The sequence below is a fragment of the Danio rerio genome, chromosome 6 (assembly GCF_052040795.2).
Source record: "Danio rerio strain M-AB ecotype USA chromosome 6, GRCz13ab, whole genome shotgun sequence".
Taxonomy (NCBI): domain Eukaryota; kingdom Metazoa; phylum Chordata; class Actinopteri; order Cypriniformes; family Danionidae; genus Danio; species Danio rerio.
The window spans coordinates 26,881,523-26,953,611 of record NC_141026.1 but is presented as its reverse complement, the minus strand read 5'-3'; the positions used below and the strand labels follow the sequence as shown (position 1 = coordinate 26,953,611).

General features: G+C 38.0%; 1 protein-coding gene and 1 long non-coding RNA gene across 4 annotated transcripts; one reads left to right on the top strand and one right to left on the bottom strand.

The window, feature by feature from the left end:
- The first annotated feature begins 15,684 nt into the window (after positions 1-15,684).
- LOC147843522 (uncharacterized) lies at positions 15,685-21,508 on the top strand. Its single transcript, XR_015493670.1, has 3 exons — positions 15,685-15,837; positions 15,956-17,256; positions 18,233-21,508. It is a non-coding gene; the product is annotated as an uncharacterized LOC147843522 (long non-coding RNA).
- Positions 21,509-38,766: 17,258 nt separating this feature from the next.
- Positions 38,767-71,411, bottom strand: znf644b (zinc finger protein 644b). Of its 3 annotated transcripts, XM_087257182.1 has the most exons (7): positions 71,183-71,411; positions 69,517-69,610; positions 48,116-50,845; positions 47,415-47,963; positions 40,483-40,608; positions 40,291-40,396; positions 38,767-40,214 (listed from the first exon to the last, which is right to left on the bottom strand). In XM_087257182.1, exons 2-7 carry the CDS (start codon positions 69,554-69,556, stop codon positions 40,001-40,003), a joined length of 3,765 nt encoding a protein of 1,254 aa, XP_087113308.1. In that variant the 5' UTR covers positions 69,557-69,610; positions 71,183-71,411; the 3' UTR covers positions 38,767-40,000. The 3 variants fall into 3 exon arrangements, with proteins under 3 accessions (XP_087113308.1, XP_087113309.1, XP_087113307.1); XM_087257183.1 differs by lacking the exon at positions 69,517-69,610; XM_087257181.1 differs by lacking the exon at positions 69,517-69,610 and having other exon boundaries at positions 71,308-71,411.
- Between the last annotated feature and the right edge of the window lie 678 nt (positions 71,412-72,089).

The following is a 72,089-nucleotide window of genomic DNA, read 5'->3' as shown; positions in this document are numbered from 1 at the left end:
ATCAAGTTAATTTTTAACACCGAGTGGTATTCGCTCATTCTTGAAACAACAAAATTGTAGATTCAATTATTTGTAAGGTTAACGTCACTTCACAGCTGCTTTTTCAGTTTGCTTACACAGTAGTGTATCCATTTTAACAACTTTACACTGGAAATAGCTTATAGCGCTGAAAAACTAGTGTTAAACTAGCTTCCCCAAACCTGTACAAAGGCTACGGATTCATGTAGTTTCTAACTGTACAGGGATTATGCATCACTTTCAAGCTGACTTTCACTTGACATCCTCCAATCAGCATGACTAATTAGTACAGACGTCTCCGTTGCACAGCTCTCTGTTTGTCTTCAATTCACTTCCCACTTGACAAAGGCTTTTATTTCATCAGATATCTGTAAGCGATCACCCAAACTGACAGTATCTTATTGAGGCCTGTCTCTGTCTCTTTCTGTAGCTCATTGTTCTGAAGGAAACACAGTCTCGCCTTGCTCACTCAATCAGAATGGGTGAAATTAACAAAAATGGAATGACACAAACTGTCTTTAGCGATTTAATGTTGTTCGGCTCAGCAGTGGCTTGGAATATTCCCAGCGGCCTTAATTTGTTAAATGTACAGCAGGTATTTAATGAGGGATGAAAGCTGCCGCACATCATATTACGAATAAAAAAAAAATGAGGGACATGTGTCTTTGGAAAATGAGATCTCGCTACTGTGAATCTCTGTTTACAAATACAACAAAGGAAATCAGACATCACCAGTGAAAGACTAAAAGGCTTTCATCTGCTGAGACATTATGGTGTCACTTTTAAAGTCAATTAAGGCCCATTAAAGAGCGTCTGCATTTTCTTTTCAAACATTTTGTGATTAAAGACTATTCACGTTGTACTGTTCATCAGCCACGCAGAGAGTATGTGTTTTCCCCACACAGATGTTTCAGTTAGGGCTTAAATTTAAGCATTTGGGAAACTTCTAGCAAGGCAGTCAGTAGTTTATTGTCCTATTTTACTGACGCAGGTGTTGGCCTCTTTCAGATGGAGCGCGGCTATTTAAAAATTCTGCCATCACATTTGTTTCACTCTGTTCTGCATTAAATTCACTTATGCAGTACTTTAACCAGTTCTGTTGAGCTGTCCTGTGCTGTTTCAGATAAGTAAGCAGATTTAATTGTAGAACGTTAGGCCGGGGCCACGTGTGCCCGTGGCCCAGGACTCTGTCAGCGGGCGGCTGAACAGAAATAGCCCATGAGGGGCACATAAGGTTCCGCAAGCATCCAGAAGGTCATTCATAATAGCCTGAGTGTTTCCTCTTACTTTCTCCTTCCTTGTCTTTTCTCGGCAGCGGTTGAAGTGCACCTCTCTATCTTCCTCATGCACACAATCGTTCTTTGGCGCTCCCCCTCGCCATCCGCCCCTCCTCCTTCGTTCTCTCTCTCTCTCTCTCTGACACTCTCGCTTCGCTGCTGTCCTCAGCATCTCCGTGGGGCGGTGACTAATTGCCCCCGTAAATCATTGAGCAGGCCGCACGCTCCTCCGTTTATTTTTCCTGACAGTAATTTACTGCTTGCTCTTTTACACACTTGTCATTGCGTGTTTTTCCTCACATTAGAGTCCTGTGGAAAAAGGAGTGTAATTAACGGTGTGGAGCTCGCCGGCCGCCGCTCTTTCATCATGGTGTGATAATTGTGCTCCTTGTCTGTCACTGTAACCTCTCTCTCCGTTTCCTACCCGGCTCTCCCCACCCTATTTGTCAACCGCGGGAATCATGTGGTTTTCCCAACGCCCTCGCTCCGACGCCGCACGCCAAGGCACCAGTTTTCCTATTTGTCCGAAGCCTGGGTCATTTATATCCCCTGTGCCGCTTGTCAAAAATATTAGCCTGATGCGCTGCGGAAGATAAAAGATTCATGGTAAACACACCTGGACTGGGTCCTGTGGTAACTAAGGATGCCAGACTTTGTATCCGAATTACGGCAGCGCATTGAAATGAGGGTCACGGTGAAGCATTCACAGGTTCGCTGAGCTGAGCAACTACTTCCTGTCTTTAACCACAAGAAGCATGCTCATCAGCATATGCACATACTTCTATTTCACTGGCTGGCGTTCATGAATAATCTCTGCTGCCGAAACAAAACACAACTCTATTTGCAGGACATACCGTGGATTCTATTTTTAACAGGGGTGGGACAGTGATTCACTGCTCGTCTCATTATCCTGTGTGGTTCTCCAGTCCCGATGTATCCATCACCACTAACCCGCGCCCAAGAGGTTAACTCATCAATAACTTTTGGAAGGAGAAGAAGCCATCCGATAGACTCTCTGGCTTCGACCCTGCTCTCTGTACCTCTGCCACAAGCACCTAGCCTTCCCTCAAAGGTTTCAGTGGATTTTGATAATATCTTTATTGGGGCTGTCATGGACAGGGGCTAATGGGACGTCTGGTCAAGATTTCAGGATCCATCACGGCCAGGCTGAGGAATTAGCATGGAGCTCATGCATCAGCTGCCAGAGCTGTCATCCCCTCCCCGTCCCCACTCTCCATTCATTACAATCCCCTGCCGAGCGCTTCTGCAGGGCTGCCGTACACCCTGTCTTCGCTTGCACCATCCTCTTCCTCTACTCTACCTCAACCGCCCCATGGACGCCTCTTGGTGTCAGCCCCCAAATGGTAGCCACTAAATTGGGAGCCACCGTCAGCTCTTTCTTTTTGAAAATGAGAGGACTAACGGAGGCCAGAAGTGTCCTGGGAGGAGACGGCTTACGTTCCGTACCTCCTTCCTTTAAACTCCTCCTCTCCACTTGTGTGTGTTTTTTTTTTTTTTTTTTTTTTTTTTTGCATCACGTGAGGGGGTAGCTGGATGGAATTACCATGTTTAAAGCTATTAAGGGTAATTAAGGACCCTTTGGCCCATGCTGTAATAGAGAGGGACTTGACTTTGATTACTGTTGGCCCTCTCAGTGCTAGCAGGGTGCGCCAGTCTCATTTACGGACCATGACCTGCAGCACATGCGCACGCACCGTTGAGGGCCAGGGTCCCGGTGCTCCCGGAGAGAGTCATCCGCCGTTCTTTAGTTTTCTGTCTCTTTGTCTCATTCCTGCATCAAAAGCAGCATCCACTAAGAAGGTCAGAGCGAAAATGAAGGCAGGCGAGCGGGGCTACAGCTGGGGACGGTGGCCCCGGTCCACTCCCCTCTTCCCCTCATTAGCAAATCAAAGCTGCCCCGGATAGATTCACACTCCTCACCTGATTTTGTCCTTTTGCTCTAATCACGTAGCCACACAATCTTGACTGACAGTTTTCTGTATAATTGGCCCATGATCTGGCGCTGCTCTAATAACCAGAAAATCCCCTCTGAGAGACGGCCAGACACGGGTGACCTATCTCTACATCCCACACACACACATAAACACGCTCTCTCCTCTAGATATACAGTATCGTGCAATACTTACACAGATCTGACTTATATCCACACGTTCCACGCAAACAAGCGCCAGTGTCACCAGCGGCCACCCCCCGTCGCCATCTGCGCGGGCAGTGTTTGTGCCATGCTATTTGTGCATGGAAGAGAGCTAATCCTAATGTTCAATAATGATGTGAATATTGGATGAGCAGCTCAGACAGAGGAGCCTCACTCGCAGCCTCTAATTACTGTTCATTTGCCAGAGTATCAAAGCCTAATTACTGCTCATCTCAATATTCCCCGGGACAGAGGGGGAGTCAAGGCAGGGTTTGGAGGAGACGGCCCCAGGAGACCAGTCAGTCAGCCTTTTTCTCAATCTTTCTCCCTCTCTCGCTATCTCTCCTACTCTGAATAGGTTAACACGGGTGTTTGTGTGTTCAGTTCCTTCCTGCAAGCAAACAAACAAAGATTCTACAAACAAACACACTGATCAGTCTGAGAGACAGCGAGAGAACTGGGGCCTATAATGCCAAGCTTATTGTTTCTTTTGCTCTCTTTGCCTTGTGTTTTTAATGTGTTTTGGGTAAATATTAGACAACGGGAGGAGATGGGAGGAAGCTGCCAGCATATCTCTCATTCTCTTTTCAGATAAAAAGCATTTTTTCCCCTTCTTTTCCTCTCACCTAATCCTGACAGAAGCCACTGCAATCACTAGCTGCCACCCGTTTGACAGTTTCTGTCACCAATTAGCAGCTAAATCGACATCACCCAAAACAAGAAAACGAGGCAATTTATACGTCTGTTATTTATCGTTGGCTTGTGTACTGTATGTCTGGGTGCTTCCCTCTCATCTCTATCTCTCTTTTTGTCTCTATCTCTGTTTGCATCTCTTTCTTCTCCACAGATGCCTGTTCTGCCTCTCGCCCATCGCTCGGTCCTGATGGGCGGGGACTGGATCTTTCCTCTCCCCTTACGAGCAAGTTTGGCGGCTGATTTTTACCAGCCCGTTCTCCTCGAAAATTTACAAGACGTCAACAAGCTTTTAATGAGGTGAGCCAAGCTGTTCGCCGGGCCCTGCCACTCGTTCCTGCCTTTCTCTCTCTCTCTCTTTCTCTCCAATGGGTCGTTAAATGAGGAGATGCTTGTAACTCGTGCATTTTGTTATCATTCAATCAATGTGAAAACACAAACCAGTCATTGTGCTGCTGTTACTCAGGTGATTTACTCTACTTTGTGATGCAGCGTATGTGTGCATGTCACATCCCTTATTTCTCCTTCCTGTAGGACAAATGATGCTAGCTTGAGCTATTTACATCTACACGATCTGGATAGATACGTTAGTAGAAAACCATCTAACACAAAATAAAATAAATATAAAAAACACTAATCCAGCTAATTGTGTGTAAGTTGTCACAACAACAAAAATGTCAGTAGAATTAATAATTAGACCTTGACAAAGTTTATTCTAAAATTAAAGTGTAAAAAGTTTATTTTCAAAATTGCATGCACACAAACCCATGTATAATAAATCACCGGGAGTGTTATTATTTCACTCGGAGCATGCGGCGCATGTCTGTGGACAGGTGTGCTTGTGTATGCTTACTTCATAATCATCTCTTCTATTCTATAGCAACCCTGCAGTGTGTAAGATAATAGGTGTGGATTACAAGGATCCTGAGGAATATAGAAAATCTATATTTCACAGTGAGGTGCAGGGACAACGCATGTCAGATGTATTATAATGGAATGCTCAAGATGTCAGATATGCTGCAAATATGTACAATACAGATGAGCGTCTCAGAGGTGCATAGCTTATTGGCAAGTAGGTAAACAGTATGACAATGGAGTTGTCTCAATCAATATTTGCTTTAGGAAGTCATTTGTTACTGAACAATGATAAATATGCTGCCAATAAAGTAAGTGAAGAGAAAGTGTTGTGTAAAAAAAATTAAATAAGATGAAATAGCGATACATTACATAAGTAACTGCTAATGTAATTTTTCATCAATAAAGTTAAAAGCTAAATGTTATTATAATTAATCAATTAACTAATTAATGAAGATGCTAAAAACAACAAGTATGTTTTACTTTATAAAGTGCACAAATTATATATATATATATATATATATATATATATATATATATATATATATATATATATATATATATATATATATAAAAAAAAAAATATATATATATATATATATATATATATATATATTTTTTTTTTTTTTTTTTTTTTTTTTTTTTACAATTCTTTAACTACGGGTACTTTTTGCCTTGTGAATTTGAGTAAAAAAAGTTCAAAAGTAATGCAATAGCCTCATAAGTTTAAACAATTTGTCTAGTTTTAAGATTTGTAAGAGAACAAACTTAGATATGAAGAGAAATTGTTAATATTTAAAAATCTTTCTATTATGAAATGAACTAATCATCACCTTAGAATTAAAAGGTTCTATCTGACATTTTTGTCAAAATTGAGTTATTTTTCTTAATATAATTGACTTATTTACATTATGGGATGTTTTTTTTTATAAGTTGTTTACATTTTAATACTATTTATTTAAAAACAAATGTTACACACGAACTGTTTGCTACAGAATGCAAAAACTGTAAAGCTCAATATCTCAAAATCATTCAGAGTGCAGATAGAACCTTAAAACTCCAATGTGACAAAATGTAATTTCCACCACATCTCAATATATAGCTTTTATTTCAAAATCAAATAAATTATGGCAGTCAAAAATAGACAAAAATTTTTGTATCTAGTTTAACCAATCTTTCCACAATGTATACAATAATTATACATTTGAACAGTAACAGTGCATACTGTGAATAACTGATTATTATTCAAATATTCTTGAATTTAAAATTATTAAATTAATTTAGAAATAAAAAGTATTACACATCTGCAGGGGTTGGACAATGAAACCGACAATGAAGACCTGGTTTTAGTGCACAATAATTCATCATTGGTGTGGCGCGGTGGTGCAGTGGGTAGTGCTGTCGCTTCATAAGCAAAAAGGTTTCTGGTTCGAGCCTTGGCTGGGTCAGTTGGCATTTCTGTGTGGAGTTTGCATGTTCTCCCTGTGTTGGCATGGATTTCCTCAGGTTCCCCGGTTTCCCCACAGTCCAAACACACGCAATATAGGGGAATTGGGTCCGAAGTTTATGTGTGTGAATAAGAGTGTATGGGTGTTTCCCAGTGATGGGCCGCAGCTGAAAGGGCATCTGCTGGTAAAAACATATGCTGGATAGGTTGTACATATTTGTATATAGTTGATGAATGAGCTTTTGTGGACAAATTTTCATCAAATGTTGATAATAACCAAAGACATACACATACAAATTTTATTAGTTTACAATTGAAGTTATGTGTAATAAAATGAAATGACACAGGAAAAAAGAATTGAACATGAAGAATAGGACATAATAAAAAAACTAATAAAAGCAAATAGCAAATTTGTTACACTCAAAAAAAAACTTTTGTTGCTTGTTTAAACCATTTAATTAATATGAGCTGAACCAACACAAAGATTTTTTTTATTTTTTTATTTTTTTTTTTTTGGGGGGGGGGGGGGGGACAACTTAATTGTTTTATGTTCAACCCACTTAATGAATTAATTGTATTGTGTTGGGACAATAATAACAAGTTATATAGAACCCTGCATTTTTACAATGTATGTAAAAAGAATTAAGAAAAATGTACAAAAATGCCACTCAGAAGGCAAGTGGGATTTCTTTTAGCTATATCAATTTGAGATTTTATCCAAAGGTCCTTGTTATCATATATGAAGCTTGTGTTACATGATTTTAAAGGGCAAGTTTCTAAGAGACTTAATTTACACAATGTGTCCAACCTCTAGAAAAAAGTACAAAGAACAGATTATGATGTAATTACAGGGTAGCAGAGCACATCTCAGCTGGTGTGGGAGTGTGTGCTGTAATTACGTGTGTAGCGTGGCAGCGTGGTGCTCAGTTAACCCAGCAGAAGACTGGAGGCTCAGTGGTGAGCTCTTGGCCTAAAGTGCTCCTCATTTAAACCGATCGAAAAAATCAATGAGGTGAAGTATGATTCTGCACTCTTTCAGCTATGTCCCTTTCTCCCAAGAGCTCTCTGTTAACTCACTTTTACCAGCTGAGCTCTTTCTGCAGAGTAACCACACATATGAATCTGCCTTGACCAGAACTGAGAAAAGCTACACATGGCTGATATGGCCAAAACTTTGGATTGGCATATTAAAAAAAAATTGGATAATACACTACAATAAATATTTTGCAAATGACTGATTATTTTTGCCATTTTATCTACAGAACACATTGCCAGTTTTGTTTTTCTTTCAAAAAACATATAACTAAAGGTGGTGGTGACTTTAAAAATATGACCAGATGTTGGCAACAACCAAAGAAACCCATACATACAAAGAAAAAAAAATAGTTAAGAAATTGTTATTTGTATTGAAAAAAATTACACAGATAAAAAGTATTGAACATATGAGGAAAGGGAGGTGAAAAAAACAATGGAAAGCCCAGACAGCAACTGAAAACTTTCAGTAGTTAAAAAGCAACCCTCTGCTCTTTGCCATTGTAAATTACTATCTCTTCAGTGCCAACACTTACCAGGAGGATGGATATGAAACCCAGATGGACAATTTAGCTAGACAATGGTTTTTCTCAATTGGTTTCAGAAAAAAAAAAAAAAAAAGCTGCTGGAATGGCCCAGCCAATCACCCTTCTTTAAACCAATATAAAATAAGAACTAACAATCAGAGTTCATGGACGAGACCAACAGAACTGTACATATTTGAAGACTCCATCGAAAAAACAAGTCACACCTGAGCAATGCATGCAACTACATTCTCTGTTCAAGAAGCTTCTTGAAGCTGTGATTATCTTTTATTTAAAATATGAAATATGTTTCACTAGTTCACTACCTTCTCCTTTGGGCAATTTTTCCATTGCTTTTACACGTAACTATTTTTTTGTCTTTTGATTATTTGTATGTTTGGATTGTTTGTGATTTTGTCCCAAACATTCTGGTCTTAATTTTATATAAACAGATCCTTAGAAATAAATTTACCTAGAAAAATCATGACAATCGTTGACAACAATTATTTTACTCGCTGTATACTTTATATGCCACAAATTGTGTTTAGGGGAGGCACGGTGGCTCAGTGGTTAGCGCCAGTGCTTTACAGCAAAAATTTGCTGATTCGAGTCCCAGCAGGGACAGCTGCCATTTCTGTGTAGAGTTTGCATGTTCTCATTGGTTTCCTCCATGTGCCCTGGTTTCCTACACAGTTAAAAAAACATATATAGATGAATTGAGTAAACAAAATGTATGCATGTGTGTGTGAATGTGAGATGGTATGGTGTTTTCCAGTTATGGGTTGCAGCTGGAAGGGCATCCTCTGTGTAAAACATATGCTGGAATAGTTGTTAGTTCATTAAACTGTGGGAATCCCTGTGGAACTGAACCAAAGGCAAATGAATGAATAAATGAATGAATAAGTTATGTTTAGTTCATTAAACTACACACACAGGCAGCGTGTTTTCCCACAGACAGTTTTCTCTAATGCAAAATCTTTTTAAACATTGGACAAGTTATGTAAACACAGAAAGAGCTGCAGAATGAAAATGGTGGAAAGTGGAGAAAACAGTGAGAAGTAAAGAAAAGATTTAGACCAAATAAAATGACGGAAAGTTTTAGAGGAAATATATACATTTTTCAGACCTTTCTTATTTTGTCTTGTATAAGTGGTATTGCTCTATTAAACAAACAAAAACGTATCTGAATACTCTGGTAGAATAAATGGTAGAATACTTGATTACTAAAATATTCCTTATCTGCAGTCATAGTTCTCATTTCACTGTCATGTAAAATGATGTCATGTAATATTTTTATTAATGACTGTTTTAAATAAATAAATAATCAGTTCTAATACTATGATATCTTTAAAATAATAAAAAGCCTTCCAACATGGTAAGCAATATGCTGTGCTATAAAGCTTTGTGTTTATTTAATTAACATGCCATGCATCAAAATGTTTTAATACAAATGTAATGGATGTCATTCACTTAAAAATCTAAGACATCGACTAAGTACATTCAGTATTCAGACATCGACTGAATACAATGTCATTCAGTGTAACAATAATATACCAACAAAAGGAAAAAATATTGTGATCATGCACATTTATAACAGTGCTTATTACACTTCACAAACAACAGTAAAGCCCCAAAATAATCATTACCGGGCTCTTAATTTGCCACTTTATCCTTCATTTCACATTTTTTTCGTCCATTTGTTTTAAGCATTTGTCAGTAACATGCTTATAATCATCAAAACACAATAGAATTTAGTATGATCGCTTGTTTCATTTGAGCTATATTTAAAAAATTGCAGGTGAAAATGAGTGTGATGTGTATGAATGAGTATGAGTGACAATATAATATTATTTCACCCATGTTTCAACATTTTATTTGGTAGCATTTTAAATATTAATATTACAACATTTCCAAAACATCTATCAAAATGTAAACTTTACTGTATATTTTAGGCAGGGTGTCAAAAAATCTCTGGTTAAAAGATCTCCTAGCCCTCAGCTTAGCATCAGCAGATCTGTTTTGTGGAGGCTTTGGTGGAGTCACCCGTCAGTTGCATCAAATGGCTCTGCTTAATCATGGACGGCACTAAGGGGCTGAACTGATTCTGTTGAAGGGGGTGAAAATGCTGACAGACAAACTGCTGTGCCGCAGGGAAATGGAGCGACCACAACCGACACACTTTCTGCATGTTTCTGCTTTACAGCCATCTTTGCAAATGACTTGCAGAACACTCAAGGGCAAGACCTTCTGCAACAGCGCGGTCGTTTAATGAATTTTAACATCTTCTGCGAACAGTCACATTTACAGCACATTTAAGTCCCTGTAGTGATGCTGTGACTGAACCCGCTCAACCTGCCGCATTTAAATCCTTCTGTTCCTGTTAAAGAAAGCGCTCCTCCTTTTATGCAAACACTCACCTCGAGTGACTAGGATGTGTCTCCACTGTCTCTCTCTCTCTCTTTCTGTACTTACCCACACAGCACTGCCCATCCATACACATGACCTACAAAACAATAAATGACTTTTAGCCCTGCTGTAAAGTATAAAGTATTTAAAAATAGAGCCCTGGGGGCTGCTTTGTCCGTGGCTGGAGGCGTTATTATAGCCGGCCTGTCACGCGCCATCCCCTCAGGTCATTACTAGCGGGCAGAGCTGCAGCCCTTGGCAGCCTAACAGAGGCAGAGTGCTCCATTATCTGGAACAGGGAGCAAGGGAACGAAAGAGGGGAGGAGAGGAGAGGCCTGGACGCTGATCTGAGGAATGAGAAATGGGGAGATGGCAGTGAAAGCTGTGGGGAAAGGGGGAATGCTTTTCGGGACTGGCCCGGCTCCTAGACGCCACCCATTTGGAGGCTGATTCGCAAATGCTGGTGGTTTGGAGCGCTGGCAAAGGAAAGCTTAACCTGATCAAGGACATAATTGCATGTTTTTTTCACCCGTTTTTCTTTTTTCGTTTGATGCATATATTCCCTTTAGTTAAATCAGATCCTTCTTGCCAGAGTCCGTTCGTGTTGAATTAGCAGAGTAGAGGCTGGTCCTGCAGTTGAGTAAACACTGCAAGGTGCAATAACAGGTTTATTTTATATAGCTCAAAAGAATGAGAGTACAATAGCGTCGCAGATGGTCTGTAATTTACAGATCTTTTATTCGTCTCGAAATCTCCCACGTCCCAAAAGCCATGTATCAATACACTCTTGATTGTTCTAGTGTGGCTTCACATGAAAGGCAGAGCTCACTGTGAGAATAAATAGTATAAGAAGCGTCTGAACTCAGATTCTGACTGTTGACGTTGGATTGAAGGCATCTGGTCCTGGGATATGCTGCGTTATATTGGGAGACTAAGAATGATTCCCTATAACGGTGCATTTGTTGGTTCCAAAGAGTTTAATTTAGACAATTTATATATAGTTCAACTAAAAATTATCTCATCATTTACCAGTGGTGGACAAAGTACACAAACAGAGTATTTAAGTTATAGTACAAATACACAAGGTAAAATATCAATCCAGTAAATGTGCTCCCGTTACATTTTTATTTTGCTTTCAAATGTACTATCTAAACTACTATGATTATTTTTTGTTTGTGTGTGTATCAAGACTCTTGGCATACTTGTCAAAACCCTGAACTCGAGCATTTTTTTCTTTAGAACCAAATTAAAAAAACAGATTTTAAGGTTGACTTGTAATGCAGTTACAAGTCTACTATTATATCTGAATGCCTTTCTGAATACTGACCATATCTGATTTACTAAAGCAAGAAGTAGTTTATGCGTAGAAAGCTCTGTTTCAGTCATTTTTCTTTAAGAATGTTATATCAGTTTACTAATGCTTGTGATTGCCAGCATTTGTGTTAATTCCTGAACTACTTCAAAAGACCCGGTTTACCCAAACCTCTCTATATATCAGTAGTGTAAGATGCAAGTGCAAAGTGTCTGCCAAAATACAACAAAAACTCCCAATACTACAAATTCGCTGAGGTTTAATATACTAAACATTTTATTAAATACTACTACATTTTATATCAAATGTCATTTACTGAATAATAGCATTGAACAAATAACAATATAAAAAGTTAGTTTTTTATATAATGCTGTAAAACAACATTGCAATACATTGCTCAATGAAAGTATATTGCAGGTTGTATATTGATGACCAGATGAATCGGAATGGATAGGAGGGGATTTGGAAGCCAGGCAAATAGACAAAGTTGAGGAGTCAATGACAACCAGAGGGGGGAGGGGGGTGGACAGGGATAAGCCACACTAGGAAGGAGGGACGCAGACACGAGATAATAAGAGTAGAAAGTGATAAGTAAACTTTGAAAATGTAAATGACACTGACCAAGAGAACAGTGCAGTCCTTAAAGTAGCAATGAGGCCAGAGACTGAATGGAGCTTGGTGCTGGTTTTTATGGTGCTGAGGTGATGTCTGGTGATGACGTGCAGGTGTGGGGCTAACCAGAATTCAGGTGACAGTGATGTGGGTTATTGTGGTGACTGTGAGTGGGGAGAACCTGGCCTGGCTGTGACATTAGGTTCTGTGAAAAGAGAAGGGTTGAAAGGTTTTAGAAGTGAGACATGAAAAGTAGGGTGTCTTTTGTATGCTGATTTTCTTAGTGATGGGGAAGGGACCAACAAATTTGGGACTCTCTGGGACTCTTCTTGCGGGGCTGATGGAGACACATTCTGTGTGGATAGACAGACTTTTTGGCTGACCTCTTAGGAGAAGTGTTGGAGTGGTGACGATCTGCAGTGCTTTTAAGTCTCTATACAGCCCTCTGAAGGTGATGGTGTGCCAGACCTCCTCTATCTTTTGGAACTAGTGGACAAAGGCTCAGGCTCAGGATCCTTTGGGGCTTCTTTAGGGAAATAAAGCCAGGGGGCGACAGGCTTCTCTCAGATATTGTTGATTCTTGAGGTTGGTGTGAAATTGTGTAAAACTGTGAATGGATGTATTTACCCTGCCAACTAATGCCTCCACTCTTCAAGGGCAAGTTTGATAGCTAGGAGCTCACGATCTCCCACATTGTAGCTGCCAACTCTGCAGAACTTTCTATAAAAGTAGGTGCAAGGATGGAGTCATGATGGTACCTCTTACCACTGGGAAAGGATGGCCCTCATTCTGGTAGAAGAACTCAACAGTGAAAGGGAGCTCTGGATTGGGATAAACTAGGAGGGGGGCCTGGATAAATGTCTGGAAATCTTGGAACACAGAAGGAGCGTTTGCTAATCCACAGGGCATCACCCGATACCCATAGTGGCCAATAGTGGTGATAAACACCGTCTTCCACTTATCACCTTCCCTTATTTTGATGAGATTGATCGCACTGCAGAGGTCTAGTTTGGTGAAAACATGGGCTCTGCGAATATGTTCTAAGGCAGCTGGGATGAAAGGAAGTAGGTATCTTTTCTTGATGGTGATTTTGTTGAGAGCACAATAATCGATGCACAGACGAAGCCACGATCCTTTTTGGCCACAATGAAAAATCCAGAAGCAGCAGGGGATGTATAAGGGCGGATGCAACCTCCTTGAAATACGGTCTCTTCTCCGTAATCCTTCATGTTCTTACAATTGGGAATGGACAGGGGGTAGATATGTCCATGTGACACTGGCTCACCCTCAATTGACTGCACAGTCCCATGGCCAATAAAGTGGAAGCTCTTTTGGGGCAGAAGATATGCTTGAATGTGGCTCAAGAGAGCAAAGGGTTGTGTTTAACCATGGACATCCTAGAATGATGTCGGCAGTGGACCCTTACAGAACCAATAGATCAGTATACTTTTTGTGAAACAACTCTAAACTGCATATGTATGAAATCACCAACTCGATTGACGTGACGGCGGTTTAAGGGTTTTCAGATGATGGACTGAACATTATAGCTTTTCTCCGAGGAGCAGGTTTTGCAGTGGAGCTGATGGCAAAGGGCTCCAGAGATAAAATTGCCCACTGAACCAATTCTGCCCACTGAACACGAGTCAAGGAGGGCGACCACTGGAAAAGATATGTTAGGTGGAGTAAGCATCACAACACTTGTGAGTGGTATCATGTTTTCTTGCATAGCATGAATGGCACTCCCCGTTGGACATGCAGGACGGATGGGGCATGATTGCACATAAATTCCCAGTCTTTCCACACTATAGGCAAAGATCTCAGGTCTGCTTTAGTTAATCTTTCTTGACCGAGGATCATTAGTTCAGAGCTGGGTTCTGGAAGGGTTGAGGGAACAGGCTGACAGAGGAGTGGAGAATAGGAAGTACCTGGATGTTCCATCGATAACTGAATGAAGTTTTCCGGATCACAGATATAATCGCAGGCAGCATAATTGCATTCACAGATGTGGTTTGAGACCTTAATGACAAGTTTTCATCAGGGCACATTTATCCCACAGACTGGCGGCTGCGAGAGGGGCTCTTGAGTTAACATCATACCTTGTTTCAAATGATAAAACTGTTCACCAGCGGATGCTTCTTCAGTGGAGCGAACAAAAACTGCTTTGAAATGTTCTGTAAACAATTTCATAGACTGTGCCACCACACACATTTGGGTCCAAAAAGTCTCTGCCCAGCGCAGCATCTTGTCTGCACGGAGAGAAATCATGAAAGCAATTTTTGAAGCACCAGCAGGATATAGCAATGGTTGCATCTCAGACACTAGTGAGCATTGAAGAAGAAACCCGTTGCACTCCTTCACCAGGCCTGAGTAAGGCACTGGCCAGGCCATGTGGCTGGCATTGACATGCTGTGGAGAAGTCATGTGGAAGGTGGAAGTGCTCCGTGGTGGTAGTGGAGGTGCTTGCAAAACCTGTTTGAGAGAGTCCACAAGTGCTGCTCATCTTGTTGGTTTAGGTTTGGTGTTCTGTCACTGAAGGACATGGTAGCCAAAGATGTAAGTATGATAACAGTTCATTGTAAGGATGGCAGGAATGTAAACAAAGCTCAATGACGTTATATTGCAGGTTGTATATGGATTACCAGTTGAATCAGAATGGACCAGAGGACATATAGAAGCCAGGCACATAGATAGACAAAGTTGGGGAATCAACGACAACTAGAGGAGGGACCAGGAGAAACCACACTAGGAAGGAGAGAGGCACACACTGCAGATTATAGGAGACAAGAGAGGTAAGTAAACTTGGAAATGTAAATGACACTCACAGAGAGGAGAGTGCAATGAACATGGCTTACCTCAGCATTTCCGTTGATTGGAAGGATTCTTTTCAATTTTTAATTTTGACCTTGAACTGCATTTGCACTAAATAGTTACCACCAAGGCAACCAAAACAGAGCATACACTGTACCCTGATTGGTGACTTGCCACATGGTTTCACCAATAAATATTTTTCCACTCACACACTAAAAAGGAATGACTGATTAAGCAAAATGTAGTTGAGTTAAAAGTAAAATATTTGACTTTGAAATGTAAAGTTACAAATTCTTCCCAAATTGAAATACTTCAGTAAAGTGCAGGAGTCTCATTTATAAATGATGCATGCACAAAATGGGGATGATACGTGTATGCCAATTCTCACTCAAAGGCTGTGAAATGGACTGAAATTTGTGTAGTTTTACTCAATATTTGCTGTTACTCATCTAGTGCAGCACTGCACTGATGTGGAGTGGTTGGGCACATGTAAAACACAAAACTTATAGGCATGATAAAAATGCAACAGCAAATTTTTTTTTTTTAAATATCTGTTTCTTTTTGTTAACATTATTGGGTAGGTTACTGTTAGAGTAGGGTTTTTACTAAATGTTTAATTTTTAACTTTCTGCAAAGCATACAGGAATCAAAGTAAAACAAATACAGTTCTGTACATCATTTCCTTGCTGAATTTTTTAGCCAAACTGTCTATTGATAGAAAAGTATTTAACAATATTCCCTGGTGGGTTCATTCACGTTACCAATATTTTTTTATTACCCTTCAAATGTTTTAAAAAATGAAACTTTCCAATTAAGATATAAAACAAAGGTATATTCGGAACCTTGAAAGCATAAATTAGGAATTTGTCTAACTATTTAAACTCAAAAAATCTATTGCTGCTTATTTACCCACCTACTTTTACTTTGCTCTAAAAATATCTTGCTAGATTTTTAGGTATTTACTTTCTGGTGTGCAGCAGAAAGTGTCAGGTATGATACATAATTTACACATAGTAGGGTTTATTCTGTCAGCATAAGCTGGACTCTCAATCATCTTGTCACAGTAAATGCCTTACACACTCCACATTTCAGTTCAATCAGTCTTGAGTAGTCAGACCTTCAGACTGAAAGCAGAAGGTCTATAATCCTTTGCAGCTTTCGTTCTCTTAAAACCGCCAATGATGCTGCCTGACTGAAATTGAAAGCAGTCAGTCAACTGCTTTGTTTAGCATCATGTTTCTAGCTAGCATGATAATGTAAACTCAACATCTCTACACTTAAACATTGCTTGGCTACTTATATTACCACCACATGGACACTCAAGTATTGGGTCTGGTGTCTAAATCCTCTGTTAAGTCTGACTGCTGAAGTTTGAAGTGGGAACGCTATTTCAGGGTTTACCAGTTTAAGAACTATAAGGAAAAGCAGAAAGTCAACGATGTGATGGCAAACCCTGCACTGTAGACAAAGCTCTGCTGAATTGAATAAGGGACCAGTCAAGGAGCCCAAGACTGTATGTTCTTAGCAATCAGCACTCCAGCCTGTTCTGAAGGCATTAGCTTGAACAGAATGCTAGTATCGCAAAGTTGAACTATCCAAATCAGCCTATATAATGAGTTAGGGACTAGCAGCTAGACCCCCAGACTCTAAATGACACCAATCAGACAACTGCGCTACAAGCTAGCTTGAGGTACAAAAGTGTAGCATTTTAGCTTATGGAAAACAGGGGTGTGGTGGCTAAAAGTGAAGACACAGAGCCTTGCTCACTGTTAGGTCACAAACTGTATGACCCAGAGAATATGAGAATGATGAGCAAATGAGGAGACAATATATGCTATCTGGTCTCCATATTCTTCGATACTGCTGAAAACTACTTGGCAAAGCAGATGGAGCATGTGTGCATCTTAAATCTAAGATAGTTTTAGTCCGAGATGTCACTCCTTGACCACTAGAGTGGACATCAACTGGCCGATGGTCATAGTACCGTAAGACCTTATTCACCAGTCTGCCAGGTGGTGGTGCTATGTGGACCTAAATACATCATGACTGTTTAGTTCACCTGGGAAATCTCTACTATCTAGAGTATGAAGATAGTAAAGTGGCTTTGGACAGCACAAGTGTATTCTGTGACTTTAAAATCTCCTCATGCACTTCCAGGAAGAACTACAAAGGGGCAGTATGTAGCTGTGCATCATGATTAAACCAGGAACCAGTCATCTAGTCCACTGGAGAAAACAGAATTCTACTAAAGTCTGATGCCTGTAGCAGCCCTGGCAAGCATGGCAATCAACTTATGCCGAGTTCAGACTGCATGATTTTCAAAGTAATCGTGTCACAGATGTTTTCACACAGCATGACTATCTGGGCTAGCGTTTCGTCGCTGCTTTGTTTACACTGCAAGATTGATCTGTGACAAGGACTTTCACATTGCATGACTTTACTATAGGAAGAATCGCCGACAAGTTCGTCCAAACTACGTCTCACAGCCAAAAACACGTAGTATTTTTTTGTTATTAACTACATAATGAGAAAGAAGCCTTTAATGGGGTAGAAAATGTCCATATTTGCTCACCTGGGTTTAAAGGGAATTAGCCATTTCTCCTTAACGTTAATAATAAACTAATTTCTTTATGTATGAAACGTCAAACAGACACGGTTGCTCCTGAGTCCTGTCAAACCTGCACTAGTTTTTCCTCCATTTCGTGGGTCCAAAATAAACCGAAAAGGAGCGCTTTTAACTTCTCCCCCAGCCTCCCGCTGGCCTGCAGCAGGTATACACACACGCACACACAAGTGAAAGCTGCTCTCTCATTGGCTGTAGGCGATGGCTGATGTAATTTTCAGTCAAAACTTAATTCACACGGTATGATTTTAATCGCCGACAGCTCCAGATATTTAGCATGCCAAATATCTCGCAGGCATCTTCGACTCATCGGCGATTCTCTCAGATCGCGTCTTTGATAGTTCATACTGTGTGACTGTCACTCATGTGCACGAGCAGCGATTTGCCTGTGATTTCAGGCATTTGTCAGCGATTTCTCAAAACCTGTCGGCGAGCCAAAATCGGGGCTAAAATCACGCAGTCTGAACTAGGCATTAGGGCGCACTCACACTATGCTATCCGAACCTTGCCCAGGCCCGTTTCCCTGATCGTTTGAGGAGTGTGAGTGCTCAGGTGCAGTATTCTTGTAGTGTGAGTACAAAGCGTGCCTGAGCCCGAAACTGAAGATGAAACGTGACTTTTAAGGAATTGTTTGATATGGATTTATTAATCATTCTTACTGTTCAATGAACGCAAACTGTTGTAGATTATTAAAGACACAAACCCCTCACTGCATGACCGCTGCACCTTCAGCAAACCTCCTAATTTCTGCAGCCCGAGGACTTTATGATTGTTTATGAGCATCAAAAGTGGCTGATATGTTCGGCAAAATATTTAGCTGCATGTCATTGCATCCCAAACGGTGAAAACAATATAACTAAAGAAATCTCCACTGTGCTGAGCGAGAGCCCTTATTACTGAACCGCATCATCGATGACGTAAGCGTGCTCAGGCGCGAATGCAATGTGAGTGCAGGCCGTCGGGGGAGATGGGAGGGGGAACAAGTCTGCTTCAAGGCAACAATACATAGTGTGACTACGTCCTTAGACCAACCTTGATTGGAGAAGATCATTCTTTATCCATAGATGCAGTAATGGACTTCTGATCTTCTTCCGGAGCCCTGAATGACACATTAGGCCTGTGATGAGATAGGCCCAGGCTTACTGTACATCTGGAAACTTAACAGCATGTGAACTCTACGTTACCATCCAGTCTCCAAAAGCACTTAAAAACTCATAAACAACAGAGAAGTCTCCTTTGTTCTTAGGACCTGTTCACATGTCCTATCTCAAACCATATGAAAAATGCATAGTTGCTTTGTTTCCTTTACTATTTCCAACACACTTCTGGGATGGTACTCACATGGTGTCTGTCATTGCTAAGCAACCATCAACAGTACTCTCAGAGGATCCACCACTGACAAACCGATTGCTGCAGCTGACACAAATTTGATTTATGAAGACAAAGTGGAGAAGTGATTGGCTACTCTGCATTTGTCTGACGTAATTAGTCAGATGACAACATTCTAAGTGAAATGGAGATGTACAGTATAGTACGTTTTACAACAAAGCACTGTACAAAGGGTGTAATCATATGCAGATTTGCATTGTTGGTGCTAGATATGCTGATGTGAGTATTCCAGAAACAGCTGACTTTCTAGGATTGTCACCTAGCTAAGGTTAACAAAGAATGATCCAAAAAACATAATATAATAATATCCTTTAATTGGCAGTTCTGATGTGCAAAAAAATCAGAATTGCCAAACTGATTTGAAAGGCTAGAGAGATTGGCACTACAGTTTAACTAACAAATATGACATCATATTCAGAAACTTACTTTTTAATCAATTTACTTAAAACATTACAAATAAAGGCTGTCATTCCTAAGGACTAAGGAATTTTATTGCATAAAGGACAAGGGCACAAGCCTAAGCTGAACAACTATGATCTTCGGTCCCTCAGGCAGTACTGCATCAAGAATCATCATTCATCTATAAGTGATATCATCACATGGGCTCAGGACTACTTTAGCAAACCTTTGTCAAGTACTACAATACATAGTTACTCCCAAAAATGTCAATGAGAAGTGTACTGGGCCAAAAAGAAGCTTTATGTTAACATTGTCCAGGAGCACTGTCGACTTATCTAGGCTCAGAGGCATCTGAGATGGGCCCTCGCACAGTGGAAATGTGTACTGTGGTCAGATGAATCAGTATTTCTGGTATTTGTTTGGGAAATGCATGCTGTGGGCTCTGGACCAAAGAAGAAAAGGATCATCCAGACTGTTACCAGCAACAAGTCCAAAAGTCAGGTCTGAAAAGATAACTTGCACTTCTGTGATAAGCACTATTAATGTTGAAAAGTACATAGAGATTTTGGAGCACAATGTGCTGCCATCTTTTCCAGGGACACCCATGCATATTTCAACAAAACAATGCAAAACCACATTCTGCATTACAAAGTCCTGGCTGCGGAGGAAAAGGATACAGATACTTGACTGGCCTGTCTGCAGTGCAGCACAAAAAGTGACAATGAAGACTTAACTTAAAACTTGTTAGCAGGAAGAATTGGACAAAATTACATCTGAAATATGTTATCACTTGGTGTCTTCAATCTCTAAATGTATTTTAGGTGTTGTGAAAATAATGGCTACATTACAAAGTGGCAAATCTTCACCTTGGAATCATAAGGTTCTACCTGCGTTCTGAATGATTTTGAGATATTGGACTTCAAAGTTTTTGCATTCCATAGCAAACAATATGTGTGTAACATTTGATTGCCCGATTCAGCACACTCACACTTCTCAAACGATTTGGGAAACGGTTTGCATAGCATAGTGTGAGTAGACCCTTAGGCACTCTTCTTCTACACAAATTTACTGTCTTCACACCCTCCTGAAAACTTGGACCTAATTTAAGAAATACATGTATTGGAATGGGACAAATATATTATGCCAGGGGTGTTCCTGAACCAGACCCAAACCTGCTAATAAAAGTCTCACTGGAAACACCTAGTCAAGTTTTTTTTTTTTTTTTTTTGCAGCTGGTTGTGACTAAAATCTGTTGGACAGTGGCCCACCAAGACCAGGATTGGACACTCGTGCCTTAGGGAAACTATTTGACAAAGGCGCTTGATCTACTCCCTCCAGACATACACCCACTCTCTCTATTATGCAAATACTAAAATAATAAAATAAAAACTTTCTGAATAAAAATCTGGTTTAAAAAAAAATCCAGCAAACTTCAAGACCTCCAATACAGAGATCAGAAACGTGACATTCATTAAAAGACATCACTGCTTTGTAATATACACCATTTTGACAAAGATGTGAAAACTGTGTATCTGTTCCTATAAGGTCCTCTCCGGTGTTCACCGTGTCTTACATCAATGAAGATGTCTCATCAAGCACTCGATGGTGATAGAAAAATACAGCTGTCTTAAATCATTACCGTGCCTTGTTTGTTGAAGATGCAAAGCTTGGTAACCGAGCAGGGATTAATAAACATGTTGTCCTTTGTGAAGTGAGGTGTTTGTCCCCTCATTGTAGCTTTGTGGATGGTATTGATGACTGCTCTAAACAGCTACCATTGTGTCTCCTTTCATATGAGAATGCCTGTTAAATTGGTTTAGCACTTTGAAACATCTCATTCACGTATCTTTGACCAGTCACAGCATGAAAGCAGTTGTAGGGAACAGCAGACACTGAGCGTGATTAAAGGCAAAGTGAGAGATGTGAAGCATCTGTCTCTCTCTCTTTCGCTCTCTCTCTCTCTTTTGGCAGTGTGGTATAAGTTTGAACAGAGAGATGGAAAAAGCTTTCTATTTGACATGTGTCTCAGCTCTGGCCAGGTTGTGCGAGAGAACGGGGCTTTCACACAAGAGAGTCTGGCCATGTCGAGTATATGTTAGCCTGTCAGTCAAACATGACAGCTGTTTCCAGACTGACTGAAAGAGATGAAAAGACAAGAGAAGTAAGAGAGAGAATAGAGTAAGTAGTTTATTCGAAGTTCGTTGAATCCATCCAGTTCTACTCATTGCTGCCCACACTACATGATCAGATAAATATGTTGACAAATATGTTGTGTTTATATCAGCCATTCACCATGTAGTACTAAATACAATAGGGATTTATACACATATCAAAAATAAATGCGTTCTGAATGCTTTACACAGATGCTAACAAGGTAGACAAGACATGCATTCACAATAACGATGATAAAAAACTAAATAATATCCAATATTTTTTTTTCAAATGTTGTTACCTAAAAAATTGTTATGCACTGTAAAAATTTATTAAAAGTTAATAATAATTATTACACGTTTAATTTACACGAATAGACGGTTTTTAAACATAAAAAAGGTTAATTCTTTAGAATTGGAAACACATGAAATTTTATTGCCATGGTTTAACCATCCATTGATTAAAATTCCATGGCATTTTAAAGATATAGTTCACCTAAAAAGTTCACACACACACGCACAAACACACAAAGATATTTTCCACAAATGCTGGTTTCTGACACCCATTGAAACCTTAAATAAATAAAGTTAATTAAACCATACCTTCTAGGTTTTTGTCTGTATTGTCTAATAATGTAATTATATATATATATATATATATATATATATATATATATATATATATATATATATATATATATATATATATATATATTATCTAGCTGTTGTAAAAATGTTTTTGCAAGTAAAGGTTTAAAAAATTATATACAGTCAACCCCTGGGTAATAATTTTGGGCTTGTATATATAGAGGAGCTGGACAATGAAACTGAAATGCTGGCCTATTAGTGTTCAGTGTGAAGGTTTAATTAGCAGAATAATTGCAGTTTTGCTTAAAATATTGCAATGCACAATACAATATGGGTGACATATCAGAGTTCAAAAGAGGACAAATTTGTTGGTGACTGTCTCGCTGGCACATCTGTGACCAAGACAGCAACTCTTTGTGATGTACTAAGAGCCTCAATATTCGGGGTAATGTCAGCATACCACCAAGAAAGATAAACCAGAAACTGGATGCAATAGGAAGCTGTCTGAAATGGATGTCCGAGGTTGTATCCAAAAAATAAAACCACAGCTGCTCACCTCACTGCAGAATTAAATGTGGACCTCAACTCGCTGTTTCCACCAAAACTGTTCACAGAGAACTCCACAGGGCCGACATACATGGATAGGCTGCTATAGCCAAACGTTTAGTGACTTTGCCAATGCCATATGTTGGTTTCAATGATGTCAGCAGCGGAAATCTTGCAGTGTACAATGTGAAAGAATGTGGACAATACAGTATGTATTGTTATCTGAGTCCACATTCACTGTCTTTCTTACATCCTGGAGAGTTAGGGTGTGGAGAAGCCCCAAAGAAGCATACCACCCAGACTTTTGCATACCCAGCATAAAGCATGAAGCTGAATCTGTGATGGTTTGGGCTTTATTATCATAGCATTACCTAGGCTCAATACTTGTGCTAGATGGGTGCATCACTGCCAAGGACTACATTCTGGAGGACCAAGGATTGTCAAAATTGAACCATGATGGCGGTGCCGTGTATCAGGATGATAATGCACCAATCCATACAGCAAGACTGGTGATGGAGTGGATTGATGAAAACAAAAGTGAGGTTGAACATGTCCCATGGCCTGCACAGTCACCAGAAATAAATTACTGAGCCATTTTGGGGTGTTTTGGAGAAGCGAAACAGGAAATGTTTTCCTCCATCAACATCATGTAGCGACCTGACCACTATACTGCAAGAAGAATGGCTCAGAATGCCTTTGGCCACTTTGCAAGACTTTGTCATTCCCAAGAAGAACTGATGCTGTATTGGCAGCAAAACACCATACTAAGGATTTATTTTAGTCTAAAACAATGATAGCGAACTCTTAAACTAACATTTTCAGTAAATGGTTAGACAAAAAAATTGACAAAACCAAAGCTATGTCACTACTGCAAAGCAGAGTTAATATATCACAGAATACTTCAAGTCTTAAGTACAGTATCACTTAAATGCAGTATCATTGTTGATGCCTGCAAATCATGCACCCAAACAACCAGTGAAGATGGCAACCCGTGGTAACATTAAGCTTCGGCAGACTACTTCGCAGAGTTTAGTTACATTTTCAGATGATAAAGAATTGGGTGTGTCTTTGGCGAAGGGCTTGGTGGAGAGCAGTAAGGCCCAATCCCAATTCTATTTTTGTACCTCTGCTCCTTCCCCTCAGCCCTTAAAACCAAGTGTGAGGAGAAAAGGGCTTCCAAATGTACCCCTAAGAAATGGGACAGCACTACAGCACCTGCACACGTCATCATATGTCATTGCGATCTCTAGCTTGTATGAGATCAGACCATCGCGATTCCAGTTGTGTTATTTATCAGTATTCATCTTCAGGAAATCACTAAAGGCATATATCATGGTATCATAACGATCTAATGTGACAATAAGATCGTAATGCTGTGCATTCAACACAGTGGCTATATTCAATGTAACACCAAAAACATTTAACATTATATCAGACACTGTAAAAAAAGCTCATTCCCAGCCACTAGACTTTTCTGACAGGGTATTCGAGTGTCACTGAGTGTCAGAATGTTGTGGGACTAATATACAGGAGTTATTTGGATTATCCAAAGGAAATTCAGTACTTCATAGATAAAAGTCCCCTGCACAGTAAAACTTTGTTGTTGTTTTCAAACATTTTGCCTCTCTCTTAACAGTGCCAGCAGTTACAGACTGGACTGTTTATGTTGTTTACTGATACAATTAAGTTTTTGTTTTCACCTGTTACAAAATACATTTACTGTAAGTGGATAAGTACACTGTGGTCATAAAGGGGTGGACATGGTCAGCAACAATACTCAGGTAGGCTGTGTCGTTGACACGATGCTCAATTGGTACTAATGGGCCCAAAGTGTGCCAAGAAAATATCCCGCACACCATTACACCACCACCAGCAGCCTGAAGAGTTGACACAAGGCAGTTCGGATTCATGCTTTAATGTTGTTGACGCCAAATTCATCAGACAAGGCAACATTTTTCCAATCTTCCCAATATTAGCTGACAGTAGTGGCACCCAGTGTTGTCTTCTGTTGCTGTAGCCTATCCACCTCAAAGTTCGACATGTTGTGCATTCAGAGATGCTCTTCAGCATACCTTAGTTGTAGCAAGTGGTTATTTGAGGTACTGTTGTGTTTCTATTATTTTGAACTGGTCTGGCCATTCGCCTGTGACCTCTGACATCAACAATTGATTTGCACCAACAGAACTGCCGCTCGCTGGATTTTTTCATTTTTCAGGCCATTCTATGAAATCCCTAGAGATGGTTGTGCGTGAAAACCCAAGTAGATCATCAGTTTCTGAAATACATTATTTTCCCTCAACTGTAAATCTACATATTTGAAGACATGTTATTAGTAGCGTTTTTACAATAATACTTTGTTTTTCAAACAAAACATTATTCTCAAAACATATATTAATACGCAAATCTATAGAACAGATCAAGTCATTGTATAAATTGCATTCAACATTAAAGTAACTTTAAATTCACACAATCTACAAATTACATTACCTATGCTGCAAGCCTGAGTAAAAAAAAGATGTTATCATATCAGTCACTGTTTCTCTGTCAATTTATGCATATTCTATTAGATGTGCATCTGTTTTTGGAGAATGGAGAATCTACACCTCCTGCATGTTCATATTTTACCCATTTGCTTAGAACGCCCTGGGTGAGAGCTCACACTGAGACCAATGGATAAGATAAGCGTAATACTTATACATTTATCACCAATAATCACACTTCTCTCTGTGTGCCAATACTTTCAGACAGGAATAATGAGATGCCTTGCCGGGACAGGTTTTGAATATAAAACCTCTGCGTGTATGCGAACATCCAGGGACTCTCGCTCTGAAGGTGAGGAAAACACTATTAGACAGCTGTAAAGCACCGTCAACAATTTACCAGATTAAAACGCCTTTCCAATTGATATATAAATAGTTACAATGTTTGGTACCTACTGTTTCTTGCAGGAACTGAAAATGATAACATCCTGAGTGAAATGGAGATGTGGAGGCAGTTTTATACTTTCAGTATGTTCTCAAGGGGTGTAAACCTATGCCTACTTCAACCATTTCAACTCGGTTGAGACCTAAAAACTCTTCCTCTTGTGGGTCAGCGGTTGTTTACTTCACCTGTAAAATGCAGGCATTGAAAATACATTTATGTATGGCATTTTAGGTGGCATTAACAGAACATGTTTCTCCATTCAAATGACTTTTCCATAGGTTTCATACTGTATGTAGACACATAATTACGGCCAACTTATTCTTTTGCATTGAGTGTGCGTGGTATGTCTGACCCAGCCTTCATGCAGTCATAGCCCCTAGCCATAGCCATAATCCTGATACACACCTCTAAAAAAAGATTTACTACATGTTGTGATGATGCAGCGCAGAAGATCTGCGATTGGTCAGCTTTGTGGCAATGATGAATGTAGGCTGGGACAAGTGTTTAAGAGGATTTAGGCCCCATAGAGGAGTTTCACATAAATACATTTGATTGAATTTACTTTATGATTAAAGTTGTTCAACTTTTTTTTTTGAATGAGTGTAAGTTTGAGCTACAGTAGGAATGCACACATTTCTGGCATGAACTCAACACGCTGCCAAAGAAATTTGGCACAGTGGAGCACCGAAAGCATATTACCTAAACTGACAAAAAAATTTATACTTTGAACCAACTTATAAAAATGAATGTAATTTGCAGCTAATTTTTTTTATATTCTTAAAAGAAAATTCATTCAATTATTCATTCGCATTTTTTTTTTTTTTTTTTTTACTTAGTCCCTTTATTAATCAGGTATTGCCATGGAGGAATGAACCTCCAACTAATCCAGCATATGTTTTATGCTGCGGATGCCCTTCCACCCACAACCCAGCACTGGGAAATACCCATACAGTCTTACATTCACACCCACAAATACACTATGGCCAGTTTAGCTTATTCAATTCACCTAAAGCGAATATGTTTGGACTGTGGAGGAAACCAGCACGAACAAGGGGAGAACATGCAAACTCCCCCCATAAATGCCAACTGACCTTTATTGTCATCAAGAACAAAATTACATTTACTCAAGTAAATACATTGTTTACTACAGAGACCACATTTATTTTTATTACTTTAGTACAACAGATTTTTATTATGGAAAAATAATGTAAAAAATATATTGGATATTATTTGGCTGCAACGGTGGTGCAGTGGGTAGCATGTTCGCCTCACAGCAAAAAGGTCGCTGGTTTAAGCCTCAGCTGGGTCAGTTGACGTTTCTGTGTGCAGTTTGCATGTTCTCCTCGTGGGTTTACTCTGTGTACTCCGGTTTCCCCCACGAGTCAAAAATGTGGGATAGGTGATTTGCGTATAGTCTAAATTGTTCGTTGTGTATGTGTGTGGATGAGTGTGTATGGATGTTTCCCAGTGATGGGTTGCAGCTGGAATGGCATGCGCTGTGAAAACATGAGCTGGATAGGTTGGCTAATAATAAAGGGACTAACCCGAAAAAAAAAAAAAACTGAATGAATGAATGGATATTATATTGGAAAAAAATATATTTCTAAACTTTACATAAAAGAATAAATTGCTTTGTAAAATAAAAAATAAATAAAAAAATTAAATACTGTAATTTCCAACAGATAAATGTATTACTTTTCACAAATTATAGTTTTGACTTGCTTGAAACTAAAAATGTAATTTAATTTTAATCAAAAATATTTATTCTGTCCAAGAAAACACTAAAAGGTAAACTACTGTTTTTATAGGGATCAAGATTTAATTAAATTACTTTGGTTCAACTTTAATATTTAATTGACCCTTCGCTAAGCCACACCCAAAAACAGCCACCCACCAATCGTGGCTTAGCAACCGTAGCTACGTGCAGGAGCTCTGTCAAGCTTTCGAACGAGGGAAACAAGCCAAAGCATTGTGCATATGGATTGTCAGTTGGCATTTCTGTGTGGGGTTTGCATGTTTTCCTCATGCTCATGTGGGTTTCCTCTGGGTGTTCCGGTTTCCCCCAAAGTCCAAAGAAAACTGAAGAGCACATAGGCAGTACCCAAGAATATCTTTGTCAGAGTAACTTTATAGTCTAATATTACTGTTGTTTCAGCCTTGATGTAGCAGAAGTTTTTAAAGCAGATATGTTGCCTTTGTGAATTCATAATCCTATTCGCTGAAATAATTAAAGAATAACTCGATGGTGTTATCAAGACTTTCAGATAAAAAAAAAACTCAGTGAAACTGATAACAGCAGTTAGAAGAGAGAACAAGGTCAAATTTACTGTCCTACTAGCTGCATTAGAAACATCTCACCGAAGCGGTTATTCGTTTTTTGTAATTTGAAATATATAAGCAAGCATTTGCTTCATTCTTTGATGTCATCAGTTTAATGGCTTGGGCAATATATAATTTTAGGGCCTACTCACACTATGCCATCCGTACCGTGCCCAGGCCTGTTTCCCGGATCGTTTGAGAAGTGTGAGTGCGCTGAATCGGACTCAAGCACAGTTCACTTGGCCAGCCCTGGCCCGGTTGGAAGAAGTGTGCCTGAGCGTGGTTCACTTGGGCTTTAGCACGGTACGCTTGTGTGAGTGCAAAACGTGCCAAAGCCCGAAACTGAATGCGAGACGTGACTTTTAAGGGGCTGTTTCATATGGATTTATTAATCATTCTTACTGTTCAATGAACGCAAACTGCCGTAGTTTATTAAAGACGAGAACTCCTCACAGCACGACAGCTGCACGCCTTCAGCAGACCTCCTCATTCCTGCAGCACGAGAGCTTTATGATTGTTTATGAGCGCCAAAAGTGGCGGATCTGTTCGGCGAAATATCTGACCGCGTGTCAACGCATCCCTAAGGACTGTTTGGCGAAATATTTGACTGCATGTCACTGCATAACAAACGACTGAAACGATATAACTACAGAAATCTCCACTGCGCTGCTGAGTGAGAGAGCGCTTCTCACTGAACAGCGCAGCAGCGATGACGTAAGCGTGCCGAAGCCCATTTGTGGTGTGAGTGCGGGCCGTCAGGGGAGACGGGAGGGGGGACAAGCGTGCTTTGACCCGGTTCGAGGCAACTGAACCTAGTGTGAGTATGGCCTTAATCTCACCCATCCAGAAGTTAGTTTTCTTCTAGTGAAAGATGGGAGGAGAAAAAAAAAAAACCTGCCCCAACTCAATAATAATAGTTTCATTCGGAAATGCACCATCATACTGAAATAAAAGACTGCAGCAACTTCTGGTCCATTTAGACCAGAGATGCCCAAATAGGCCCAAAAGTTAGCCCATGGTAACCGTTGATTTGGCCCAACACCGCATCTGAGATAAGATGGAGAATGATGGGGATGGTTTAGAGATTGTCATTTCACATTTAACGTAACCTTTTATTACTTTGTTTTATTGTTAAGCAACACAAAAAAAGCTAGCTGAAATTTAACGTTTCAATTTAAATGGTGTCAATTAATCAGATTTAGTTTAAAATGTTCATACTATCACCCAATGGAAAGTGGACTTTAGTGAGCAAATCAAGACAAAGGCAGATTCTGCTTGACTATTTTATTCAGCGTTTAACTCCACTGTGTTATAAATGTGATGTTTATGTTTTAATTAAAATTGTTATAATTAAAAAAAGTTATACTGCATTTGATATGATTCAAAGTAATGTTTTCTATTTATTTTTATAACAAATAAATGAGGAAATTACTCATGGCAACAGTAATGTATTACAGTTTAGTATATTTATCTTCGGCCAGTGGCTATTAATGTTATTTGGCCCTTTATACAAAAACATTTGGGCACCCCTGATTTAGACTGTAATCATAGATTCACTTTAATAGGGCAGGGGTTCTCAAATTTGGTCCTGGAGGTCCGTTGTCCAGCAGATTTTAGCTCAAACCCCAATCAGACACACCTGGCTAGCTAGTCAAGCTCTTTTTAGACTTTCTAGAAACATCCTTGCAGGTTTGATGGGGCTAAAATCTGCAGGACACCAGACCTTGAGGACCAAGTTTGAGAACCCCTTTTAAAGGGCAATCTTTATCTCAAATTTAAGAGGTGCACATTTGGTGACATTTTTGCCACAAGCCCTCGTTAATTTTCAACCATAACTGCCATTCACTTATCAACACTAATGTAAAAAAACTGCACGCATACCTGCAAAACAATTGCAGGGGTAAACAAACTTTTGCATTACAAGGACATTTTAAATGCCTGGGTCATTTAAACTGAATGACCTATTATTTCCTGATAAACGTATTCATGAATTCACCCACTAAACAGGGCTTTATTTTCCAAAGCCCACCTTAATTAAAAGTTATGTTTGCTATTGTGAGGCAATTTGGAATCAAAATTAGATTCGAAATGATGTAATACCTAGAGATTTGAAGCAATACCAAAACTAATCCCTGATATAAATTAAATCAGCACTTTATTACATACATTTCCCATAATCAGATGTTTCGAGGAGGATAAAAACAACTTATTAAAATTGTTTATGATAAAAAGAGGGGCATATGTCACTCTCTTTATAGGTCGCCTCTGTAGTCCTGCATTATATTGCTACGAACTCCACCAACTGGAGACTAATTTGCCGCATTTACAACCAGAACAAATGGGTAGGATACTGCCATGTGCTGTGCGACATACGGACAGCCCTTTCCAGCTGAAATGTGAATCTAAGGGACTTTATGGAAAGGTGTATATCACTTGCCACTTGATCATTAAAGATATGATTACCATTGAATGGGCTCAGACAGCAGAACATTCATTAGTATGGCAACAGATGGGGACGTACATATTCCCCGCACATACTTCGGAAATGGCTCTTCGGATGGCCATATAAATATGATGCACTGCTTCACGTCTCACTTTATAGAGGCACAAAGTCAAAGCAACCAGGTACGCACTACAGGGGACGAATAACACCTAGGCCACCCTATCATGAATGATCTATTCCACACAATGGTATTTTTTACTAGCTGTCTTGCATATTTGCATTGCTCATAATTTACAGTGGGCTGTAAGCCATACAGAGCGAAAACATAGCAGGCATCCGTGACTTTTTTTTCTCCATAGGAAGTATATCTCCCAAGTGAGAATACATCATTTTCTATTATATGAACAATTTTCACTGTCAGTGAAAATATGAGGCTGTAAAAAAGTGGAATAGGGTTTGACATGCACATCAGGAGAGAGCATCACTGTTGTCATATACATTGTTAAGCCAGACAAACTGAAAGCTCAGGCTGCTATTCATTACCATATTGATTGAAATAATTCATCATAGCGTGATTTTAGGTTTAGTGGTTGAGAGAGAGAAAGAGAGAGCAAAAGAGAGAAAGAGACAGGCAGTAGAGAATTATCTAACAAAAGAGCAGCATTGTACCACGGGGACGTTTCTCTGTTCCAGTTCATTGATGGAGTTGATGAAGTTTAAATGAAGCAGACACAGGATAAAAGTGAGGGTATTGACCAGCGGGCGCTTGAAAAACCTGATACATGCGCAAAAGCAAGATTTGCTAAATGCTCTAATCTTCAATCAAATCTAACATCAATACAGACAAAGTTTGGTAATGAGAGATTCAATGAAGCATGAAGGAGAGAGAATTAATTCCCTTCGCCTAAACTGGGTTCAACTTTGAAGCTTTGCTCTTTGGGACAGACAGTTATCTAAATGCTAAATAAGAAACACATTGTACTTTTCACAGTATGCTAATCATTTGTTCATTTCATCTCCATTATTTGTTCTCCCGTAGATTTGAGTTGTTGATCTAGTGATTAGAACAACATTGGACAGCGTCTGGAAGCGGGCGGAATACTTAACAGTCGATTCAACAAGACCCATGTGCAAACATAGCGGAGGCCTCTAATTTAAAACCTCAATATTGTTCAGCCTGACTGGCTCCAATTACAAACGTGACAAACTAGTGAATTTATGTCCATAACCCCATATTATAGTTCAATGTGAAAGCAACATTTCATTTCCTTTTAAAACAAATAATACAACACTATTCTCAATAACAGTTAAGGGGAAGTGTTGTTGAAAATGTGGTGTAACATTGATATTACATATGTAATTACACTGTAGTTACATGAATATCAACTTTATATATATTTTTTACAACACTTTTCTAAACATAATAGTTTTAATAACTCATTTATAATAATTTATTTATTTGATCTTAACCATGATGACATTAAATAATATTTTACTAGATATTTTTAAAGACACTTCTATACAGCTTAAAGTGACGTTAAAAGGCTTAACTAGGTTAAATAGGTTAACTAGGCAGGTTAGGGTAATTAGGCAAGTTATTGTATAATGATGCTTTGTTCTGTAGACTATTGGAAAAAAATATATGTATATAGCTTAAAGGGGCTAATAATTTTGAACCTAAAATGTTTATTGAAAAATTAAAAACTGGTTTTATTCTAGCTGGAATAAAACAAATAAGACTTTCTCCAGAAGAAAAAAATATATCCATACTGTGAAAATTTCCTTGCTCCGTTAAACATCATTAGGAAAATATTTAAAAAAGAAAGAAAAAAACAAATTCAAAGGGGAGCTAATAATTATGACTTTAACTGTATAAGGGATTGAATGAATTATATATATATATATATATATATATATATATATATATATATATATATATATATATATATATATATATATATATATATATATATATGGGCTGTTGTGTAGAGCGGGGGTTCCCAAAAATTTTAGCCCAAGACCCCCAAAATAACAATGCCTGTGACTTTTGAACCCCAATATCCTCTGAGGTGGTTATGAAAATATAAATCTTGCACACAACGACGCACACATATTTCTATTCATCGTTTAAGTTTGGAGAACAACACTCAGAAATCATCCTTAATGTACAGTTGTTGCCTGTATTTATTTTTAATGTATGTGAGTGCTGTAAAGATGTTAGAAAGATTAACCTGGTGCTATAAAATGTGCTGCATCTTTAATATAACAAAATCACCCCAGGGGTCGCAAAAAAATCTAAAGGCTGGTGTCTTTTTATTTGCATGTTGTTTTTTTTGCATGTTGTAACTATTTACTATTTTTATTTTGTAGGTTATGGATAAAATATGGAATTTTTAATAGTGTAATAAAATGAATTAAACCAAGTCTCGTGACCCCCACTTTGGGAGGCGCTGGTGTAGAGAGGACATATTTTTGCATACAGTATGTACAAGACCAATTTAACGGTTCATTAAATCATGAAGAATACAATATATATATCAAAAGTTGAAAACAAAATTATCACCTCTAATATCACCTCTTACAAACTCATGGCATGTTGGCATGTTTTGGCATGAGTATCACGTTGTTGTTGTTGTTGTTTTACAATCCTAGAAATCTTTCTGAACTTTGGCAGGATTGAGCAATGATCACAGCTCAGGATGTAGCTAGTAAGCCTGGAGGTGACAGACGCATAACAGGTGACAAGTCCCCGGACGAGCTGTGATATCCACACGCACTGTGTCACATATATGACCCTTAACAGCACCAGGGAGAAAAAAAAACGAACAAGGGTATTGGGCAAATTGTTTAAAAACAAAGTAATTTTATTTATTTATTTGTTATTATTATTTTTTTTTTATGATGTCAGATTAAAGCAGTTTAACGGGTGTGTCAGTGATTGCATACCGCCTGGAATGTTAGCCTCTACACAGCAGGTTATTTGGCAACGCTTTCAATATTTTCAGTCGGATAAGCAGTGCCAAGACTGTGCCATGGATCAGAGATGCTCCGTGTTTACCTAAATAACATGCCAGATTAAATGGTTCAATGTCAATTAATCAAATATTCGCTTAAAACATAATGTTTTAGTGAAATACAGTCGAACATGCACATAATCTTTAAATTAAAGACTACTACCAGGCGATTATAAATATCGAATTAAACTATAAAATGTGTTTGTTAACAGTTTACCAACTATAGAAATGTGACCATATTTAGTAGTTATTTTGGAAATGTCGCCGAAAGGTAATACTACATTTAGTGAAGCAGGTTCTTGCTGCTCTATTTGTGTTGGCATAACCGCGATGGGACCTGGAATCCGCAAGTAAAGAGTGTCTGTCAAACCCCTATCTAATCTGCATGTTTGTTTCTTAAACAGGGTGTGTTAGTTTCTTTCTTCAGCCCGGGAGATGTGCGCTAAAACAAACTGCGCTCTCAAAGCTCTGCGCGCCTTTGTACTGCTGCGTGTGTCTTTCTACTGTCACTTATTCCCCCTCTGTTTCTGTCATTTGCTCTATATATTCACGTGTCGCCTGACACATTTCTCAACAGTAGTATACAGTCGGGTCGCAAATTATAAATATATATATATATATATATCAACAAAGCAAAAAGCAAAAGAAAGCATTGCTTACGGTGAAGATATTCCACGTTTAAATGCTAAAGGAATAAACTCGCGGTAGGATGACGCGCGCGAGCAAGTTTGTGTTTGTTTGTTTTTTGCACAGAAACAACAGACACGTCAGTGCAGTAAATGCTAAATTATTTCACTTTTTTTGTCTGAGTCGAGGTTTTCTTAAATTATACAGCACTATCCCAACGTGGATTGTAAATATAATAACAGATAATAAATCTATTTTGATAACTCTCTTTTCATCCCATCTTTCTTTTCATACCATCCTCATTTTTTCTATCTATCTATCTATCTATCTATCTATCTATCTATCTATCTATCTATCTATCTATCTATCTATCTATCTATCTATCTATCTATCTATCTATCTATTATTTCATCAGTCTATAAAGCCTATGTATGTCAAAACAAATGTATTAGTATGTTTTATTATAATCATTATTGTGATTATTACATTTTCTCGTATTTTATATTTCATTATTAATTTTAAACGTGTGACTAGACAGGATAAAAGTCAGTAAGGCAGACTCATCTCAAACTTTCAATGTTGGTTCAACAAAGCATCTGCAGCCAAACATAAGTGGATCTTGATTGCAGTGCAGTGACTCCTAGTGGCTAATATCTGAACTGCATGGCCATTCAGTTTACATTTCAAAATATAAAAAAAGTATGGCAAACAGAGGCTGCGAGTCAAATTCAGCATACGCGATCTTATTTCATTGGCCCAACACTCTACATTTTCATTGGTCTGAAACGATCAATTAACACTCGCAAACGGAGCTGGGAAGATCAAATTGGCGCCGCATTTTATTACAGAAGAGAGAGACATCTTGCATTTTGATTTGGTTGTTATTCCCCCCCAATGTGTGAGAAAAGCATAATGTGTTTTTTCTTCTTCATGACTTTACCCATTATAACCAATGCATATCGAGCTAACTTTAATGAGATTCAGCAAATGTATTTATTTATTTATTTTTGTAATTGAATTAAGCCTAACACATTCATTACTCTTAGATCAGCGCTTCACGCATTTGGTAGGCATATTATAATTTAAATAACCCAATGAAAGAACGCAGGCATGTATTTGTTTATAACAGGACATGTTAGACAATATTTCAAATCAGTTACATGGAAAATAAAGAGCGCCGTATGTTTCACGCGTGATGTCTCATCATGCCCGGGATACCCGCCCGACTCGTCACTTTTGGCTCATATTCTGCATTTCTTCCCGAATCCAACTCAAATCACTTTCATTTTGTGGCTTGTCAAGTCTCCAATTTAGTGTGGTAAGAAAAGCAGGTCATGGTGCGCCCGGAGGGATGAGAGCCAGCTGCTCAGTGACCAGTCACACCTACAGCTCCAACGCACATGAATCCATTCATCCTTTTCAAAACATTACTATTATTGTTATTATAATTATTATCGCTATTGTTATTATTACTATTATTAATATAGCATAATTATTATGTAATAATGTAGAATTGTTATTATTACTATGATTATTATTATGATGATGATGACTATTATGCTGTATAGAAAAGAAGCTATAACACTAATCTTTATTTTATTTATTTTGAAACTCTAGTGCAACCAATATATGCTGTTTGTGTCCTATAATTAAATCACCCTGACATATTAACACATTAACAGAAGCTTTAATAAAATTACATAAAGGCTTACAACCACAGCAAATAATATAGGCAACCATAATTGTGCTATTAAACAATAGCTGTGTTAAATCAAAATTACGACCTTTTGGTTATAATTAAGTAATATGCTACGAATTAAATTTCAGCCCTCATATTAATTGGAAACCTGTTAAAATAGCCGACTGTAATTATGTCGTCATAATGGTGTGTAATGACGTGTCTTTAGGGCAGCTGATGATTAGGACCTGCTGTCAGCTGCTGAAATGAACCGAACCAGCCGAGCGTGCACAGCGACATGACTCGCTATTGTTCGAGGCTTGTCAACATATTAACCTGAATTCCCTGCAGTCATCCACTATACCGAATTAGTGCACTAGACAAGGAAAGGGAACTCGGGGAAAAAAAGGAGGCGGACTAATTGAAAAACAATTGGCGGGAAAGCGCATTAATTAATAGGCTCTATACCGCATGTCAGATGATGCCCCGAGAGCTTGAAGCCTTTAGTAAAAACCGTCCATTAGAAATAATTTAGAGCGAATGAGCGAGCTAATTTCTCATTAACCTTTGTTATAAGACCTAGTTCCACATAATTAGGGACGATACAGTTGCAGTTTCACCTTTAGTTTCAGAATAAATGGCATATGAAATCATATCATGCAAGAAATACAGTAATAAACACAGAGACAGAGGAATGGATTTCCTGCTCCAGAAAAGCTGACTGTGGTGAACCTCAGACAAGCCATACAGATCTAATTGAATGTGACAAGGGCTAAAGCATATTTTTGGAGCACCAAAATGGTGCATCCCAAACAGGTTTCATCCTTGTCAAAATGTATTGATTTCTCTGGTTTTGTGGAGTGGTTGATGTCTCTCTTACTCAGCGGTCAGCGGGAGAGGGTTGGTTTAAGCGGGTTCAAATGGAGGGTTGATACTAACACCCCCCTAACGAGTCTGAGAAACTGGATTGAACTTAGCCTGTCTTTCATTGTTTTACGGATGCTCTAGAGGCAAAGTACTCCAACTGTTTTCAAGCACCAAGGTATAGGCCTACATAAATAATGAGATACTGTGTAGCAAAAGACACGTTATATGCGTTAAGTGACCGAATGCACCTACATGCATATTCAATACCGCATTTTATTATTTATTTTACTGGACAGGGGGTTGGAGATGAGTAGCAAAAGGGAGAGAATGAGAGAGTACGATCTTGTGGCGTCCGCAAGGGTGATGAATTTCTCTTGGCCACAATCAGTGCACCTGGGTTTCCTTTGGTGTATCCAGAGGTAAATAATTGATGCGAGGATAAAAGCGTTTGTGAGGGGGAGTGAGACATTCAGACAAGGGGGTGAAAACCCGGCCAGAGCCCCTTCTACCATTCCCCCTCTCAGCCCGAGCTTGGCCCCTCGCCGTTTGGTGGCCCCTCACACCGCCCCTTCGGACGAGCGCTTGAAGTGCAAATCTGTGTTCTGACTTGTTCCTGGTTGCTGTCAGCATGTTTTCCTCTTGTCAGTGGCGATTGACTGGGGGCTCGTCTCACCCTTGTGCCGGGACTGTAGCGGGATCATTGACAGGCCAGTGACACTGCCCAACCAGATAATGGAAACCTATTGATTTTTTTTGTTCTCACACTCTCTCTTTTCCTCTCTTTTTTTCACAGATGAAGTGTAGGCTCTTACACTTTAGGAATGACCGAAAGCAAAAGCAAGGGCACGGTCGACAATGATGAAGACTTGGTCACTTGTCTTGATCTCCGGGTCGCTCCTGCCACTTCCGAAGAGGAAGAAAAGTCAAGACAAGTGGCAGTCTTAGGATACAAGAAAAGCAGATTGTAAGAAGGAAAGTGTCCATCAATCAATCAATCAATCAACCAACACGATCTCCTGATGTCTGTGTCAGGTGCACCTGAGACTATAGATCGGGGGATAAATGTAATGTGAGATAAACCCACTCTATTTTTCCTGCTGCCCCTGGTCTGCCTTTGTCACAGCCACGCCAATGAAATATTAAGAATGTGCTTATCTGCCAGAGGGCAGTTTTAATTACCACCTAAGGTAAGGCTATTAATATGAAACAACATATCATGCAGTCGCTTCCTTATACATTCTGGAGGTTCAATTGAACAAATAAAATATGGTGATTAATCGAAAGCCTCTTTCTTGTTTTCCAAAGCCGAGTCATTACGCCTCCAGATTCAGATAAGATTTGCTCTCTTGCACACCGAGAAGGGATGACACTTGTATACTGTTTTAATGGAGGAATCTCCAGAGAGCAGGCCTCTTTGATTCACTGCCTAATGATAAGCGTGCTCTGGTCTGTCAGCAGCTCGGCCCCGTGGCAGATGGCTGGTGTGGATCTTACACATTTCTTTATGTTCCTGCCTCCCCCCTCGTCCACCCTATTCTTAAAGCTGCCAATGGTATAATGGAAAAACTCAATCCTGGTCATGGTTAGCTCAATCTCATTATAATCCCTCGTTTTTTATTCATTCGGCCCTTTGGGACACTGTCTGCCCACCGTGCAGCTTCCAGCCTTGGTGGAGTGTCTTTTGATTCGGCCAGGAGAGCCTAATGAAGTCACAGAGAGATACAATTATTTCCCAAAGCAGGGGCATTAATGTACTCCAGATTCCCTCCGGAGGAACGTGATGACAATTGGTTTGTACAGCTTTGATCGCCAGTCTAAGCCCTGCCCGGGACAAACTGTGAGGTCGCCCCCCGGTCCAGACGCTTACTGATGAACCTGAAAACAGACCCCGGTCAAGCCGCTTTCTCTGATATCATCAGAGCTTTGGCTCTACACAAAGGGCCGAGCTGATATCATGAACATCCCTGATACTTACATAACAGACAGAGCCTTTGTCAACAAATTAGTGCTAGCGTAAAAATAACATGACAACTACAGCAGATACAGAAAGATGCACAGCTTTAAATCACAATTACATTTTAATTGGCTATTAATGACTTAACAGAGACGTAAATACAATGTGTTAATGCTTGCTCAGCTCATTAGCACAATGTATTCTTTAGCGGATCGGTACTGTATGTGCTTGCACATTATCATCACCAAGTAATGGTACATAGTTACATGGTAACTATTTGAAGGGCTGACCAGGACACAGAGCTCTCTTGCTCCATTTGGTCATTGCCTACAGCTTTATTTACAATCAATTACCTCAGAAAGAATAAGTGGTAAAGATTCCCTTAAGTATCCTAAAGTGAGACATGGTAAGTTGTGTTGTTATGTTGTGTTGTGTTGTTATGTTTTAGTTTGAACCTATTTTCCAGCACCGTAAAAATGATGAGCAAAACAGCATTTGCAGGGATTTCAGCAACTTACAACAATATTATGGAGCAATGACCTTTTTTGACATTATCTATAACTAACTCATATTGGATCATGAAAGTATTGCCCATGGTATTACTAAACAACTAGAAAGCTTTGAAAAATATTCATTGATATATTCATAAACTTCACAGTTCATTTCTTTGATAATAGCATTAAAAATATTGTAATAGCTTGTGTGTTGCATGTTTTGGTTGGGTACACGCAACATGACACCCCCCCCCCCCCCCCCCTCAAAGTGTTAAATGATGCGTAAGAGTATATATAAGAATACTTAACCAGAAATGAAGCACTATTTATGTAAATATATTATGTTAATATAATCTCTTAAAAATAGGATATATGCATTTTTTATCAGTGTAAATAAACATTGTGGTGCAAAGTTACAGTAAATAGCTATGCGTCCATGAAGCTGATTAGTTCTAATCAGTCGACATGTTCTAAACAGTGACCTCTGAATTCAATTATTCGGGTAGTTTCCAAAAAATCCAATTGCTGGATTTTAGACTCAAGTCACAGCAGCTGAGAACCGCAGTCCGCAAGGAGAGACTGTCTAATGTGCACATCCAAGCTCTAGATATAGCCAAACTCTTAATCTATGTTGCAAATAGCATGCCCTTATGAATAACCGAAGATTGATACAATAAAATTGAAAAAAACAAAATGAAAAGGAGTAATATGCAATATAATAGAAGATCATATATTTTTCTATTCTGTATGAATATCTATATGTATATACAGTAGTATACGTGTATTTGTTTACGAACATGTGCAGAACAGGTGTACAGCAAGCATAGCTGGTGTGTAAACGTGGCTTAGGAGACCCCCTCAGGCAGACTGAGAGGAGGGTGTGTATCCAGGATCAGGCGCTCGGGGGGAGATGGAGAACACAGCTCTTTACACAGCGCTGAAACCTCCACCATACCTGCACCCACGCCGGGGATACTCGTGTGCATAAGATGCCTCTGCAAGTGCTTGATCCAGTCTTCCTGAATTGACTGAGGACCCTGGAAGATCAGATCGCAGAACCTGGGGGGAAAGAAAGGCAGATATGAGAGCTCCTGGCAGTGGTGGGAGAGAGTGTACAAGGAGTGCTGCAAAGTACCTGCAGGTCATTCTGTAGATCACTTCAGAGACGGCGTGTGAAGATGAAAACACCTTCCTTTTTGGCCCAGGCCTTGATCTTGGCCTCTTCTGTTTACAGTCATATGCTGTAAAACAAACAATGTAATTATCATCGATGGAAAGCTGACGATTCTGTTTGATTTCAAACATATTGGAAGGGCAGATATCGTACTTGTTCCTTCTTCTATGGCGATTTTCTTTCGTCGTGCATATGCTCGCAGATGATTGGACAGGCTTACGCCACTGTGGAACGTCATGTTGCAGTGGATGCATGTATTCTTGTTGGCTGCAAACTTCTCTGGATTACACATAAAATAAAATAAAAGATTTGAGATTATGATATAGCTAAATAACAGATTTTTTTCTGTAGTCCACCCCACTCATGACCGATCTATTAATAGCAAAACCAGGGTTATACAGCTACGCGAGTGTGTAATTTAGAAAAGGAACACAGCAGCTTGAAGAAAATAAAACTGTGATTCCCTGAGTGTCATCACCTCCCACTCCATCTGTTTTCATATAAAGATCGGCTGTGTTTTTGAGGACTTGTACTTGTATGTTCACAGTAAGTATCAGGTTAACGGTTTGTTTGTTTGTTTTTAGGGACAGTGTTTGAAACTATTCATCTGCTCTTGTTGTACTTTTACATGAAACGTGTCTGGTTAATATTGTTTTATGAATCTACTATAGAATATTCCGGAGGAAATAATACATTATAGAAATGTGTCTTAATCAAAGATGGTTTGCATTACGTAATGGGTGGTTACATTAATATTATTATTTGAATTATTGTTTTTTCATATGAACAGAATTCTAAAACATTACTGTAAGTATATTACGGAATGTCAATATTGAACATGTTCTGTTATTTTCCAAATTATTTAATTAATTATTTTAAAAAATTGAATTTGTTAAAAATCCAAAATCTGTTTATTAGTGCATTCCATCTACACTATTTTTAAATTGTTATAGAAGTCAGAAAATTGCTGTTTTTCAGCATCCTAAACCATGGGTGCCACAGTTCTTAAAATCCTATGGACATCTTCAAATGTTCAAAGGTGGAAAGAGTACTGAAAAATCATAGTTAAGTTAAAGTACTATTACTTGCCTAAAAATGTGGTGCAAGTAGAGTAAAAGTATCTGTAGTAAATATTACTCAAATTATGAAAAAAGTAGCCCTTTTTAAAAGTACTTAAAAGTAGTGAGTATTACGCTGTAAAAAGCTGATGCATTTACGGGCCCACTCACATTAGGTACAGTTGCCCTGAACCATGCCAAAGCGCGATTGCCCCCCTTCCCTTCTCCCCCTCGACCTGCACTCACATTGCATTTTTACCTGCCAGACCTCCGCACGCTTACATCATCGATGATGCGACTGTTCAGTTTAACAGGAAGAGAAGTGCTCTCACTCAGCACAGTGGACGTTGCTTTAGTTATAGCGTTTTGTATAATTTTTAGTAGTTTGGGATGCAGTGACACACAGTCAAACACTTTGCCCAACAGATTTGGTTTTGACGCTCTAAAATTATCATAAAAGTCTTTGTGCTGCAGGTACTATAAGGTTTCCTGAAGATGCAGTCCCCTAAAAGTGACGTTGCGTCTTCAGTTTCGGGCTCAGGCGCGCTTTGCACTCACACTAAAAGCGCATCGCGCTAAACCCCAAGTGAACTGCGCTCTGGCACACCTCTTCCAACCGGGCCAGGCCAGCCAACTGAACCATGCCTGAACCCGATTCAGAGCACTCACACTGAACACATAACGAATTGGGGAACGCGCCTGGTACGGTTCAGATAGGATAGTGTGAGTGCGCCCTATTTGTAATTTGTGGATGTGTGCAAACGTAACATTCTGTAGGGCATTTAGTTATTGCCCAGCAGGCACACAACGTCTTAAGACATTAATATTCAGTTAGATTTAGGTTGTGATGTCAGGTGACCAAAATTCAATGTCTAGCCAGCATCTAAGGTTAATGTTTTTTTTTTAATTTTTTTTTTTTATGGACATCAATTGACGTTGGTTTATTTTAGGTTTCGTTAGAAAGTGACCAAAATCCAACATCGAGTCAATATCTTAAACAAAGGTCATATTGACGTCAAATACTGACATTTGTTCATCAGGTATAGCAACTAAAATTCAACATCTAATAGACATCATATTGGTAATGTTTATCCAACATCGAGCTGCAACATCATTTTACGTTGATATTTGGTTGATTTTAGGTTGGACGTTAGACAATGACATCGCCTTGACATTGGGTTGTGATACTTGCTGGGTATTTAAGGCCATTTCGGTCATCTTCTCATCACTGACATGCATCTAAACATTCTCTGGGTCAATGCATGTAAAGATTTTGGACATCTTCTTGACACTTTTAATGCTTCCAAACAGTTAGCTGCCATTATAAATCGCCCATGTCTTGAGATCATTATGATGAGATTTACCCTCTATGTGCAATTTGATTGAACAGAAATCATATGACTGATTCTAAACCACATAGACAAAAAAATAATAATAAGTAGTGTCTGCAGGTTAAAGGAAGGTAGTGGAGTAAGAGCACCAATACTGTATTAAAAATGTACTCAAGAAAAAGTAAAAGAACACATTTTTAAAACTATTTCTGAGAAAAACTACTCACAGTATTTTGTAATTTGTAACTTTACACACTGCATATGTTACATATCTGGGTAGGTGATATTATTTTGTTTTATTCTTTAGTATAGCTATAATACAAATTAAATGAAAGGTATACACATATGTGGACAACCAAACCAGTCAGAGTTATTTTTTAGCAAAATTAAGATTCACAGCATACAGTACATCACTGATAAATAAGTTTGTAAGAGCTGAATAAATAAGCTTGTAAGGGACACAACTATTTGAAAATCTGGAATCTGAGGGTGCAACAATAAATATACTAAATAAATGACCTTTGAAGTTAAAAAAATACTTCGTACTTACTTATTCTTACTTACATATTACTAATCACAAATTAAGTTTTTGATATATTTACAGTAGAACATTTACAAAATATCTTCATGAACATGATCTTATGACTAGTTTTATGGTCTAGAGTCAAGTCAGTCATTTGATTACTTTGGGTTATAATAATAAAATTATATTATATTATATTATATTATATTATATTATATTATATTATATTATATTATATTATTCATTCATTTTCTTGTCGGCTTAGTCCCTTTATTAATTCGGGTTCCCACAGCGGAATGAACCGCCAACTTATCCAGCACTGTTTTGGATAAGCGGATGCCCTTCCAGCCGCAACCCATCACTGGAAAATATATTATATTATATTATATTATATTATATTATATTATATTATATTATATTATATTATATTATATTATATTATATTATATTATATTAATAAAAATACAATACTCCAAATGAAGTTGACATTTCTTTATCTGCATGCAAATATCTATATTTAGTCTTTTTTTTTTTTTTGGTTAAAAACTAAGTCACAATTACAGATATATGTATCTAAACTGTTCTGAAAAGCACAAATTGAGCCTCACTGAACCTTCAGCAAAAGCTGTCAGTACTCCACCTTCAATCAAAGAGCTCCAGCAAAAGATAAAACAACAGAGCCGATTATATGAATCTGGCTGAACAATCTAATCAAATTTGGTGATCACTGTATATCCAATTAAAAAGGACAACCTGTTATAAAAATGTGATTCGGAAACACCATTAATCTTTTATTCATTTAGTTTTTTAATTAATGAAATGAGAGTTTTATTTGGGTAGACATGAAACAAAGATGTGCAAATACAGCTGATGTGTTTCCAGTAGTACATGAAAGAAAGCTATGCGTTTTACATTTGAATTTCAAAGCCACTTTTGATGACATTCATTCTTTTTGTACCTGCTACAATATTTCAATGAGTGGCAAACTTTTACTCGGCACTGTCTGAATCTTGTGTTCCCTCTCTCTTTTAATGGCATCAACTGGCAACTTCAAGGTTGCAGGAAGAGAACTTTGTCTTAAGTATGAGGCATCTGTCATGCATATTTAATATGGAGTGTATGATTGAAATTGGGCTTTAAGGTGCACTGTAAATAATGAAGGCAGTCGAGGTGGAAAAACATATGAGAGCAGGTGTGAAACAAAGCTGTGCAGTCATGCTACACTGTATTGATCATCTTTACCCATGCTTACAGTAAATATCTCGAATCAATGCAATGGCACTTAACAAACTACTTGATTATTTGCACTTCAACGACTGTACCTATTAACAAAAGACTAACAACAATAAAACCCCTATGTTACGGGAATAAAGAATGTTCAACGCTGGTTGTGACCCAGATATCTGAAACCTCACCTGTCTGTCACTCTCGGATTCTTTGATTCAACATCACTCGAAACAAGACAGATCACACGCTCAGCTGTCAGCGAACAGGCAAAAGCTTCTTGTCATGGAGGGTTTTGTTTTCACTAAAATTGCTCGGTATCAATGGTGCTTCCCAGCTTTCTTTGTCCATTGACAATGCATGATGAAAATGAATGGCCAATTAGGATTCTACTATTTCAATAATAAAAAACAACCATGCTAAATAGACACTAATTATTGGTAACAGTATGGGTATCAAAATGAGCTTTAAGTAATAACCTATTTCTGCTTTTTGTTAAATGGACCAGGCAATACACAGTGCACCTTGTGCACTGCAGGTTGAAAGTAATGAGACTTTCACAAACTGTGCAAGAGAGTTCCAGAGAAGAGAAGCAGCCCAGCTAAATGGCCTGCACCGATTAAGGGTAACTGAACAGTATGCATAACAAGAGAAACAGATCAAGATCTAAGAATCTAGGTAGGAGTGTGAATAGTTTGAAAGTCAGAAAATATGAAGGTACAAAATTATACAATGGTGAAAATCTGTATCTTGCAATAAAAAATATATCTGAAAGCCATTTACCTGCTAAAGAACAGAGTCAGGAGGAGCCTGTCACCATCAAAATATCATTATTCATAATTACTAAAGGGCAGAGAACTGTTAGCTCAGTCATTCTAAACTGGCATTCAGTGGAAAAGATCCTTAAAAACGTCTTTAAAGATGATTATATATGCATTTTTTGATAGTCTACAGACTATAAAATGATTTGCCTAATTACTCTAACTTGCCTAATTAACCTAATTACCTAGTTAAGCCTTTAAATTGCACTTTAAGCTGAATACTAGCATTCATACATTCATTCATTCATTCATTCATTCATTTATTTTCTTTTTAGCTTAGTCCCTTTATTAATCAGGGGTTGCCACAGCGGAATAAACCACCAACTTATGCAGCACATGTTTTACACAGCGGATGACCTTCCAGCCACAACCCAACACTGGGAAACACCCACACACACTTGCACACACTGACATACACTACAGCCAATTTAGCTTATTCAATTCACCTGTAATGCATGTCTTTGGACTGTGGAGGAAACCGGAGCACCCGGAGGAAACCCATGCGAACACAGGGAGGAATACTAGTATATTGAAAACTATCTAGTAAAATACTGTGTAATGTCATTATGGCCAATATAAAAGAAATCAGTTTTTAGAACTTAGATATTACAACTATTATGCTTAGAAAATGTGTTGAAAAAATCTTCTCTCTGTTGAACAGAAATTGGTAAAAAAAAAAAGAAAAAAAAGAAAAGAAACGGGTGCTAATAATTCAGCAGGGCTATTAATTCTGACTTCAACTGTATGTACTGAGCATAAATAAGTACACCGCTTACAGATATCTCTTTTATTACTTCATGTGGATTAGATTAGTCAGTAACACAGTACTAAGATCACAGTCCAAAATAATAAAATATATAAATACATAAAATAACAATATATTAAACAGGAAAAATTAAGAGAAACAAAAGAATGAATATATATATATATATATATATATATATATATATATATATATATATATATATATATATATATATATATATATGTATGTATTCTGTAGTTTTTTTTTTAATAACCTGTTTGAATGGCAATGTATTATTGTTCTATTCCTAAAGATGTTAGCCGACCAAACTCTTATTTTATTGGATATAAATGTTTAACATATTGATGTAAATGCACAGCAGGGTTCTTACACCTTTCAAACTTCAAATTCCAGCACTTTTCAAGCACTTTCAAGGTGCATTTTTATAACCAGCACTTAACAACCATGGTAAATTACATTTATATATGCTCTATGTACTTTTTCACATTAAAATCCATTGTGCTTTTTTTAAAACACACAATATGACATTTCAACTAAAGTCCTACCTAAAGTTGATATCTTAAAAAATTAGCTTACAGTCAGATTTTCTTTGTGTAGTAGTAAGTTGACATGTCTGTTTTAAAATATTCCTAAGTGCTTCGTTTGGTGTTTAGGTGCAAATATGCATTCTGCATGATTGTCTCCTAAATATGCACATGTGGTGAACATTTTGCAGTGAAAACTGGACGCACAGCAACAATTTAATGCACTTGCAAAAATGCTCCAAAATATATTTTGAGCTGACATAGATAAAATTTCCGGCACATCAGAGCACTTTCTATCCTTGAAAACAATGTATTAAAAATCAAGCATTTTCCAGCACCCGTACGAACCCTGTATATTATTCACTGAGAAATTGATAAGAAATAAAAATGTATGTATGTATGTATATAATAAAATATTATATATATATATATATATATATATATATATATATATATATATATATATATATATATATATATATATATATATATATATATATACATACACACACAGTAGTTAGTGGAAAAAAGAATTAAAAATGCGGTCTAATTAATAACCTGTTGCCCTCTTAGAGGTGCTTACACAAACTAAATCTTTTGGTAAGAATACATAATTACACATTAACAGATTTGTCAATAATGGCTGAGATGTTCAGGAAGACTATTAATGTCTTCAAGATAAGCTTACCCAGCCTTGCTGCTGAAAACAATAGTGGTTAGTCAAAGAAACTCTAAATACTAGAGTATTTCAATATAAACTAGGCTTCTTACAGCAAACTAGTATTACATTCATTTTCTGGCTAATGACAAATCAATGAGTGAATGTATGGTTCCTAACCTTGGCTCCAGGTAGGATCAAGCTTCACAGATGGTGTTCTGGGTATGCCGTCACAAGTGGAGTAGATGGTCAAAGGAGTGCTGGCTTCCTCTGAGTGATCTTCGACCTCCATTTCCTGCTCCACTTCCCTATTTCCCAGCAGATCCTCTAAAGTGCTAGACTGGACCTTATCGGCCTTCTTCCTCTCCCTGTCAACCTGGGGGGGTCTGATCATTGTCCAGTGCCCTTCATCCGGTTTGCTAGTGCCATGATGGATCTTCATGGGAATGCCGGAGGATGTAAGAAACAGGCCATCGCAGCTGGCAAACTTTCGGGAGACAAAAGGTTTAGATAATTGTGGTCTGGAACCAAACACCCTCATAATGTTCTTGTACTCCGTTTCATCCTGAAGAAGTTCAGACAGAATGCAGAGAGGTGACTTGCTAGCACCCGAAATAGGCTTGCCAATCCGCTTCAGGTGGCCCCGCACATGATTGGAGAGGCCAGTCTTAGTGTCAAACCAGCCCAGGCACAGCGGACAGGTGTGCTCGGTTTTAGACTCTGGCTTATCTGCCATGATGAAAGCACATAATTACTTGAAATGAATAAGTTACACGAAGAAATGTTTGAACACATACATAAATATAGGTTATGCATGTGTGATTTTAGCTTGAGAGCATTATCTAAAATCACAATGACAAGGAAAGGTGAGCAATAATCACCTTTTCTGATTCTGCGATTCACTGAGGGTATTTTTCTGCGTATGCGAGGCTGGCGGTCCTGAGATGCCACTTGTTCGGGTGACACCACGTGCCGAGCATCATAACTCAGCCCCACCCTGTATAGGTGTCCTCTCACATGATTTGACAAACCCACCCCAGATTCAAACACCGCAGGGCAATAGGGACAGCACTTCCTGCCCACCACTGAAAAAGGACTGACAACAAACTGTCCGTAAGGGTCACTTTGCTGATAAACAGATTCATCAGGGTTATCCTCACTTATTGTACTTTCAATACACTCCTCTTTTATTATAAATGTACGAATCTCATCGCTGTCCTCTTCTATGCTATCTTCTGGATTAGAATGACTGGCATAGTCAGGAATGTTGTTGTTGAAAGGGATGAAATAATCACTGGGGGTATTGCTTTGAAACCAATCCGGAGACTCTTTGGTGCATTTGCTGAAATCCTGAGCACCTTCATAGTCATCTCCCTCTTGTGGTGTACTGGAGTCCCATTGTGGAGATTCAGACTCACATTCTGGAAGACTCACATGAGGAATATCGGCATGGGTGTTGCGATAAGGGATTGACATTTTTCTTTTGGAGGGTATTTTGTGCCTTAGCGTTTGCAGAGCTAAAGTACTGCTGGTTGAAGGATCTTTGGGACGGCTCTCAGTGCCAGGGTTCAGACAGGCTGCTTTACTCACGTTCTCTGTTTTCGCTGTAAGATGTGCGTCAAAGCTGGAAAGATATTTTGTCCTCTTTTCGGAGACAGTGCTTTCATATTCTTGATTGTCTTCTTCGACATACGGGAGACCTGTTGTCACGTCTATTTTCTCTGTAGGCAGAGGGGATAATTTGCTTGGCTTGTCACTTCTCAGTGAGAATGGTGACAGCTTGTTTGCTGGGCTGCCAGGGCTCCATTTGATCAGCGAGAGGCTGAAACCGTCACAGGCTTTTTGCGTTTCTTCGCTTCTCACATTAAGGTCAGCTGAGCCATTGGGCCTAAAGGGCAGCTCACCTCTGTCCTTAACTGACCATTTCTCTGTGCTTTGAATCTTTGGCATAGGCAAGGATAAGTCCTTGGTTTTGGGTTGATCATCCACATTGCTGTGTGGTTGAGGTTCATAATCATCATAATATGGCTGTCTGTGGATGAGCTCCACGTGCTTTCTGAAACTAAATCTATTATTACTCGTAAATGTGCAATTTTGACATGCAAAACAGTCTTCAGTCTTGGCACATGTGTTGTGGTGAGCTGTGCACTCATGCGCCTCCACTTCGGATTTAGTCATGTGATGACAATCCTTAAAACAGTAAGGCTTCTCCTTCTCATTAGTTTTGCCACAACGGATGAAAGTTTTGGGGCATTTCGTTCCAAAGACGCACTGGGGACACTGAAGGCAAGCTCTTCTTCCCTCGACATCTATCTTACTGAAACCTTTAATCTCTTCCATCAGCCTTTCCCTCCGCACCTGGTGGATTATCATGTGCTTTTGCAGAGAGGTTAGGTCTCGGAATGAACGCCCACACTCTCTACATATAAAGGGTCGGGGAACGTGTTCTTGTCTCACCTTATTATTCCTATCTAAATGATACATCATATGCCTATGCAAATGCCTCTTCTCCTTGAAAGTCTCATTGCACTTTGAACATGGGAAAAAGGACAGCTCCTCGCCTGTTTTTGTCTCTGTCTTTAACCGTGCCAATTTTTCACCCATGTAGGTGTTTGTTTCTACGTCGCTGCCGCCTTCATCACATCTCTCTTCCTTCTCGCTTGAAATTAGCTCCTTCATGGCAGCTGACTTGTCGCAGAATTTCTCCAGGCGCAAGCCGGCATATGCTTTCAAACTTTCCGGCTCTTTCCTAAAGGCATGTTCTTTGTTAATGGACGACTCAGAATCAGACTCTTTGTCAGTAAGGGAAATCTGGGATGCATAATCAAAGCCATCATAAACCTCTACTTCATTGTCAGCCCTCTCCATGGCACAATTTTTGCGCATTCTCCGTCTTCGATTGGCAGGTGGAGTTCCATCAATCTCCACCTTTGTTCTTACCCCATCACCTGCTACGCTGCTGTTCAACAGTATCCGCATGAACTTCTCCTGCAGGCCCCAGTTCAGACCATCACAGTCATCAGAAGAACTCTCTGACAACTCAGAATCAAAGTCCCATAAGCACCCTGCTTTGATTCCCTTTCTAGACAACAGTCGGCTGATTGGCCTGTTATCCAAGCCTTCCCCCACCAGCACATCTAAGGGGGCCTCACCGTCACTGTAGTTTGATTCAGATGAGGCCCGTGCGGACCGCACTTTTAGGGCGCACCCTTCTGCTTTCTGCCGGGTGTCTGATTGAAGCTCACTGGGAGGCGGTAACACCTCGGGGCTGGTGTCTGTCCCGGGCAGAGGGGACATGTCTTTGTTGTGGACGCTGGACTCCTCTGAGGTACAGTGTGAAGCAGCTCCATTAACAAGTGCTCCTGAAGGCAATGAGTCGTTTGTGCTAGGGGCAGCAGGGACGCTACCACAGACAAATGGGTTCGGCTGGACTCCATTTAAAGGGTTTTGGTGACTGTCCAAGGGCAGGGGCTCTGGTGGATCCAAGCTGTTATTGTTGTTGTTGGGAGAAGATGTGCTTGTCAGCTCTTGAGTGTCATCAGAGGAACATTCTACCTCTTTGTCTTCCTCTGCACTCTCTTTTACTGCCGCCATAACAGAGACAACACAGTCTGTAAAAAAAGAGACAAGCTATCAGTTTTAAATCAATCAGTGCCTCCATAGGACTAGTTACAACGGTCAAATGAAAATCATTTTTAAAATGTTTATTTATTTTTTTAAAGGTCCATACAAGTCACTTTACGTACAAATTGCATATTGAGCATCAATGAGTTAAACGCTCTAAACAGTAATAATGGTGGCCTAAAGAAGATGGACGTCTTTTTTACTTTCTTTGTGCAACAATCCAAGGCTCAAACACCCTCTGTCATCACTTTTTTTCACAACACACCCCAACGTTAGCCCTGGAAGTCCTGGTGAGGAAGCTTAATTATGTGAATGCACCTCTGGGATCTAACCTTCCTGTTTCACCCACCAAAGTTCTCAGCCGCCTGCTAAAATTGACCAATTTCCATGGGAACAAAGCACACCGCCAATAAGATCATATTATTCTGTCTTATCACTCTCTGATGGTGCCAAAGCGCATCCCAGCACGAGACTGTTGTTGCTTCAAACCTGACAAATTGGCACACTGCACACACATACACAGAGTGACTGAGTGACACACACATACATTCAGGTAGAAACGCTTCCGTTCATGACTAGCCAGAGAAATATACCTCAGGTGTCATCAGCCAATCTAATTATATTTGATGGTTTTCAACAGCTCGACACCAGCAAACCTGTGGGACAACAGGACTGTGTTTAAAGGCTGTGTTAAAGGGGCCCAGGCTTGCTGTTGTCCTGCTAGACCACAGTGTATGCTCTGAGGATTTGACATTGAGCACTAGCTGCTCTCAACAGGAAGCCGCGTTGCTAACGAAGTGTTAAATTCAGTGTTAATGAGTGGCTTCACTGTTACCACCTCCTAGGTAAACCTTCCGAGCTCCATATTCTCTCCATCTGTTGGGGTGTGAGGGGCTTTCGGAGGGAGAACAGACGCTCTGCATTTAAAAACGAACTTCACTGCAAACCCCTAAACAGCAGGGTGGCAAAGCCTCAGAATATGATTTCAGCTTTAAATTTACAGGCCTCATTAGCTTCCAGTTTCCACACTGATCTGTTCCATACATAACAAACAGGGTTCAACTGCAATGCGTCTTTTAAAAATTCATTTGCTTCTATTTACTTCATTTAGTCAATGTTAAAAGGCTGCCTTTGCCTTGCTGGAAGCTATTTACAAGGATTATGAGCTTAAATACATTTACGCTCTGTGCGGAGATCAATCTGAAGCGATTAGCTCTTTTTCTCAATCTCGCTCTTACCAACTCTCTTTCTTCCCTCTTGGAAATATGCTCAGTAATGAACATGTTTGAATTCGCAAACAACAATGAATCAGAGGAGGTCTCCCTGTGATCAGTCTAAATTAACTGCACAAGTAAAAGAGCACTTAACACTTACACGACACACATATGTCATGTGCTCTCTCTCTCTCTCCCTCTCTCTCTTTCTCTCTCGGTCCCTATTCTTTCCATCAGCACTTGTTCTAACACTCGAGTTGCACCTCATCTTGAGGTTACTGCTGAAAAAATAAGAGGTGATAATTGCATATTATCATTACACATTATTCTGGAACCCCAGAAGGTAAACTTTTCTTGGATATTTATTAATCATAGGAGAATACAGTCTTCTTGCTATGTTCCACTTTGGTGTCATCAACTTTTTCCCCCACTTACTAAACTAAGCTAGAGACAAAAAGTCAAAAGTTGTCAGTATATGTTCCTAGAATACAATTACATGTTGTAGTACAACTGCAGAGAACAGTAAAGTGTGTACTATAAATATGAGACACAGGGACAAAGAACTCAAATGAATCTCTATTTAAAAATAACGTCTTAAAGTAGAGTGAAGACACAGAACTATATTGCATTTTCCAATTTTTCAAAAAATGTGAGGTAAAAAATAGATAACCTGCAACTTCTCATTTAGTAAGCTGAAGCTATAAAACCTCTCTTAGTTTCCTTAGACTCTTCCCTGAAAAGAGAAGACTTCAACAACATTCAGAAAGACCAAGTGGGACAAGTCGTTCAGAGCAGTTAGCTGTCTATGTGAATCGGCAACATGCCCAACTCCATTTCACTTTATCCATTACTCTCTCGCTCTCTCTCTCTTTCTTTCTTTTACCTGTCCTTCTTCTCCCCATCCGTTCACAGAAAAAAAAAAGCATCTGAACAAAGAGGGTAGGCCGTGGCCCCTCAAGTACAGAGCAGAGAATCTTCCTCGGTTAATGGGAGTTATTGATTTGTTTGACACACTGTGAATTTATGAAGCCGCCTCTCAAGTGTGAGAGACTAACAAAGCACAGCTGTGAGCAAACAAACAGGTAGCTATTCAACCTGACACCTCACAGAGACTGAGGAGAGCCTGTCTTTCTCTTCTTCTTTTGCCACGTAGAGGAAAAGCATCGAGTTCAACTCAAACACACAGAGCAGCAGTGACAGGAGGAAACTCTTGCAGGGTTTCGCAGCACCGGCTGCTGCTGTTGGGACAAAAGATGTTTGGGGAGATTTGTATTTTTTTTTCAAGTGAACAGTCATATATTAGGTTATTTCATATTATATGTACACTGTAAAACCTGGTAAGTTAAACTGTTTGAGGAAACCGATTGGGGCAAACCATTAAAGTTATAAAACCAAATGATTTGAGTACTGTAAACTTTATACATGGTTTCTGCTACATTCATTCTTTCATGGCGTAGCGCAACACTAAAATTCATGCCACCACGGCTACATTACAGCTTCTCATTCAAAACAATTAGTCAAAATTCATCCAACAATGAAGTCCAAACAACTTTATAGCTACTCAAATGATTTGATATTGCTTGTAGCATTAGAGTTGTTTTTTTTTTTTAATAGCAGGTTATAATAGCACCAAAACATATTAAAAGGTAAGAGAATTATAACAGCGTGAACTTTTCTGTAATTGTAGTAGTGCTCTGAGTTATTTGTTTAACCCTAAAGGTTTATGGCCATTTCACTTTACTTCAGGACGCATTAACTCTGTAGGTCTATTTAAGACATTCATAAATATTCTTAGCAAATCTAATAAATATTGGAGACATCCTCGTTACATAACGTTAAACACTAAATTGCAGAGTTTATTTGAATGCGCACAAGAAAATCTGCGCTTTAGCAAATAGTCATGTACACATATATTATTCGTGTTTAAATCATTAAACATTTTAAGTTCAGTTAATAGAGTGAATTCAAACGAAATTAAGTCCAAACAACTATATAGCTTCTCAAATTATTTGATATTGCTTGTAGCATTAGAGTTAAATTAATACAAAAATTATTTTAGTTTATAAATTAAGTTATGCAAGTCATTTTAGTTATTAATTAATTAATTCATAACTGCTTTCTGCTTAATACAATTAGTTTATGAGTTACCATAACTCTTTTTCATTCGTTAATCTAACGATCTTTCAATCGTTAAACTAACTTATTTCGTTTAGTGATTTTCACTGTTAGGTTTTACAGTGGAGGCAAGGGCCAGTATAAGATTCTGACAGTATGATAACTTTAAATAAAAATATCACATTGTGATTACTGCTCTAAAATATATACATTTTAAATGTCTGGGTAAAAAAAAAAAAAAAAACTTTGAACACAATATATTTCATTTTGAGAAAAATGTCAAAATATTTTGGAATAGTAAACACGTCAGACTAAATAATTCAAATGAATCATTGACTTCTGCTGTCTTTGTTTTAAAAACACATACTTCTTCACAATACAAAATGGCATCTTTGGATTTCTTTTCTGCTAAAGATAGTATATCCTAAAAAAAAAATATGTAAATAAAAAATCTTACACAAACATTAGGAACGGAATAGTAGAATTTTTTTTTTAAATCTTTTAAAAACTTGACTTTCCAAACCACACTATACCTTAAAATTAGTTATCGGCCTATGCCTAGTCATATGTTGATTAATTTTGAACTATGAAAACAGAATCAACTGCAATTTTTTATATAATCAGTGTCAAGGCCCGTGCACACCGAGATGTTTTTTGCTTGTGTTTTCCATTGACGTTTAACGCCTCCTGACTATATAAAGGCCGCCAATGTAATCGTGCACACCGAAGCGCAAAACGCCAGGCGCAAATGCGTCATTCTAAACAAAAATTCCTCGTGCCCGTTTTTTTGGTTTGACGCACCACGTTAAAACCTTCTCCAGCAATCAGGTTGGCACTTTTGTTCACGTGCACGGAGCTGCTGAAATTACAGTAAACAGTACTTGGAGGGGCTCAAGCGCAAAACTGTCAATGCGAGCGCACATTGAAGAAGATGCCCAGAGGCAAAATGAACTTGTTGCTGCTTATTGCTCTGTGAACAATAATCATTTCTTCGTTGCTAGAGCTGGATCTGCTACTTGAACCATCTATGTTTGTTCGAGTCACCAGTAACTTTAACAACAAGCATGTGAACTTCCTTTCTTCCTCTTCTTCTGTGTTACAAGCGGGTTTTGGAAGCTTAAAGTTGTGTAGCGCCATTAACATCAAGGAGTGATTTTGCATACTCTTCTGCTTGACACCAGTGAAAATCGCTTGGGTTTGAATCCGGAAAAACGTCTCATAAAACGCTGATGATAAACGCAAACGAAAAGCATCCCGGTGTGTAGGAGTCTAAAAACTCGTCATCTCAAAATTCACAGAAAACAATCATGCAGAAACCGTTGTCACTTGCTAGTAAACATCACATGCAGTTACAAATCTACTACACACTGAATTATGCAAGACATTTTGAAAAAAAAATAAAAAAAATACAACCAAGTTAAATTATTTCCTGGAAAATGTTCAAGAAATAAATAACATTGTTCAGATGTGCATGGGTTTCAAATGCTTATCAAACATCAAAATAATACTGTAAGTGTTAAACAGAACTTCACAATGATTTTACCCAATAAATTGCTAATTTATGTTTAAAAATTATGTCAGATTTAGAACAAGAATCCTATGATGACATATAATAGACTTTTAATGATCACAGATCAGCTCTCATAAATAATCAACTGTAACTTGTTCTTTACCTAACAATTGTCAAAAAGAAAAAGAAAAAAAAATATTTAAAATACTAATCAATTGTAATATGAAACATATGTAACATTGAGTGGTTCGGAAACATTTTTCCACCTTTATTTTGATATTTTATTTTAACAAAAGACACTTACACTTGATTTTAATTTCTAGATACAGTGTTTAGCATATGTAAGTACACACCTCACATATTTATCTTTTAAATTCATACAATATTATATTTGTGCATATACATTAGATTAGTCAGTAATGAAGCCAATTCTGGAGCTTAACTTACAAAGTAACTTATGATAACAGTCCAAAAACTAGTACACCCAAATTTATATGTTATAGAAAAATATTAAATGTTAAATATTAAATAATAAATTTTAAAAAAGAGGAAAAAACATGAGAACCTAAAAAAAATTTATATTTTGCAATATTTTGCTTGAATTTAATAGTTTTATCTTTCAATTTCTAAATATGCTTGGTTACTAAAATTTTATTTTAATAAATATATCTGTTTAATAAAGCTGTTTTGTTTAAATGCACCAAAATACAATGCCTATATTCACTGAGAAATGGATAAAAATATAAATTTTCCAAAGGGGGTGAACTCAGTTATGCTGAGCACTGTATACAATCAATTTTGTCAATTTAATTTGATGTGGACACCCAAATTGAATGTTTGATCCATATAGATGCACGGTTATCTTCTGCTGGGCTGTTGAGAAACCAAGCAACAGACTGCCTAAACATGCAAGACATGATGTGCAACTAAATATTTGAAGAAAAGACTAAATGACGAAATATTTTCCCAATCCAGTGTTTACCTTTAGCAACCTTGAGTTCCAACAACATGAATGGTGCCCATTCATGTATATTCCAAGCATGCACCTAACACCTTGACCTTGCTTATGTTGCATTCAACTTTTTAATACACGTTGAACATCAGTATGTTTAAAGTTTAATATGGAACATTTGAGGTTTGACCTATGCAAACATGTTTGTCCATGTCAACATTTGTACTTATTCACTTGGCAGGTGCTTTTATCCCGAGTGACTTACAGTGCATTCAAGGTATACATTTCTTCCTGCAGAATAAAAACCAGGACTCCACCACCACATTGTACAGAGCTATAAGAAGCAAATATACGTTGGATCGCTGTCATTTGCTGCACACAATATAAAGGTACAATACATTACAACCCTTGAAAATTTTCGAGTTTGTTTCCCCTCTTTCTCCTTCGTTTGGGAAAGAAACTAAGATGCGCGGAGAGTGGCAAGAATCCAATTTCGTTTGAACGCTGTGTGGAAATTGAGAGCTCAGCAATAAATCTGCTTCAATACACAATCTCCACAGAGCGCAGGGGCAGCTACCTTAGAGATCTCTTCCTCTGTGTCTAACAAACCGCTGCTTAACCAGGAGCCAAGGCTGCCAACTCTAACGTCTTGGTTGCCACAGCACTGCAAAAGTTGCATTTTCCAGAGGTTGCCATTCATAGCCAAGCTGATGCAACGTTGCGACTCTGTTAACTAACCCGGGTTTAAAAAAAAAAAAGGTCTCTGCGCACAAAATTTGGCTGTGCATTCCAAAACAAAAGAGCACATCCTTCAGCAACCCAAATTAAAAGAGCATCAGCATGTACTCAAAGACCGTGTGGCTCTCCTCAATACTCTTTCCTAAAATAGAGCGAATGAAACGGCTGCTCCTCCTGATGGTAGATTTAAGATCGGGGAGAGGGGAAAGGGGGGTCATTGGGCATGATAAAAGGGGACAGGGAGTGAGTGACAGTTGGGTTAAGACAGAAGTCATGTTCAATAGCAGGTAAAGAACATCAAAAGAGGAGTTCACAGGAAACCTATACAACCTTATCTAGAAGGAGGATTTTCTGTTGTGTGAAGTAGATTAGCGGTGCCAGAGCTGCTGACATGGCCTCATTTGCTGCCCTGTAGTGTTAGAGGAGGATTAAACCATATAAACTTTGAAGCCTTAAACAATACCTTTCAAAATTAGATGGATTAAGGGAGGGATGTCTGATGGGGATTTCCCGTGGCTTTGTCAGTTTAAAACTTCTCTTTTTAAAAAAGGGAGCGAGAGAGCAGAAAAAAGAAGGGAGAAGAAAAAAAAAGCTAAGCAGGTCTGGGGTTTCAGTTTTAATGAGGGCACTCTTATCATGAGCTGGGCAGTGGGTGCGAAGTGGCGCAGGTCGACAGGCCCTTAAACCAGTAGCCTTTCTCTCACATTAAAGAATGATGCAAAGAGTTTGTCACTAAAAGAAGGGGGCGAAAGTTTTCTGGCAGTTGCATCATTTCGGTAGTTTTACGCGGCAGCACATCTCTTGATGAAAAATAAACATTGATTGTTGCGTGCTATTCCGTGTAAAATATGAAAGCGTTCCGCCGTGAAATATACTTCCTCTCAGGTCATGAGTTGCACACTGTAGATTTTTTTTTCTTTATATGAAATGTGATGATTACTGGAGATCTGAATTAAATATGGAGGGGCTGCACGGGCGCGTATCTGCCGCTGTGATCGAGGGCAGACTCACATGCGTCTGTCTTGCTTGAGTAGTGCGAAAGAAAAAAAGCTAACTTTGTCACTGCCGCTTTGCTGAAGACACGTGACCAATCAGATGAAAGCATGTCAATGTCAGCGCTTGTCTACTCGCTGAGGACGGGATTGGGTCTAAGCGAGCAGACATCAATACGCTTAAATTTGGAGAAATGTCAAGCGCCGCGGGTTTCAGGATGAAACAACTTTTATTACCTTTTCTTAAAACGTAATGTGCCGCACAAGCTAAGACATGAGCAACATAATAAAAGTGAGGAAAGTAAAAAAGGCCAAACAGCGCCATAGAATTCCAATCAAAATCAGGAGCAAATTGACGGATGTGTTTAACCAAAACTTCATCTAAAAAATAACACTGTGCTGATAAAAAAAGGAAAAGAAAATGACCTGTTCTTAACCGCACAAAGCAAAGCTTGCACTTTGTGGTCCATCTCCCCGGAAGAAGCTCCCTCAGGATATTAAAAAATCATCACATTTTTATCAGTCCCTGCTGCTTGTCAATGGCATCTATTAAAGCTGAATGAGGGGGCGGAGCTGCATCCAGACTGGTCATTAACACCAGAGCCCCACTCAATCAGAGCAACTCCCAAACATATCAAAGAGGCGGCTGCATGCGTGCAGAAGGAGAGGCAGGGGGTGTACACGGTAGCCCGAGAGAGGCCCCATGGAGAGATGTAAATAACCTCCCGAGAGACTCCCGGCAGGCTGTAAAGAAGATGCTAGCTGGGAGACGACGGGAAGCTAATGAGTATAACAGTAAATGTATACAAAAGACAGAAGGAGAGGCCCTCCCTCTTCATCCCAATTAATATGCTCTTATCAATAACAGGGCACCAAAGCCACTTTCACGGCTGCACTTTTTGGCTGCGCGCACCGCACGCCATTCAGACGATTCAAAATACAGCTGACCAAAACAAAAATGAACAACATTCCCTGAACTACAGTATGCAAACATGGCATGGTGTAAACATATGCATTTCAGAACACATGTAAACATGGTCTAGTTCTGCCAAAGGCGGAAAATTGATTTATAAGTTTAGAATGAATTTAAGGTTTTAATAATTTTTTTTTTTTAATAATATCTGTATGCATGCTAAATATGAATTTCTGCCACATATGCATATTTACTGGCCCGTAAAGAAGATATTTTGAAAAATGTTGAAAATCTGTAACCACTGACTTCCATAGGATAAACAAATACTATGAAAGTCAACGAGTTTCTAGCTTTCAAAATATTTTATTTTGTTTAACAGCACAAAACAAAAAGTATGTATTAAACAAGTGAAGGGTGAGTAAATGCCGACAGAATTATTATTTTTTTTGGTGAACTATCCCTTTTAGTTTGATTCATGAATAAAGAAATCAAGAAATTTGGATAAATCAGTGTATCCTTTTGGTCACTACCACTGTTGACCAACAGATGGCTCTGGCAACTCTGGCTTATTTGGTCAGATAACCAAATATCTGCATCCAGTATATAAACAAATAACGAACAACAAAAAATATGTTTGAAGATGTTTCAGAGCAAATCAATGATATGTCAGTTATGTTATGTTATGTTATATTAGTTTGGGTGATATTTAATCAAAATAAGTGATTAAATACATATAAAATAAATTTATGTGGATAAATGTAAAATGTTGTTTGTTTACTATAAAATCTTTGATTTCATTTAAAAAGGCATTATTTTTCCTTTTTTTTTTCTTGATAGCAATAGGTTATAACTTGTTAACATTACTAAAACAAACTAATATTAAGCGAAATAAAGTAAAGTCAGATGCACTCCTTTGATTTTTTTTTTTACTTTTTTAAATATTTCCCAAATTATGTTTAACAAAGCAAGGAAATTTTCCCGGTATGTCTAATAATATTTTTTCTTCTGGAGAAAATTTTTTTTTGTTTTATTTCGGCTGGAATAAAAGCAGTTTTTAAATTTTTGAAACACCCTTTTAAGGTAAAAATTATTAGCCCCTTTAAGCTATATATTTTTTTCAATAGTCTACAGAACAAACCATGGTTGTACTATGACTTGCCTATACCCTAACCTGCCTAGTTAACCTAATCTACATAGTTAAGCCTTTAAATGTCACTTTAAGCTGTATAGAAGTGTATTGAAAACTATCTAGTCAAATATTATTTACTGTCATCATGGCAAAGATAAAATAAATCAGTTATTAGAAATAAGTTAATAAAACTATTATGTTTACAAATGTGTTGGAAAAAAATCTTCTCTTCGTTAAACAGAAATTGAGGAAAAAATAAATAAACAGGGGGGCTAATAATTCTGACTTCAACTGTATATATGCAGTGCTCAGCATAATTGAGTACACCCCATATTGAAAATTAATATTTTTTATTAATTTCTTAATGAATATAGGCAATGCATTTTGGTGTATTTAAACAAAACAGAAGTAGTAAACATATATATTTATTAACATAATATTTCAGCCGCCAAACTTATTTAAAAATTGAAAGATAATAAATTTAAATTCAAGCAAAATATTGCAAAAATAAACTACAACCTACAAAGTTTTAACTAAATGTTTATTTTTATCTTATTTATTTATTTTTTTTTTTGCTTCTCTTGATTTTTCGTCTTCTTTAAATTTGTATTTAATATTTTTGATAACATAAATTTGCATGCACTAGTTTTTGGAATGTTATTGTAAGTTTTTTTTTCAATTTTTTTTATTAGATAAGCTCTAGATATGGCTTCAGTACTGCCTAATCTAATGTATTTTCACAAATATAGTATTGTATAGCTTCCTATTAAAAATATGAATTTGTGTGGTTGAGATTGTGAGATTTGTGAGGAGTGTACATAAATATGACATTTAATATAATTAAAAACTATTCATAATACTCAAATATATACTAATAGAAAAATATACTAAATATACTAATAGAAAAAGAGTAATATTAGTTAGCTGTGCGTTGACTAGAGTTAAAAGACACTTTTGATCTAACATTTCTACTTCACTTTATTAAAAAATGTACAGAAAATAAATGTAAAGAAGCTGCTTGTGATCAACACCTCAGCAAGCAGAATATCTGTGTATGTAATGATTGCACAGGTAAACCATTCACACACTCTCATCTAGTCTCTTAATACCACATGTAATTCAGCGATCTCTTCCTGACAGAAATGCTCTATAATCACACATCACCCTGCAACCTCTGTTCAAAGCTCTAAAATATCACATCCAACTCCAGAAATAATTGGAAAATTTAATGAGATTGGTGAACCACAACCTTGAAGGATTTCGCTAGAAAAAGGTTTTGGGGGCTTGACAGTTAATTCTCAGGCAAACTTTTGCCTTTACCCTTTCAATCAATAGCAACAGTGGATTTAATTTTGGTTAATTGGTGCTCAGTAAGAGACACCCTTCAGCGTCGATAGAACATTCTTACAGCCTTGGTCCTATTGATTCCTGGATCTCTTGTAGGCGCTTACAAACACATCTATTCCGTTGGATTCTGTTCCTCAGCGGTCACTTTTTTTTTTTAAACACAAGAATAAGTGAGTAATTTCATGAGGTGCAACAAAAAAAAATCAAGTCATAACCCTGCAATTTCCCATGCATTTCCACAAAGTTTTCAACTGTTCACATAAGACTAAGTAGCACTGTCATATTTTTTACCAACATATCCTACTGATACAACTACGATTATTTAAAAATAGACGGTGAATGCCTAGAAGTTATTGAACCTTGAGTGAGAAGCGTTCACATCTTTTAACTGTAACCAAGTTTAGTGCCCCGCAGAGCATTAGTGATCAAATCCTGGCCCCTAGTGGTGAAGTCATCAGAGTGAGATGCGGAGCCTGAGGCTGCTGCAGTCTGTTTGTAGCTTTTGGTGAGCTGAAAGATTTTACGTGTGTAACTTCCCTCATAAAGTCTTTAATAGGAAGAAGTGTTCTCATTTGCTTATCCTGGGTGTGGATAACTGACTGTCGCGACGCCCATGCCGTATCTCTTTCAAAGTGGTGAGAATTGCGCTATAAGAGAGAGGCAAGCTCTCGACTTGGAACGAGACTAACCGGTGACAATCGCATCTGTCAAATAATTTTGGCACACATCCCGAGACAAACTTCAGAGACAAAGCTCTCTTTTTCGAATGTGCCACGCAGACAGGTTAACATTTTTTGCACTATCATCTGGATTCTGTTGGATCATTGTCCAATTACACAAAATTATTTTGGCAGTTTTGCTCACACAACATTATACCCAGATTCCCCTTTTTGGCCTTTTTCTGGAGGGCTGCTAGAGGAAGATGAAGGTTGCCAGGTTTGCAGGCTGACGGGAAGTATGCCTGTGACAAGCGTAACTGACAGCTCTGATTTAATTTGACTGGTGATCACACCCAGCTATAGTATCAGAGCAGTTCACACATCTGTGCCTCAGCTCAAGGTGTTGAGACATGCCACCAAATATCTGGAACATTACACACACCCCTGGTGCTGTGTACAGGCAGCCAGAGCGCTGTCACTCCAGCTTTCCAGCAACATTAGCGAAGACACAAATCTTACATTTGTCGTTTCCATCCTAATTCTGTCACTGCTTAATCTTTTTCTTTTCCTTTTTTTTTTAATTTCCTCATCCTTAATAACAGCATTCATTAAAATTGCAGTAATACACAGAAAACTAAAAAGGGCACTAAATGTGTCTATTTTTGAAATGTGCATTACATACAGTATATATATATATATATATATATATATATATATATATATATATATATATATATATATATATATATATATATATATATGGTTCCTACCAGTTTTTTCCAAAACATTCACCTTGGAGCTCACTGTAAACCCACCTGCAACATGAACATATACTGTAGATACGCAGAGAATTATTATTAGACAAGTCATATAACTCATATTGTAGTACTGTTTAAAATACAACACAGTGCACTGTCAAAAAGTGTTAACCAGTTAAATGAGCAATTTTAAAGGTGAAGTAGGTCAGGTGTTCCCAAACTTTTCAGCCTGCGATGCCCAAAATGACAATGCCAGTGACTCGCGACCCCCAATATCCTCTGAGGTCGTTATAAATACAGAAACCTTGCAAGCAATGGCGCACACACCAATAGACCCAAGTCTATTCTTCATTTCAGTATTCTTCTTCAACAGAATGTTTAACCTGGTGTTATAAAAATCAATCTGCTGCACTTGACGCTATTGCTGTGTCTTTAATATAATGTAATTACCCCAGGGTCACAATCCAATAGAACTAGTAACTATATGCTACTAAAGTAACTATATAGTATATAGTAACTATTAACGACAATTTTTTTTCCCTCTTCAGTAGGTTATGGATAAAATTTGGTAATTCTTATGGTTTAATAAAAATAAATGGATTTTTGTTTAATCACCAGGCGACCCTCCTTCATTGTCCCACGACAGGTGATTGTCTTGAGAAACATTTTTTGTTGTGCTGGTTGAAAGTCTCTTCACATTCTAATGTGTATTGATCTACATCTAGTAATGAATCTAGTAATGATTAAAGTTAATTATCTAAATGTATTATTATATGTTTTTTTTATCTTTTGGGTAAGGCATAAGACTAAATCAAATATTGCCAATCAAATATTGTCAGGCCAATAATTCCCATAGTTCTGATAAGTAGCCCAAACTGTCTGTCAACAAATGTAAATTTGTACAACTCAACTACACATCTGTTCACACAGAACCACCATTTGCACATACACGTGTGTATGTGCAACCCTGAATTAATAAAAGGACGAAGCGAAAAGAAAGAATGAAATGGAAGTGTCCATGTTGCTGAGCAATGTATATAAAACAATGTGAAGACGACTGCCTTTATGCTTCTCTCCTGAACTTGAATATATAATTGCCTGAATTATAGAAATGCTGAATTAAGATCGTGGGGGGGCAAATCGAGATGTAACTAGATGTGACTATTTTCAATTTCATAAGGGACCTTTTACAGCATCAACAATGTAAGTTTGTGTTTAGTGTAACAACAAAACATTACTGAGCTGAAGTAGGTTTTATTTCCACATTGGTTCATTTTTGATGGTTCAACATGTGATGCGCTTTCTATATTGTTTGCCAGCTACTCTGAATATTTGGTCTGAGACAGCATGTAAGTGTGGCTTAGTAATAAGTGTACTTCCTGCACGCTGCCGGCCAATAAATAAGCATACGTATCGCTTTAGGACAGTGCACACGACAGATTGATACCATTATGACAAGTTTTGCTTGCTGTACACAACTGAAAACTGATATAATACAGTTTTTTTGTTCGGAATTGTAAAGTTTTCTAACTGGTGAATGACATGAACTAGTGGGTTGTCTGCTGTCATCTTTAAGGTGTGTGTGTTCGTGTTTCAGGGGGTGTGGCTTTGGACTGTATATCAAAGATATTATGCTAAACCGTTTTTGGCATTTTGGCAGATCCCCTACTGCACCTTTAGCTTTTAGTCAAAAGTTATTTTTGCTACCTTAATTTAAAATAAGCAGAATCAACACAATTCTTGGGTTCTCTTTTGACAACTTAAATGTTTTAGGCTATTTCTACTTATATTTGTAAAAGTAAAACTTAAGTTTGTAAAAAAAAAAAGCAATTATGTTAACTTAATCGATTTATGTTGGGACAACATGAAGGAACTGTGTGGAACCCTGCATTTTTTTTAAAGTGTTATTTTAACCAATTTAAATTTATTTTTTTTTGTTATTATACATTCTCACAAATAAAGGTAGGTGAGCTGTCACTAGGGTGGCATTTTTTGAAAGGTACATATTTGTACTTAAAGGGTCCTTATTATTACCTCTAGGGCACATATTAACACCTAAAAAGTACAAAAGTGTGTCTCTTGAAATTTTAGGGTACCAACAAATACCCTTTAAGTACAAATATGCACCTTTCGAAATGGTACCACCCCAGTGACAGCTCTTGTACCTTTATTTCTGAAAAAGTAGATTACTGAACTGCTACAGTTAAACAGTAAAGTCATAAACTGAATCAGTAATATCATACACTGAATCAATAAATGTTTTTTGAAAAAAAAAATTAAATCGGCCATTGATCCAGCAAATGCCAGTTTATTCCACTGTGGTGACCCCTGATAAAGCAGGGACTAAGCCAAAGGAAAGTGAGTGAGTGGACCATTGATCCCGCCTTTGTCACATTATCCCTCAGAAATCATTCTACTATGCCGACTTGGATATCATGCTAATTGTCATCATACATTTTTCCTATGATTTATAAAACACCCCATTGTAACAATAGTTTACATACAAACTAATTTAATGAAAAGTCAACATATACTTAAGTGTCTTTAAATATTATTATTGATATTATATTTCTTTAAATACATAAAAACTGTAAATAAATGTAATTGTATTTGTAAATATACCTTGTCACTATCATTCATCCTACAAGGTTTGACCTATTTGTCAGCTAGACATTTTTAGTAATTTAAAATACAAAATGTAAAACTTAGTATGATCACTTTATATTTTACATATATAAATAAGAAGAGGTCAAGATACATTGCTTTATTTCTACACGTGTCCATAATGTGTCCCTTTTCTAAATGACGATACAATATTTAAAAAAAGGTATGATCTCCTATAATATTTTATATATAACAAAAAAATTTATATTTTGCTATCAAATACTAATATTAAATCATTTATCATGCTTTCTATTTAAATAAAAAATAAGCTTAATTAAATGTGTACAACTAAATGAGAAGTCACCAAAAAGCAGCTTCTTAAACATTAAGGTTAACATCTCATTTAAGTAATAGACTTCATTACGTCCCAATATACTTATGACTGGTGGCTGTAATGAGAGGTCATGCTGAAGGTTAAATGATATGGAATGAGCAGCTAATAGTCAGAGCATAGCAGAGGATAAATAGGCCTCTCTCTCTCTCTGTTGGCCTCTTCCTCTAATAGATTTATGCGGGTCTCAATGTTCTGGCTAGATCAACAGCTTACTGAAATATCTCTCCGGCCCAGCTGCAGTAGTGCTGGCTTGCTAATTCAGGCCAGTGTACTTCCATTAAAACAGTCCCCTGTGTCTTCATTTAGAACACTGCGAACTGGGAGCCCAGCAAAAACAGGGAAGATGGGACCAATTTTTATCATTCTGCACATTCCAGAAATGCGTCTCAGAGCAAATATTTGACCTTGCTGAATGACACATAATCAATTTGTGGGAAACTGCCCAGAGAAATTCGTTTACTTAGTCACGCCATGTAATCTATCTTTACAGGGTCCAATTGTGCAGTTTAGTTTAGTTTGCGGGTTACGTGTGTACGAGTCTTCATGACCTTCCTCAGTTATGTTCCGTAATATATATTTCTTTTGTTTTCTTTTAAATTTCTGATGTAACAGTAGATTATATTATATTCAGTTCCACATCCGACTGAATTAACTAAGTTTACTGACTTTTTGAAATGTTCATTACACTGTAAAAAATATCTGCAAGTAAGCAGTTTTCTGAATTTTGTGATTCATGTGATTCATGTCAAATTGTTATTTTCCCCATTTATTTATGCTTTTGAATTCTATTATGAGAACTTACATTTTATTTCAATAACTTTTAACCTTGAAAGTGTGAAAAAAGTTACTTTTATTATATTTTTTTAATAGTTTAATGTGATATATTGTCTGGGTTGGTGTTCTATATTACGTTACAAAAACCTTGTAATAAACTGTTGGTACATTTTCATAATTTTACAGACTTATTTCTCTATATATTATTTATTATACATTATATTATTTCAAACTACTTAAGTATCAATAAGTCACTTTGTCAATCTGTTGACAAACAGTTAGACAAATTATTGAATTTTCAACATCATATGTCGACAGAGCAGAAATTATAATGCAATTCACAACCGTACATAAATGGAAAACACTTGTGAATCACAAAACAAGGGAACTGTTAATTAACAGATTTTTTTACAGTGTATTACACAGCTCACTGGTATTCTGAGAGCATGAAACATGAAATTTAATTAAATATGTTAATCTAAAAGAGCCAGTAAAATCCTTCACCTCTCGCACAGTAACTAAAACCTCTGACCCTATTTACTGGGCCCTATTAGACTTATCATGCCTATAAAAAGTAAGGGTGCACGTTACTGTGAAAATACAGTATGAAATATTCATTATTGTTCTTAAATGTTGCGATAATTATATTTTTGGGTTAATTATATTTTATCAGCAACTTAAAACAAATATTTTCATTTATGTAATGATCATAATTAAATATACAGATAATAGATATTTTTCTGGGCTAATAAAAAAAGATTTAGAATTTAAAGGGCAACTATTTAAGCCCTTTTACAAATTCCAGACTCACCCCCTAAAACATCACACACATTCTAAAAACAGACCGTATGCCTGCAGACTGCCATTTAGAGTATTATCATACTTTTGTGCACACATAAAACAAAAATAAGAAATTTATTGAACAGCTTTATCTTCTCAGTGTCAGTATAGGGTGCATATTCATGTGTTGTGCTTGACTATGCTGCTAACTAGGGATGTAACGGTATCAGAATTTCACGGTACGGTAATACCTCGGTATGAATGTCACGGTACGGTATTTATTGAATCATTTACAGGAAAAAACAAAACTTATGAAAATACTCCAAAAAAGTGCCAAAAGTGTCAATGACATACAAATTAGCCATCTATCTGTAAGCTTTCAAACAGGAACTTCAATTTTAATAACAAAAAATTATTAAACCATGTAAAAAAAATAAAGTTTCAAATTAGTATTGTTGAAAACTCATCACATTCAACATTTAATCACACTCAGCCCATCTACACAGATGAGAGCTCTGCTAGTCGGACTTCTCATCAAGCATCTCCCGCTGGATCTAATCTCACTATATTTATTAAACGGGATATTTCATTTATCTTGTTGTCTTTATCTAACGACATATTCCCTGACTTTGGGCATTGGAATCTATTACTTGTTCTCAGGTAACGTGTTTTGGCTGAGCGCAAAGATAAGTTAATGATTAATGTAAGCACGTACATTCTGTATATTGACTGATCGCCTTTATTTCCTATAATGTATAAACTTATTGTATGTTATACTTTTAAAATGGCCATTATCGATTATTAAAACTGATACTCAGCAAAAGAGAGGCTGTGTTTCGTATTTTCACTGAAATTGAAAGGAGGCAGTTGTTATCGGCTCCGTTTTGTTATAAATATCCTCATGCAGCACGACGCCTCAACATTTCTGCTGTCTAAGTTGCTAATATTAAAATGAAAATAGGCAGTTCCTTAAATCATGTTTACATTTTATTGTTGAGAAAGTGAAACAACGAAGCCAGGGTGATGTGAATGAAGTTATAAAGTACACTGTTCCCTTTGAAGATTTACCCGTGTCCTCGGTATAATCTGCTTTTCCATATCAAACTGAGAAGAAGAGACAGCAGCCTTGATCAAACTTGCGAAGTCTGAACTTACACGGAGATAATGCAGGACTGAACTGTGCGTGTAAAGCAGGTCGCACACCAGAAGCGACGCTCGGCTGCGCTCCGCGCAGCGCCAGGCAGCGCCATGTATTTTAGAATTCTAAACATAGGTTTCTATCAGGATACACACACCGGCGCCACAAGTCGGCGGCTGTCGGCGGCGCCAGGCGACGGCTCAGGACGCAGTTCATTTTTCAGCCGCGCCACAGAGCGCCATCTGATTAGTTTCATGTTAAATATCATTCGAATGTGCGCGTCTGGTGTGCGATACTTTAATCTGTCATGTACGCGCCGTGTCGCGGCGCCGAGCGGCGCTTCTGGTGTGCGACCTGCTTTAGAGTTTTCCAGCTCTTTTCATCCCCGCTTCTAGCAGCACACTCCATTTCCGCATTACTGGATCTGTAGCGACAAAAGACCGCAAGGGATGATGGTCAAGCATGGGCTGATGGCAATTGTAGTTTTCGTTACCTCCCGTTCGCTTCATTCGCCTGAGCAAATTTTCTCAGAAGACCTATAGTTTTACCGAGTCATGCGACTTCGGTAATATCGAAAAAAATTAATATTGCGGTATGACGGTATTTACAATACCGTTACATCCCTACTGCTAACATATTACCTTGGATGCATGTGTGCTTCAAACAACGGAGCACGGGCATCCGAAGAGGTACTGTATGTCACTCCACTGTACTCATGAAAGCATGTGCCCTATACTGACAATAAGAAAAAGAAGAAAGTTGAATGAATAAAGTAGTTTATTTTGGTTTTATGTGTGCGAAAACATTCTTGTAGACTGATAATACTCTGATAAACCACTGAAGGCATATGGTCTGTACAGAGGATATTTTTTGTTACTTTTCTAGACTTAATTACAAAATTCCAAATATCTTAATATTAATAATATAAAATATATTAAAAAATCTTATGAGTGTGAGTATTTAATAACATAATTTTCATCTGTGGGTGAACTAACCACTTAAGTGCATTATGAAAAGCCTTTTTGTGAAGCTATGCTTTAGATAAATAAGAATGGAAAGCAAAGTTTTAAAGAACTAGTGACCTGATCCAAACATAAAAAAATGGTACTTAGCGCCTATGAAAACACAAAACATTGAATAAAATTAAGTATTAACACAATCAGAGGTTTAGTTATACTTCTACAATAACCACAGAAACACCAAGATAATAATCTAAACAGCAAGCCTTTCGTTTGACATCTGCTATTGCCTATTTTTGTCAAAAGTAAAATGAATTACTAGGTATCTAAAGCGGAAAAAAATCAGTAAATCAGAAACGTTAATATCTCTTGACAACTGTGATATTCTTCTGAACATCAGCAATACTGCTTTTAACGTAAAGCATCATGCTTAAGGCCAAATTACAAGTGTGCTAAAGTCCAATAAAACAGACATTATCCAATGTATTTACATTTTTAAAATAAACACTCAAAAGTGACTTTTAAGTGTTGGTTGACAGCCTGTGAGATACAGCTGACAAGTCAAATTCTTTCAAGTCAACATTTTGACTAGTGAGCAAAAGAAAACACTGATTCTTGACATGGCTGGCAAAGATCTAGGACAGAAAAAAGGTTAAAGCGGGATCTTAGTTTGCCACAAAAAGTTGTCATGCAGCAGAACAGAGTTTGTGCATCTGCTAAAACTAATGGATGTAAAGTAAGATTTATCAAAATCATGTGTAAGTGGACAGCCTGTGAGAGATATGCTATTATGTCACTGAGTGATTTCATTCACGCCATAAAATGTGCGTTTTACAGCCATTAAAAGTTCTGTGGCTAACACAAATCATTTAAAAGGGCCTATTTTTAAACACCATTCAAAACGATCGACTGAGATTTCCAACAGAAAGCAATAGGCTGTCGGGATGTTTGCTTGCCACGATGCGCAAACGCGTTGCGCACAGATTCCATCCAATCAAGGTCGCGCCAAGCGCCTTCAAGACGAGCGTCTAAACGCGTCTGCGCTCTTCAAGTGTCAAACCCGCGACTAGAGGCCGCGACACAAAACTCCCAGCTGACATGGAAAACGGCTCGTCTCATCCGGTGACTGACGTCGCTTTGCATCGATTCTGACACCCATCTTGTAAAAGTGTGCATAAAGTGTGTTGCAGGGGGGAAACGAAAAACCTCGCAAGTGCGCTCCTCAGATGCAGAAGAGCGTCCAACTTTCCCCCAAATACAATACTGTTTAGAGTTATAGCGTATATGACAACGGAAGGGTGAAATGTTAGTTTGCAGGATTCGTGACTTGCACGGTGTGTTGACATACCTGATGCCCGTGTACATTAGCTCTCGTGCCCGTGCAAGGACTCACTGTACCCATCGCGCTCTCATCTCTCAACACGGTTAAACACACATCCGGCAAGGGAAGACGTTCGTAAGCTTTAAACCTACCTTCCCAGAGAATGACACTATAACACGGGGCAAGTTTGTCATGGTACTTGATTACGGTCCTTTTTTTTTCGTCCTCCATCCGTTACAATGTCGCCATTTTGCCTAAAATTCTGCAGGTTGAACTAAAACTCCTAGAGGGATGTTCGGTTTCTGCTTTCACAAATGACACCACACACTAAGACCCGACAAAATGTTTACTTCCTTTCAAAGTGAAAGTGGAAATTTAAGGTAGTGTAGTTTTTCACCGAGGAATTGTGCATTTGGTCTTTATTGAGAGTTGTGGTTGTGGTAGGTACTGTAGCCCCCCTCTCGCGATATGGAATATTCCACAGACACAGTGAATTCTTCTTAGGTGAAGTTGCTGCTTGTGTTGAAAAAAGACAGGAAAGATGGTGGAAAGGTGGACTTGCACACCTAGGGATGGTTTGGTCAGTAATATTTATTGACAGGAATTTCCTTTCATTTTGACTGACTGTCGTGAGCATTTCTTGTTGGCAATTGTTTAAACTGATTGATAAATAGGTAATAAGGTTTGGTAAACTGTAAAAACAATTGTAAAAACAGGAATGTTTTTATTTATTTTTATTTTTTAATATGTTTCTTTATATGTTTGTGTAGTCAGTTTGTTTGTATATTTACTTATTTAAGTTAAATAAAGTGATTTTCTCACTCTTATGTAGTCTCACACCTGTAAAGGTTTCAAAAGAAGACATTTTTTAAGAACGTGGATGACTGTAAACGAAAACTCCTTTTTATACTCCCCCTTTGATTTTTTTTTCTTT

Excerpts from the sequence above, each read along its gene's own strand:
- znf644b (XM_087257181.1), bottom strand. The coding sequence starts at position 71,386 with ATGGAGGACGAAAAAAAAAGGACCGTAATCAAGTACCATGACAAACTT. Across the intron at positions 50,846-71,307 it reads TAGTGTCATTCTCTGGGAAG|ACTGTGTTGTCTCTGTTATG; the intron begins GTAGGTTTAAAG and ends CTTTTTTTACAG. Across the intron at positions 40,215-40,290 it reads ATCTACAGAATGACCTGCAG|GTTCTGCGATCTGATCTTCC; the intron begins GTACTTTGCAGC and ends CTTTCCCCCCAG.